Source organism: Setaria viridis, chromosome 9, assembly GCF_005286985.2.
Source record: "Setaria viridis chromosome 9, Setaria_viridis_v4.0, whole genome shotgun sequence".
Lineage (NCBI taxonomy): Eukaryota > Viridiplantae > Streptophyta > Magnoliopsida > Poales > Poaceae > Setaria > Setaria viridis.
Window position 1 is genome coordinate 23712245 of NC_048271.2, and position 71020 is coordinate 23783264.

General features: G+C 45.1%; 2 protein-coding genes across 2 annotated transcripts; one reads left to right on the plus strand and one right to left on the minus strand.

Moving 5' to 3' along the window:
- Positions 1-31585: 31585 nt before the first annotated feature.
- On the minus strand, positions 31586-34780 carry LOC117840671 (endo-1,4-beta-xylanase 4). Its single transcript, XM_034721192.2, has 5 exons — positions 34723-34780; positions 34556-34602; positions 33349-33598; positions 33069-33235; positions 31586-32980 (listed from the first exon to the last, which is right to left on the minus strand). The coding sequence occupies exons 1-5, from the start codon at positions 34778-34780 to the stop codon at positions 31757-31759; spliced, it is 1746 nt and encodes a 581-aa protein (XP_034577083.1). The 3' UTR covers positions 31586-31756.
- Positions 34781-58272: 23492 nt separating this feature from the next.
- LOC117840587 (endo-1,4-beta-xylanase 4) lies at positions 58273-60340 on the plus strand. Its single transcript, XM_034721111.2, has 3 exons — positions 58273-58524; positions 58604-58770; positions 58849-60340. The coding sequence occupies exons 1-3, from the start codon at positions 58290-58292 to the stop codon at positions 60076-60078; spliced, it is 1632 nt and encodes a 543-aa protein (XP_034577002.2). The 5' UTR covers positions 58273-58289; the 3' UTR covers positions 60079-60340.
- The last annotated feature ends 10680 nt before the right edge of the window (positions 60341-71020 follow it).

The window sequence follows — 71020 nt, forward strand, 5'->3', positions numbered from 1 at the left end:
AAGCAAACACACATAGTACACAAATCTCGCATTTTTTGCAACATCAGCATCAGGAGGAGGAGGAGGAGAAAAGTATAAAAGAACATCCTCCTACATAAGGAATTATTGGTTGGCAAACATGATGACTACTAATTATGGGTATCTCAAAAGGAATTAGAGATAACGTATGCGCGACTACTACCAGTACTCGCGTACTCACCGCTAGCAGGGACTTCAGGCAAGGTGGCGTCAGAAACTGCCTCTGGTGTTTTCACAATTCCACATATAGCAGCTTCTGACGGATCGCCTGCCTCGCCACTAAAAACTTCAAGTTCAACAACCTCAATAGATGTTTCCAGAGCTATCACGCTAGCAGCCGCGTCTTTCGCTATCGTGACTACATCATCAGAGGTAGTCTTGGCAGCTTCGTACATCGCGTCTGCGCCCTCCTCAATGTCCTCATCCACATTGTCAACAACCTGCAAGCACAAAACAAGACAATTAGACTACTCAAAGAAGTTATATAAGTACTCATACTCCAGAAAGGTAAGTACCGGCGGTGGAGCTTTGAACGTCTCTAAATACTTGCTAACCGATCGTTTATGTATCACGGTCCATCTCTTTTTCGGCATTGGAGCTTGGACCTCTCCACCACTAGCATCTTCCGCTGGACATTTCGAAGTATCGCCCCCAATTTGACAACCTTTAAGAACTCAAGACTGCACAAAAGTATGATAAGCCAACTCAGAGTCAAATTACGCTATATCTGAATCACCAAGTAGCTCAGAGTCCTCATCCTCCTCCTCCTTTTCTGAGGAATCATCAAGCAAACACACATAGTACACAGATTTCACATGTTTTGAAACATCAGCATCAAGAGGAGGAGGAGGAGAAAAGTATAAAATAACATCCTCCTACATAAGGAATTACTGGTTGGCAAACATGATGACTACTAATTATGGGTATCTCAAAAGGAATTAGAGATAACGTACGCGCGACTACTACCATTACTCGCGTACTCACCGCTAGCAGGGACTTCAGGCAAGGTGGCGTCAGAAACTGCCTCAGGTATTTTCACAATTCCACTTATAGCAGCTTCTGACGGATCGCCTGCCCCGCCACTCAAAACTTCAAGTTCAACAACCTCAGTAGATGTTTCCAGAGCTATCACGCTGGCAGCCGCGTCTTTTGCTATCGTGACTACATCATCAGAGGTAGCCTCGGCAGCTTCGTACAAAGCATCCGCGGCCTCCTCAATGTCCTCATCCACATTGTCAACAACCTGCAAGCACAAAACAAGACAATTAGACTACTCAAAGAAATTATGTAAGTACTCATACTCCAGAAAGGTAACTACCGGCGGTGGAGCTTTGAACGTCTCTAAATGCTTGCTGACCGATCGTTTATGTATCACGGTCCATCTCTTTTTCGGTGTTGGAGCTTGGACCTCTTCACCACTAGCATCTTCCGCTGGACATTTTGAAGTATCGCCCCCAATTTGACAACCTTTAAGAACTCGAGACTGCACAAAAGTATGATCAGACAACTCAGAGTTAGATTACGCTATATCTGAACCACCAAGCAGCTCAGAGTCCTCATCCTCCTCCTTGTCTTCTGATGAATCATCAAGCAAACACACATAGTACACAGATCTCGCGTTTTTTGCAACATCAGCATCAGGAGGAGGAGGAGAAAAGTATAAAAGAACATCCTCTTTCATAAGGAATTATTGGGTGGCAAACATGATGACTACTAATTATGGGTATTTCAAAATGTCGGTGTTTTAGACCGGCAACCCGCCTAGGGGGTACCCTAGGTGGTCTTTTATGCGGTAAGGGTCATCGAGAATCAAGGAATCAATGGTGACGCGAGGAGCACGATTTAGACAGGTTCAGGCCGCTAAATCGCGTAATACCCTACGTCCTGTGTGTTGGTTTGTATTGATGTATGTTATGGACCTGATGATTGATGTTTGAGGGGGGGGTCCCTGCCCGGCCTTATATACACGGGAGGGCAGGGTTACAAGTCTGAGTCCTAGTCGGGTACTATTATAGAGTTCTACTCGATATCGGTCTGAGTAGTTTTCCATAAACATACAAGACTAATCCGAGTAGGATACGCCCATCCTTGTTCTGATCACAATCGAGTACGTCCCTTAGTGGGCCGTCCAAGGCCTACTCGTGGGTCTGGGGAGTAGTCCCGACAAGCCCCCGAGTACTTTGTAGTCGTGCACCATAGTCTTGGGCACTGCAGGCACTACCCGAGTAGTTTTTGTAGACTGAAGTGCTCGAGTATTATCGTGTGGCTGGAAGGTACTCTTTCTGCAGCTTCGAGTTATCTCCGTCCCGAGTAGTTTTTATATGGTAGTGCGATGTCAATCGCACTCCATATGGAGTAGCCCCCGAGCCTTAGGTTGTGTCGAAGAATCAGGCTTAGGGTCAAACCAGCTTTTGTCCATTTTACCCTTGGAGATCTTGAAAAAGGAAAAACTGACCAATGGGTATGGTACCCGCAGCCCCCGAGCATTTAGGCGATTCCTGTCGTTGAAGTGGTCAGCAATCCATTGAATGTAGTAACCGTTGGGTGTTTATTGCGATTAATACGCTATTTAATCTGTCCGTTGCGCAACTGACGCGTCGAATCCTGAGCCGGCAGAGATAAATCTTGAAAGCCCCCTTTGCGGTTGCTGTGACACCGTACGGGCATTAGATCTGTTTCTTCCTCCTCCTCTGTGCCTTCGCTCACTGTGTCGCCGCCGCCAGTGCTGCCGCCTCCGCCATTGCCGCTTTTTGAGAATAGATCCGAGTGGAAGCCTGTTCCTTAACTTGAGGTTGAGTCCATCGAATGCGCTCCAAGAAGATGGGCAAGAAACCCGAGAAGATCCAAGGCAAGGCTCCGATGACGGGCAAGGTCAGATCCAAGAAGGGGAAGGAGTTGGTGCTGCCGGCGCCGAAGGTGGGGCCAACGAACCAGACTGCTCCGCCACCACCTGGGGCAACTTGGCAACATTCGGTGATGAAGGAAGAAGGAGTCCATGAGCTAGTCAATGCCAAGCTCCTTCAGCCGAAGGAAATCGTGCAGTGGCGCCCCGCATTTCCCAATGCGTGGCAGTTTGAGGAGCATCCAGCGGAGACGGTGATGCTTGCTCACTTCATGGAAAGGGGACTGGCCGTGCCCACCTTCGACTTCTTCAGAGGTATTCTCGAGTACTACAATCTTCAGCTCGTCCACTTGAATCCCAACAGAGTACTGCACATAGCTATATTTGTACATCTGTGCGAAGTTTTCCTAGGAGTGCCTCCAAGTCTTGAGCTATTCAGGAAACTGTTCCGTTGCAAGCCTCAGCCGAGTGCCCAGCGGACGGAGATCTTTGGAGGCATCGGGTTCCAACTTAGGAACTCGAATGCATATATTGAGTATAATCTGACAGACTCCCATGGGGATTGGAAGAAAAGGTGGTTCTACATCGGGAACCATGATCCTCGCCTGCCTGTGGTGACTGGTCACGCGCCCAAGCATGCGGAAAATTGGATAAGCGAGCCTGAGGACACCCCTGAACTTGATCTCCAGATGCAGCAGATCTCCGAGTTGAAAGCACTCGATCTGACTGGGATCAACGTGGCAGCCAGCTTCCTGAAGAGAAGGGTCCAGCCACTTCAAAAATGTGCTCACCCGGGAAGTGAGTACAAAGGTCTAAAGGATCCATCGCGTATGTCTGAGGAGGACATATCTGACGATGACGTGGAGGTGCTGCTGGAAAAAATTTTTAGGAACTATTAGGGAGTATCAGTAATCCCTACGGCCCTTCGCCAGTATGAATCCTGGTACGAGCCAGAGGTGGTAAGTATTTCCCTCTTGACTTGTTTTCTTTTGACTTGTGATTCTTGTTGCTGACACTGATTTGTTGTTTAGAAGTCCCGAGTTCTGGACGGCTATGTGGCACAGTCAGAAGAAGAGTCGGAGGCCGTCGTAGAGGAGTTGGAGGACGAGCCCTCTCCTCCTGTCAAGAGACGCAGAGTAGTCCGCAAGATGGCTGCGGCTAAGTCTGCTTCAACCACTGAAAAGTCTCGGGGTACCAAGGTATGTAGTCGATAACGTGTCTGTTACTGAGGAGCTTGAAATGCGTTATTGATGTGGTGAATCTTGTCTTGGTTCGCGAAGGCTGTAGATGAGGCTGTCTCTGAAGAAATAGCCGCGTCCGACCTGAAGTCGGTGAGGAGGCTGTTGACACGGTGCCGGAGAAGGTACCATCAACAGGAACTGTGGTAGCCCCCGAGTTAACTGCGCCAACTCCTCCAGCTGCCATGCCGCCCATTGCCGACCAGGCGGTTCTGGGGCTACCTGCTGGAGTAGCGGAAGGAGGTGTCAGCAGTACTTGCTACTGGCACCTTGCTGTCCAATGAGATCGCCAGTGGTAAGCGTTGCCTCTTCCGATTGCTGTCAATTGAGTAGTACTGTTGGTCTTGACTTCGATTTTGCAGGTCTTGGTCTAGAAGACAATGCCGACGGCTATCCCCGCGGCTCCGAATACTCGGCCGCCTATCGCCGAGAAGAAGCGTGTGCGACTGCCACCACATTCAACCCGGTGAGCCTCCTTGTCTTGTTGGACGCTGTTGGATTTTCTTAAAATCATGTAGTGACACTTTGGTGGTGCAAGGATGCAGAGGAGACTATCCCTGGAGAGACAGGGATAGTGCCGAAACCATTGACTACGGCATCTATTCCTCTGGAGGACTTCATTGTTGAAGAGATACTCGAGGTTGACCCTGGTCGTCTTGGAGCTACTATGTCGATGCTTCAAGACGTGATTCGCTCAGTGGAGGAACCCGCTGCTGCATCAGGCTCGGGGAGTGCCAGCCTATCCTCATCCTCTGGCGGAGCGCTGGCTGTTGTTGAGAAATCCAAACAAACGACTGCTCTAGGTAAATGCTTGTAATTTGTTATTGTAGTCGTAGTTGATAGCTGACATGGTAAATGTTGTAGGTGCTGCTCTGGGTATGGTTCCTCATCTTGTGGCAAGTACCCAAAGACCAGTACTCAGCCTGCCTTCGGACTTGGAGCTCCAAAGGGCCATGGATGTGTTCCGAGGCGTCCAGGTAGATTTTGCTGATGTTACTGCATGACCCGAGTAGTCGTGGGGCGTGAAACTCACCACAGCGTACTCGGATCCTTTCAGGAAAGAAACCATCAGCTGGAGCAGGAATGTGCCCGACTGAGAGAAGCACTTCGGGTTCATGAAGTCGGGGCGAAATCCTTTGTCGTGGAACGCGCGGATCACGCCGTTCTGCAAGAGAAACTGGAGAGCCGCTATAAATCCCTGAACAAGAAGTATCAAGGTAAGCATTGCGACTACTTTGGGTGTGTCCAACTGTAGTTGGCTGTGGCCTGAATTCTTTTGCTTTGTAGAGCTCAAGAAATAGGAGGCGTCTGCAAGGAACCAAGTCATTGATTGGAGGAACGCTCATGACCGAGTGGCAGATGAAGCCGAACATCTTCCGGTCGCGCTCACTGAAGCAGAAACTGCGTGCGAGCACCAGCGGGACCGAAAGATGCAGAATGGCGTGATGCTTGCCATGGCCATGGTGGCATGTAGATATCATGCCCAGACCTTGGGAAGACTTCGGGGCGAACTCCGAGAACTGTCTGGAGCGGTCGAAGATTTGGTGAATGCCATAGCCCTCGTGGAGGAAGGCGCGGGACCGCAATCGCTAGTAGAGCAACTAAGAGCTGCCCCGAGTAAAGTAGCGGGACTTTGCAAGACTGTTTGCAAACAGGTGCTTGCGGTTGTGAAGTCCTACTACCCGAGGGCAGACTTAGCGGCAGCTGGTGATGGCGTGGCTTGCAACTGCACAGAGGATACCTTGAGGAGGCGGAGCCCATTGCAGCTAAGATGTCGGAGTTCGTCTCTTTAGAAGAACTTTGAGCTTTTTGTGTGTACCCTTATTCTTGTACCAAGTATGTTGATACTTTTGAATATCAAGCTTTCTAGATTTTGTCTTTCGAAGAATGTTGTTGAATCCCAAAGTATTGCAACTGTGCTGAGCCCGACCCTTTTGATAGCTCCGCCTCGCCCGACCCCGAGTCCTGGGGTCGGATGCACCCGACCCTTCGAGGGTGGGACTCCGCCTCGCCCGACCCCGAGTCTTGGGGTCGGGGGCACTCGACCCTTCGAGGGTGGAACTCCACCTCGCCCGACCTTAGGTCCCAGGGTTGAAGTAGTCGGAGCCCCCGTCATGTAGGCTAAGCTTGACTTTAGTAGTCCCGAGTATCGAGTAGTCGTAATGCTGTTTGAGTACTCGTCTTCTAAGGGACATGGGTGTACTGTACTCGGCTGTCCTTTGTTGACGTACGGGGGTACTGTGCTCTGTTGTCCTTTGTTGACGTACGGGTGTACTGTGCTCCTTTGTCTGTTGCAGCATGAGTGCAGTCACATGGGCAGAGTCAGAAGTTGTTAGACTCATTGATCACGGGTGCACAGTAACTCTTGGGCCGGTGGTAGTTGTGGATTGCCTGCGGTTGCTTCTGTTTGAGTGTAGAGAGCCAGCAAAGAGCGCACCGGTGCTAGAAGATTCCTCGTAGATTAAGGCCACCTTGCCTCCATAGGATCTTGCGCTCGTAGGGATAGCCGCGATGCTAGAAGAATCCTCATAGGAGGGTTCATCAATTACCTCATCTTGCAGCTACTGATCCAGCGGAGTACGCGCTGGAACTCGCAGCGAGTGATGGGTGGTGAGTGCCGCGGTCTCCATCCCGCTCTGAAAGATGGTGGAGGTGCGGCCGTAGAGTAGATAGGCTTCGCAAGGCTAGCAAAAGAGCAGCCTTGGTTCCCTCTAGGCGCGTCTTGCCGGATTTGGCGTTGCCGCTATCCTGGTGATGGCGGTAATGGAGTACCTGGACATGCCTTGGGTAGGATACCTGGGCGTGGCTGCGTTTTGCGTGGCTTCCTTGCGTGTAGGCCCTTCCTGCGGTCGGCAGACCTGAGTGGCCTTGTGATATAGTAAAAGCCTGAGGCTTAAATGCAGCCCGCCAATAGGCAGTTGCTTGTAGTCTTTGTTGAGCCGAGTCCTCATACTCGTATGTAACTTGATGTACTCTTGATTCAGTAAAGATATGAAGATTTTGTATCAGGGCAAGGATCCTTGTTGTATTGATAGCGTGTCGTAGCGAACACCCCTTGAAGTTGGCAATCGAGTAGTCATCCCGAGTAGTTCCCTTGAGGTGAGTACTCGAGTGCTGCTATGGGTAATAGCGACATAGGTGATCTATATTCCAGGAGTTTGGCACCTGCTCTGCTGAAAGCTCTTGGAGTCTGTAAGATCCGAGTCCTGTAACCTTTGATACGATGTAAGGACCTTCCCATGGTGAATTGAGTTTATGTAATCCTGACGTGTCTTGAATACGCTTAAGGACCATATCGCCCAAGTTAAAAGATCTTTCCTTGATGTTGCGGTCGTGGTAACGCCTTAAACCGTCAAGGTATCTGGCAGATTGCACTAGTGCTGCGCATCTTGTTTCTTTCAAACTGTCGATATCCGTTCGCCGCGTTTCTATTGCAAGCTTTTCGTCGTATTGTTCAACAGATGGAGATTGCCACATGATGTCGGCGGGTAGTATGGCTTCTGAGCCATATACCAGAAAATAGGGTGATAGTCCCGTAGTCTTGCACAGTTGGGTACGTAGGCCCCACAAGGCATTGGGTAACTCTTTGAGCCATCGGCCGCCTCTGGTGTTGCCGACGTCATGTAGTCGTTTCTTCAGAGCATCGAGTATCATGCCATTAGCACGCTCGACTTGACCGTTGGCTCACGGATGAGAAACCGAGACATAGCGGACGTTGATGCCGCTGTTCTCGCAATATTCCTAGAAGTCATGATTGTTGAAGTTGGACCCGAGATCTGTGATAATCCTGTTGGGAAAACCATAGCGATGTACGATTTCATCCAAGAAGTCGAGAACTCGGTCTTCCTTTGGGCAAGTGACTGGTTTGATCTCGATCCACTTGGTGAACTTATCGATTGTCACGAGTACTCTGTTGAATCCTCCTGGCGCAGTTGGTAACGGGCCAATCATGTCGAGCCCCCAGCAGGCAAATGGCCATGTTGGAGGTATTGTGACTAGCTTGTAAGCCGGCACATGTTGCTATTTTGTGAAGAATTGACAACCTTTGCATTTCTGGACTAGTTGCTTGGCGTTGGCCAGAGCCATTGGCTAGTAGAACCCTGCTCTGAAAGCCTTCCCGGCTAGCGTCCTCGAAGAGGCGTGGTTGCCACAGAGTCCTCTATGAATCTCTTCTAGGATTTCTTGGCCATGTTCTCTGGTGACGCACTTCATGAGTACCCCAGATGATGCACCTTTCCTGTAGAGCTTGTCTCCGACTAGAACATAATTCTTTACTCGTCGGGAGATTTGCTCAGCTTTATTCTTGTCGGATGGTAGCTGGTAATCTTTGATGTAGTCGATGAAGGGTGTCCTCCAATCAACTTCTATCATCATGATCTCTCGAGAGACGTCAGTAGTCGGGACTACTGGCGGTGTGCTCTATTCAGGTATGGATGGCTTGCGTAATTCGTGTACGAAAATTCCTGCTGGAACTTTTGCGCGAGTTGAGCCCATTTTGGATAAGACGTTGGCGGCAACGTTGTTGTCGCGGACGATGTGATGGAACTCCAAGCCGGAGAATTTGTTTTCCAGTTTACGGACTTCTTTGCAATAAGCATCCATGTTGTCCTTGTTTTGGTCCCCACTCGTCATTGACTTGGTTTATGACGACTAGGGAGTCGCCGTACACCAGTAGTCGTTTGATGCCGAGGGAGATCGCAAGGCAAAGACCGTGTAGTAGTGCTTCGTACTCAGCTTCGTTATTGGATGCTTCCCAAAATATCTGCAACACGTACTTGAGTTGGTCTCCCTTGGGGGAGATGAGTAAGACCCCTGCGCCGGCCCCTTCAAGTTTGAGGGATCCGTCGAAGTACATTACCCAATGCTCTGGTCGTTCGACTTGAGTTGGAACTTGATTTTCGGTCCACTCGGCTATGAAGTTGACCAAAGCCTGAGACTTGATGGCAGTCCTTGGCTTGAAGCTCAAAGTAAGAGCTCCGAGTTCGACTGCCCATTTGGAGATTCTACCCATGGCATCTCTGTTATGGAGAATTTCGCCAAGCAGGAAGTTGGAGATGACTGTGATGTTGTGCTCTTGGAAGTAATGGCGCAGCTTCCGGGAGGTGAGCAGAATAGCATATAATAGCTTTTGTATCGGTGAATACCGAGTTTTGGAGTCTGAGAGTACTTCACTGGCGAAGTAGACAGGTCGTTGGACCTTGTAAGCGTGGCCCGGTTCAGACCGTTCGACTACTATTGCCGTGCTGACGACATGAGTAGCAGCGGAGATGTATAGGAGCAAGTCAACATAAGCTTCGACATTGCGATGAAGTTGTTTTTCAAAGCACATCCGAATGGCCCATTGGTAAGTTGCTCCTGCGTTCTTGAGTCCGAAGGAAATTGTTTTGTAGCAGAAAGCTCCAAAGGGCGTGATGAACGCTGTTTTGGCTTGATCTCCCTCTTGGAGGCTTATCTGATGATAGACGGAATAGCAATCAAGGAAGCATAATAAAGCGCACCCGGCGGTGGAGTCAACCACTTGATCAATCCGGGGTAGCCCAAAAGGATCTTTTGGGCAGTGTTTGTTGAGGTCGGTGTAGTCGACACACATTCTCCATTTGTTGTTTTTCTTACGAACGAGCATAGGATTGGCGAGCCAGTCAGGATGGAAGACTTCTTTGATGAATCCCGCCGCGAGTAGCTTGGCTAACTCTTTTTTGATGGCGTCGCGTCTGTCCTGAGCGAACCGGCGTAGTCATTGCCGTTTTGGAGTAGCTTTGGGATCGATGTTGAGGGAATGCTCGATCAGTTCCTTGGGCACACCTGGCATGTCAGTCGGCTTCCAAGCGAAGATATTGTGGTTAGCCCGAAGGAAACTGACGAGCGCGAATTCCTATTTAGGATCCAGCCCTGTTCCGATCAGGGCTGTCTTGGAAGGATCACTGGTCTGGAGGTCAATCAATTTGAAGTCTTGCTCACTGGTGGGTTTCACCTTTGTGGAGCCCGACTTGTTTTCCGGGATCTCGAGTTCGGTTGGATGGAGTTTCTTTGAAGCTGTGAAGACTTGCTGCATGGGACTAGGAGATTGAGTAGTCGCAGCAATTTCCATGGCTTCGGTGTCGCACTCGTAGGATCTCCGGAGATCTCCTCGGAGCGTGAGTTCTCCTTTAGGACCTAGCATCTTGAGTACCAGGTAGACATAGTGTGGTATGGCCATAAACTTGGCAAGTGCTGGCCGTCCGAGTATAGCGTGATAAGAAGTCTCGAAGTCGGCGACCTCGAATCTGATGTACTCAGTGCGATAATGTTCCTTAGTTCCGAAGGTGATTGGAAGGACAACTTGTCCCAGTGGTATGGCCGCGTTTCCGGGTACAATGCCGTAGAAAGGTGAATCCATTGGAGTAGGCATGTCAGTGACGTCGAGGCACATTTTCCTTAATGTTTTGGCGAAGATAACGTTGAGGCCGCTCCTGCCGTCGATGAGTACCTTGGTTAACTTGGAACCTGCCACGACTGGATCCAAGACTAGTGGAAAACGGCCGGGTTCTGAAAATTTTGTCCATTGATCCTTTCTGCTGAAAGAAATTGGAACTTCCGACCACTTTAGCGGTGTGGGGTCCGTCGGCTCGATGGCCATGATCTCCTTGAGTAGGAGTTTGTTGGCTCGCTTGGATGCTGTGCTAGGGATGCCACCAAAAATGATGTTGACGGTTTTTGAGGCTGGTTGGAAATCGCCGTCTTCATCTTCGTCGTTGCGGGCTTTGTTTTTACCCTTGTCTCTATTTTTGGCGTACTCTTCAGGAGTTGGTGGCGCTGGCAAGTCTTGCATGACTCGGCGCATGCTGTAACAGTCCAATGTGGAGTGCTTGCTAGTCGGGTGCCATGGGCACTGCTTTTTGAGTAGCTCCGTGAAGGTTGGTCCGTCGTCGTTTCTGCGCTGTCCCTTTTTCCCGGAGCTGGTCATGGCGGCAACAGTGTTGTCGGGCTTCCTTTTGCGATTATGGTTACCTGGATAGGAATTTCGAGCATCGTTGTGATGAGCTTTATCTATGTCATTGTTGTGGGTGTTGTCACATCCGCGGTTATGGTGGGAACCGAACCGTTCACGTTCTTTGTCTTCTTCATCGGCCCACTGTTGCACCATGATTTTGAGTTCTTTGACATCGGCTGGCCGTCGGCGACCGAAGTCTTGGTATGTTCGTTGATCATAGAGTCCGTTTTGGAAACACTCGATCACGTCTACTTCAGAGATGTCGACTATGGTAGCCTTCTTTTCAAAGAACCGTCGCAGATAGTCACGCAGGGTCTCGCCCTCCTTCTACTTAATTTGTTGTAAGTCGATCTTGTTGCCTGGTCTAGCCATGGAGCCGGTGAAATTGTTGGTAAAAGCCTTTGTCAAGTCTGCCCAAGAGTCGATGGACTTGGGTTTGAGTGACTCGAGCCAGGTCAATGGTGCGGATTCCATGCATATGGGGAAATGAATGACTTTGGTGTCATTGTTACCCCCGGCTGCTTGGATGGCTAGCGAGTAACAGCGTAGCCACTGAACTGGATCTTGCTTGCCATCGTACTTGGTAATGCCCGTCGGTTTGAACTTTTCGGGTAATTTTGTTTTCATTACCCAGTTTGTGAAAGCAGGAAAGTGGTTGTAGCTGTCGACTTCCCGTTCGCGCCGACTGTTGAGGATTTCTCATAGATCGCTGATGTTGGATAACTCGCGGTTCTTCCGAGTAGGGCGAACACTTTTAACCGAGTTGGTGCAGCTGGTTCACCCACATCGTTCTGTTGAGTAGGAGCTTTATACTTGCTTGGACCTTGGCTGTGTTGCCGGGGTTGGTCGACTGCATCATTGTTTCGTGGGGCGATATTTTTATCTGCGGCCCCCCTGCTTCCGTCTGTAATGCGAGGAATGGACAGGATTGGTGATTCTTTGTCGAGTAGCTTGTAAGCTTGCTCCGCGAGTTGTGTGATTAGTCCGTTGCCCCACTACACGAGTTGAGCTGTGGCTGGGTTATCCTTATCTTGAGGCATCAGAGTAGTCAAAATGTTGATTGAAGCGATAGCCGCGAGTGGAGTATTATGCTCCTGAGCCTGAACTGCGTTGAAAGCCCGTTCAAGATTTGTAATAGGGATATTTGTAGCCATCGACTGTCGACGCTCAGCTCGATTAGCATTGCGTGCCCTTCATTGGTTGCGCTGTTCAGGAGTTTCATTGTCGGCTGTAGACTCATCGTCCGAGATGTTGTCGACTTGTGCTAGTCGCCTGGGGGTTCTATTCTAGCTAGTACCCGGGTTGTTAGTCTGAGTGATAACCAGTATCTCCCTGTCCGGGTAATAGCTTCTGGAACTTGACGTAGCAATCTCTGTATAGCTTACTTCGTGGTTGGACGTGAGTGGAACACCCTCTTGATATGGCAGGTTGTCTATATGGGCGACGAGGCGCGAGTCGTAGTCGCGGTCGAGGAAAGATGGTCGCAATCCCGGCCAGTGGACGAATCTGCCTTGTGGTGTCGAAGTTATTACCAACCCTTGAGCTAGGCCAGATAATGGTATTCCTGGTGAGTAGGATGAGTCGGAGTCAACATCCTCATTATGCCCGAGTTCAACTCGGGTTCGAGCAAGAAAATCTTGGTAGACTTTTGTCGCGTTGCGAAGTCCGTGCGGAAACCGCCTTGAAGTCAAGACTGATTTGGATGCTGACTGGGGCCACTGAATCCGAAGCAAGTCCGACCCTGAGTCCAGGGGTCGGCTGATCCCGACCCTTTGAGGGAGTAGCTCCGCCTCGCCCGACTCTGAGTGGAAATCCGCCTCGCCTGACCCCGAGTCCTGGGGTCGGGAGCGCCGGACCCTTCGGAGGAGTAGTTCTGCCTCGCCCGACCCCGAGTCTTGGGGTCGGGAGAGCCTAACCCCTGAGCGAGACTCCGCCTCGCCCAACCCTGAGGCCTGGGGTTGGCGGAGCCTGACCCTGTAGAAGGGTAACTCCGCCTCGCCCGACCCCGAGGCCTGGGGTCGGCGGAGCTCGACCCTGTGGAAGGGTAACTCCACCTCACCCGACCTCAAGGGAGGCTCCGCCTCGCCCGATCCTGAGTGCTAGGGTCGGTGGAGCCCGACCCTTGAGCGAGACGTTGGAGTAGTTCGAGGCGAAGTCGAATCCGACGCGTAGTCGAACTTGAGCTTGTTGACTTTGAAATCTTGATTTTTTCTAGTCAACTCTTCAGGTTTCTTCTCCTGAGTGTCGACGATCTGGCGCCGGAATGATCCCGAGCCTTCGGCGACGCAAAGCCAGGATCTGGAAACGAAGGTGGCGCCGGCTTCGATGAAGAAGACGGGCCTGATGATGACTTTCGCCATTGAGTTCGCGCTGAGAAACTCGACGAGTTCCCCTACCTGGCGCGCCAGCTGTCGGTGTTTTAGACCGGCAACCCGCCTAGGGGGTACCCTAGGTGGTCTTTTATGCGGTAAGGGTCGTCGAGAATCAAGGAATCAATGGTGACACGAGGAACACGATTTAGACAGGTTCGGGCCGCTAAATCGCGTAATACCCTACGTCCTGTATGTTGGTTTGTATTGATGTATGTTCTGGACCAAATGATTGATGTTTGAGGGGGGGTCCCTGCCCGGCCTTATATACACCAGAGGGCAGGGTTACAAGTCTGAGTCTTAGTTGGGTACTATTACAGAGTTCTACTCGATATCGGTCCGAGTAGTTTTCCATAAACATACAAGACTAATCCGAGTAGGATACGCCCATCATTGTTCTGATCACGTCCGAGTACGTCCCTTAGTAGGCTGTCCAAGGCCTACTCGTGGGTCTGGGGAGTAGTCCCGGCACAAAAGGAATTAGAGATAACGTACGCGCGACTACTACCAGTACTCGCGTACTCACTGCTAGCAGCGACTTCAGGCAAGGTGGCGTCAGAAACTGCTTCAGGTGTTTTCACAATTCCACTTATAGCAGCTTCTGACGGATCGCCTGCCCCGCCACTCAAAACTTCAAGTTCAACAACCTCAACACATGTTTCCAGAGCTATCACGCTGGCAGCCGCGTCTTTTGCTATCGTGACTACATCATCAGAGGTAGCCTCGGCAGCTTCGTACATCGCGTCCGCGGCCTCCTGAATGTCCTCATCCACATTGTCAACAACCTGCAAGCACAAAACAAGACAATTAGACTACTCAAAGAAATTATATAAGTACTCATACTCCAGAAAGGTAACTACCGGCGGTGGAGCTTTGAACGTCTCTAAATGCTTGCTGACCGATCATTTATGTATCACGGTCCATCTCTTTTCCGACGTTGGAGCTTGGACCCCTCCACCACTAGCATCTTCCGCTGGACATTTCGAAGTATCGCCCCCAATTTGACAACCTTTAAGAACTCGAGACTGCACAAAAGTATGATCAGACAACTCAGAGTCAGATTACGCTATATCTGAATCACCAAGTAGCTCAGAGTCCTCATCCTCCTCCTCCTCTTCTGAGGAATCATCAAGAAAACACACATAGTACACAGATCTCGCATTTTTTGCAACATCAGCATCAGGAGGAGGAGGAGGAGAAAAGTATAAAAGAACATCCTCCTACATAAGGAATTACTGGTTGACAAACATGATGACTACTAATTATGGGTATCTCAAAAAGAATTAGAGATAACGTACGCACGACTACTACCAGTACTCGCGTACTCACTGCTAGCAGGGACTTCAGGCAAGGTGGCGTCAGAAAGTGCCTCAGGTGTTTTCACAATTCCACTTATAGCAGCTTCTGACGGATCGCCTGCCCCGCCACTCAAAACTTCATGTTCAACAACCTCAGCAGATGTTTCCAGAGCTATCATGCTGGCAGCCGCGTCTTTTGCTATCGTGACTACATCATCAGAGGTAGCCTCGGCAGCTTCGTACATCGCGTCCGCGGCCTCCTGAATGTCCTCATCCACATTGTCAACAACCTGCAAGCACAAAACAAGACAATTAGACTACTCAAAGAAATTATATAAGTACTCATACTCCAGAAAGGTAACTACCGGCGGTGGAGCTTTGAACGTCTCTAAATGCTTGCTGACCGATCATTTATGTATCACGGTCCATCTCTTTTCCGACGTTGGAGCTTGGACCCCTCCACCACTAGCATCTTCCGCTGGACATTTCGAAGTATCGCCCCCAATTTGACAACCTTTAAGAACTCGAGACTGCACAAAAGTATGATCAGACAACTCAGAGTCAGATTACGCTATATCTGAATCACCAAGTAGCTCAGAGTCCTCATCCTCCTCCTCCTCTTCTGAGGAATCATCAAGCAAACACACATAGTACACAGATCTCGCATTTTTTGCAACATCAGCATCAGGAGGAGGAGGAGGAGAAAAGTATAAAAGAACATCCTCCTACATAAGGAATTACTGGTTGACAAACATGATGACTACTAATTATGGGTATCTCAAAAGGAATTAGAGATAACGTACGCACGACTACTACCAGTACTCGCGTACTCACTGCTAGCAGGGACTTCAGGCAAGGTGGCGTCAGAAACTGCCTCAGGTGTTTTCACAATTCCACTTATAGCAGCTTCTGACGGATCGCCTGCCCCACCACTCAAAACTTCAAGTTCAACAACCTCACCAGATGTTTCTAGAGCTATCACGCTGGCAGCCGCGTCTTTTGCTATCGTGACTACATCATCAGAGGTAGCCTCGGCAGCTTCGTACATCGCTTCCGCGGTCTCCTCAATGTCCTCATCCACATTGTCAACAAACTGCAAGCACAAAACAAGACAATTAGACTACTCAAAGAAATTATATAAGTACTCATACTCCAGAAAGGTAACTACCGGTGGTGGAGCTTTGAACGTCTCTAAATGCTTGCTGACCGATCGTTGATGTATCACGGTCCATCTCTTTTTCAGCGTTGGAGCTTGGACCTTTCCACCACTAGCATCTTCCGCTAGACATTTCGAAGTATCGCCCCCAATTTGACAACCTTTAAGAACTCGAGACTGCGCAAAAGTATGATCAGACAACTCAGAGTCAGATTACGCTATATCTGAATCACCAAGTAGCTCAGAGTCCTCATCCTCCTCCTCCTCTTCTGAGGAATCATCAAGCAAACACACATAGTACACAGATCTCGCATTTTTTGAACCATCAGCATCAGGAGGAGGAGGAGGAGAAAAGTATGAAAGAACATCCTCCTACATAAGGAATTACTGGTTGGCAAACTTGATGACTACTAATTATGGGTATCTCAAAAGGAATTAGAGATAACGTACGCGCGACTACTACCAGTACTCGCGTACTCACCGCTAGCAGGGACTTCAAGCAAGGTGGGTTCAGAAACTGCCTCAGGTGTTTTCACAATTCCACTTATAGCAGCTTCTGACGGATCGCCTGCCCCGCCACTCAAAACTTCATGTTCAACAACCTCAGCAGATGTTTCCAGAGCTATCACGCTGGCAGCCGCGTCTTTTGCTATCGTGACTACATCATCAGAGGTAGCCTCGGCAGCTTCGTACATCGCTTCCGCGGCCTCCTGAATGTCCTCATCCACATTGTCAACAACCTGCAAGCACAAAACAAGACAATTAGACTACTCAAAGAAATTATATAAGTACTCATACTCCAGAAAGGTAACTACCGGCGGTGGAGCTTTGAACGTCTCTAAATGCTTGCTGACCGATCGTTGATGTATCACGGTCCATCTCTTTTTCGGCATTGGAGCTTGGACCTTTCCACCACTAGCATCTTCCGCCAGACATTTCGAAGTATCGCCCCCAATTTGACAACCTTTAAGAACTCGAGACTGCGCAAAAGTATGATCAGACAACTCAGAGTCAGATTACGCTATATCTGAATCACCAAGTAGCTCAGAGTCCTCATCCTCCTCCTCCTCTTCTGAGGAATCATCAAGCAAACACACATAGTACACAGATCTCGCATTTTTTGCAACATCAGCATCAGGAGGAGGAGGAGGAGAAAAGTATGAAAGAACATCCTCCTACATAAGGAATTACTGGTTGGCAAACTTTATGACTACTAATTATTGGTATCTCAAAAGGAATTAGAGATAACGTACGCGCGACTACTACGAGTACTCGCGTACTCACCGCTAGCAGGGACTTCAAGCAAGGTGGCGTCAGAAACTGCCTCAGGTGTTTTCACAATTCCACTTATAGCAGCTTCTGACGGATCACCTGCCCCGCCACTGAAAACTTCATGTTCAACAACCTCAGCAGATGTTTCCAGAGCTATCACGTTGGCAGCCGCGTCTTTTGCTATCGTGACTACATCATCAGAGGTAGCCTCGGCAGCTTCGTACATCGCGTCCGCGGCCTCCTGAATGTCCTCATCCACATTGTCAACAACCTGCAAGCACAAAACAAGACAATTAGACTACTCAAAGAAATTATATAAGTACTCATACTCCAGAAAGGTAACTACCGGCGGTGGAGCTTTGAACGTCTCTAAATGCTTGCTGACCGATCGTTTATGTATCACGGTCCATCTCTTTTTCGACGTTGGAGCTTGGACCCCTCCACCACTAGCATCTTCCACTGGACATTTCGAAGTATCGCCCCCAATTTGACAACCTTTAAGAACTCGAGACTGCACAAAAGTATGATCAGACAACTCAGAGTCAGATTACGCTATATCTGAATCACCAAGTAGCTCAGAGTCCTCATCCTCCTCCTCCTCTTCTGAGGAATCATCAAGCAAACACACATAGTACACAGATCTCGCATTTTTTGCAACATCAGCATCAGGAGGAGGAGGAGGAGAAAAGTATAAAAGAACATCCTCCTACATAAGGAATTACTGGTTGACAAACATGATGACTACTAATTATGGGTATCTCAAAAGGAATTAGTGATAACGTACGCACGACTACTACCAGTACTCGTGTACTGACTGCTAGCAGGGACTTCAGGCAAGGTGGCGTCAGAAACTGCCTCAGGTGTTTTCACAATTCCACTTATAGCAGCTTCTGACGGATCGCCTGCCCCGCCACTCAAAACTTCAAGTTCAACAACCTCACCAGATGTTTCCAGAGCTATCACGCTGGCAGCCGCGTCTTTTGCTATCGTGACTACATCATCAGAGGTAGCCTCGGCAGCTTCGTACATCGCTTCCGCGGCCTCCTGAATGTCCTCATCCACATTGTCAACATCCTGCAAGCACAAAACAAGACAATTAGACTACTCAAAGAAATTATATAAGTACTCATACTCCAGAAAGGTAACTACCGGTGGTGGAGCTTTGAACGTCTCTAAATGCTTGCTGACCGATCGTTGATGTATCATGGTCCATCTCTTTTTCGGCGTTGGAGCTTGGACCTTTCCACCACTAGCATCTTCCGCCAGACATTTCGAAGTATCGCCCCCAATTTGACAACCTTTAAGAACTCGAGACTGCACAAAAGTATGATCAGACAACTCAGAGTCAGATTACGCTATATCTGAATCACCAAGTAGCTCAGAGTCCTCATCCTCCTCCTCCTCTTCTGAGGAATCATCAAGCAAACACACATAGTACACAGATCTCGCATTTTTTTGCAACATCAGCATCAGGAGGAGGAGGAGGAGAAAAGTATGAAAGAACATCCTCCTACATAAGGAATTACTGGTTGGCAAACTTGATGACTACTAATTATGGGTATCTCAAAAGGAATTAGAGATAACGTACGCGCGACTACTACCAGTACTCGCGTACTCACCGCTAGCAGGGACTTCAAGCAAGGTGGGTTCAGAAACTGCCTCAGATGTTTTCACAATTCCACTTATAGCAGCTTCTGACGGATCACCTGCCCCGCCACTCAAAACTTCATGTTCAACAACCTCAGCAGATGTTTCCAGAGCTATCATGCTAGCAGCCGCGTCTTTTGCTATCGTGACTACATTATCAGAGGTAGCCTCGGCAACTTCGTACATTGCGTCCGCGGCCTCCTGAATGTCCTCATCCACATTGTCAACAACCTGCAAGCACAAAACAAGACAATTAGACTACTCAAAGAAATGATATAAGTACTCATACTCCAGAAAGGTAACTACCGGTGGTGGAGCTTTGAACGTCTCTAAATGTTTGCTGACCGATCGTTTATGTATCACGGTCCATCTCTATTTTGGCGTTGGAGCTTGGACCTCTTCACCACTAGCATCTTTCGCTGGACATTTCGAAGTATCGCCCCCAATTTGACAACCTTTAAGAACTCGAGACTGCACAAAAGTATGATCAGACAACTCAGAGTCAGATTACGCTATATCTGAATCACCAAGTAGCTCAGAGTCCTCATCCTCCTCCTCCTCTTCTGAGGAATCATCAAGCAAACACACATAGTACACAGATCTCGCGTTTTTTGCAACATCAGCATTAGGAGGAGGAGGAGGAGAAAAGTATAAAAGAACATCCTCCTACATAAGGAATTACTGGATGGCAAACATGATGACTACTAATTATGGGTACTCAAAAGGAAAGCAAGTTACCTCTCTAGGTTTATACCAGTTGTCAAACTCTTGAACAGACTCACCAAGCTCAGGCACTCCTTGGAAATTCTTGAAAAATTTACCCAATAATTCTTCCATCACTTCATTAGATATATCATCAGCAGACATTCTTGAAGAATCATCAAAACCTGAGTGCTCATAGCTCCAGGATTGGCACAACTGCAACGATTGTACTCTTCTTATCAAAAAGCTGGCAGCCACGTTAACCCCACAGCCCGGCCTTCTTCAAATCTGTGATCCTCTGCAGCAACTCAGCCACTTGATGACTATCCTCAATGCCAAGCTCTTCAAGCCACTTGCTCGAGTACTTCGGTCGATACCAGTTATCACTAGCATTGGAGGAGCATGGTTCTTAATATAAAATCACTTCTCCTACCAGACACCGTGGGACGCCAGAGTCTCGTACTCCAGATACAAATCAGAGTCCCTCAGCTGAAACCCTGCGCCTTTGAGTATTGCCATGCTATCTTGATTAGGCTGGGGCTTGCAGTGGAAAAGCTTGCAAAACAAATGAAAATGGGGTTGTATCCCCAAATATGCTACACAGAGATGCACAAGGATTGCGATATGCAATATCCCATTAGGGTTCAGATGAACAAGCTGAAGGTCATAAAAGTTGAGGATACCTCTAAAGAACTCCGATGTAGGAACAGCGAGTCCTCTCTCCACAAAATGAGCTCAAATCACTGTCTCTTTCGGATGGGTCTCAAAATTCCAAGCATTTGCATAGGCGCATCTCCAATTCACGACAACCTCCTCCTGCAGCAGTTATGCATCCACTTACTGTTGGATAGCCTCTTTCTTCATGGTGGACATCCTCCAAGTAGATGCTTGATTCGGCAGGGCAATCTGATTGGTAGGCCCACATTTGGGTGGGGGAAGCTGCGGCTCCTTCCCTTTCTTGGATTCCTTCATGGATCCCTCCATGGCTTTTCCCTTGAACTTATCAATTTTCTTCCCCATCTTCTTCATACGCATCACCACGGGGTGCATAAGGGGAGGAAGAGAAAGCTACGTGAGGTCACTAACTTTTGCCGATGTTGGCGACAGCGCAGGCAGTGGCGCTAGGGTTTTTTAAAGATGGAGAATGACATATGCGAATGGCTAGAAGCGTAAAACATGGAGGCTACCAGCGTTATCTTTTATAACAGCGCAACGGATCTAAAAATGGCCCTGAGATTCTGGGAATGCAGCCGGTAATTTTTCAACGGTCTGATACTCTCAAGATTTATCGTGAGATTGAAGTCCAACGGTCACGTTGATCATGATTGACCCCTTCATCGCCTGAATGTAGTCGATCAAAGTGCTCGGGGGCTGCATACACCTTGCCCGTCGGACAAAATTTCTTTTTCTTTAGGGATTAAGGAAAGACAGAGAAAATTCAGTTTGATCCTTAGCCTGATTCTTCGATTCAACCTAAGGCTCAGGGGCTACTACATATGGAGTGCGATTTTCATCACACTTCCATATAAAGACTTAAAGACAGACTACTCCAAACCAATGTTAGAATGGGATAGGAGTACCTTCTAGCCGCATGACAGAATTCGAGTACTCGAAAGACTAACCACGATAGAGGTACTCAACAAGTACTGAGGACTAGTCGAGCAATGTCTACTAAGTACTTGGAACCCTTTCATATTGACTACAAAGTACTCGGGGGCTTGTCGACCATTCATGCCTAGACCTATCAGAGGGTCTTTATGGACCCACTCAAGGGGACGTACTCGAGATGTATCAGGATATGAAGATTACGCTACAGGGCAATGTAGACTACATGGAACTCCTGAAGGGCTAGTCGAAATACAAGGAAACTACTCTGATGAGTTAGAATAGGACTCTATAGTTTTGTCCGACTAGTACTCTTGTACTCAAAGCTACCTTGTAACCCTGCTCCCCGGATATATAAGGGCAGGCAGGGACCCCCCTCCAAACAAGTTCAATTGAATACAAACATACAACACATAGGATGTAGGGTATTACGCGATTCAGTGGTCCGAGCCTGTCTAAATCGTGTTCCTGCATCACCATCGAATCCTTGATCTCGGTGACACCCACCAACCAAAACTCTATCTCGGGTACTCCCTTGATAGGTTGTCAGGTTAAAACACCGACAGTGGGCCTGTTCCAGATATTTGTGGCCCGCCTATGTTGTATACAAGATGAAATGCATCCAGCTTCGCTGACAAATGGGTCCAATAAGAGCGTACAATCTTGTCAGTGACCCCGCAGCAAGTGCAGCTTACCAAATTTTCATTTTGTGCACAAAAACTTGAAAGTGGGATCTTTAAATTTTGTATTCCCTCGCCTCCCCCAAATAATAAAAATATGGCTACTGCAGTACCCCTACAAACTCCCACCTCGTATTTCCAAAATCAGGACTCTCCTCTCTGCCGGCTCTAAAGTCCAACTAGATCTGCGGTGGCGGCTGACCTTGGCGGCCGTGGGTAACTCAGAGGCAGCAACAAGCTCCACGGGCAGCAAGCATCAAGGTCTGGCATGGTCAGTAGTACCCTTGGAGGAACATCTCAGCGTCCTTGCAACGGCTGTGCCCATGCTTGCATAGCTAAGCAGTTGAGCAAGGATGTCACGCAAGCACCAGTTGCCCCGTCCAACCATGCGCCACTGCATCTTCGAGCTCCAGAACTGAGAATCTCATTTCTTTTCTCTGTAGTCCCCTCCAATTTTCTGGATCTACATCTGCTTCACTAGAGAGTACTCTACTCAAGTTTATTTATATCTGGAGCGGAGCCTAGTTACGCCTAGATGTGGCCACGGCCCCATGCTGCTAGAGTATTTTTCTAGCGAAAATTAAATTTCTTGATGTATTGTGTTAGATTTGAGATCCTTCTCTTACCTTTGCCGCTCTAGATCTATCTGCAAGGCCAGCATTTGTATTTCTATGGTCATGGTACATTCTGTTCCTTATATCTAAGATAACTAACCAAATACTTATTGTGCATGGCCTAGTACCATGTTCCTACATTGCTGAAATTCAATCACATGTCGTGGTATCTAACTAAACAAGTGATTATTCTACTACTATATTCTTTATTTATTCAGTTGCTTTGTTTAATATTGAAGTTTGACTTCTGCTCCTTTCATTTGTAGGCTGAAATATTAAAAACAATCCTTGGGGTTGCAGTACCAAAATCTGGTCCTCATGATTTGCAGTCAAGTCCCTTCCTTAATTATTTGCTTGTGCAGCTAGCCTCAGCTACAGGCTAAAAATTTGAAGTTTCTTTGGGAGGGCTACAAGAAGCTGCAAAACTAAGACAACAAGTTGTTGAACAAGAGCAAATGTTGAGCGAATTGAAGATTGAGGCACAAGCTTCAGATGCAGCAATGAAAATATAGTCCGAGAAGATTGAGAGTTTGAAGAAAGCAGGAAGAGAAACTGAGTATCTCCTTCATCAACTGCTAAACTTCAGAGGGTAAGGTCAATGGGTTTCTTAGGTATCTGCTTATTACCTCCCAACTGCTTGTGCTGGTTTGTGAGTATTGTGATTTGTGCTCAGTGTGTTTCTAGGCCAGCTTTGTTCTTGGTCAGAGAGAGATATCATGTGTAGTGATTTGTGATCTCTTATGGATAATATGCTTATGCTTGTTCTTTAATCATGAATAATAATGTGTGAAGTGTGATGAGAAATATCTATTTGTATGTGTGGTATATATAGATTAATTTGTACTATCAATTACAGAATTGATTTGTATGTAATATTAAATTAGATTATGTTTTAATTAAGCGCTACTTGGGCTACACCCGAAATAGCTGGGCCCAAAATTTTGTGGGTCTAAATAAAGTTACAAATGTTCCGCTAAATCCATTAAGAATTGGGCCTAAATAAAGTTACGACATCAGCATATGTTGCGCTTGATCCAACAAGAATTGGACCTAAATCATGTTATCACATCAGCAATTATTGGGCTCGGTCCAAGAAGAATTGGGCCTAAATCTTGGGCTGGACACAACAAGAATTGGGCCTAAATCAGTATATGACGACAACAATTATTGGGCTTGGTCCAACAAGAACTGAGTCTAATTCAATCTATGACAAAATAGTTTGTCACAACCGTCATGCCACATCAGACTATGGTCTAACATAGCATGCTATGCAGGAGCCAGTTTATCATGACATGTGGAACGAATTTTCAGTTGTCATTATCTTAGTGACGCACCTAAATAAGGAACGTCACTAGTCGCGGTTTATGATGCTCAACTAATGACGAAGGGTTTTCATCACTCCCACGTCATAAATCACGGTTTATGATGCAAAAAACGCGTGTATGACACCTGGTCGAAAGATTTCTTGTAGTGTGCTCGCTTGCTCCCTAAACGACTATGTCGTCTACATCCCGGTGGCTCGTACGACTACTTCGTCTACTTCTTAGTGTCGTTCGAGGGACTGCACTACATACCTCTTCCTGCATCGACTTGTATGACGACATCGACTGAGGCCACCCCACAAAGCCACCGGTGACTTGTATAACTAATCCAGGTGGTGACAGCGCATCCGGTTCCAAAGGAACCGGTCCCGCCTCAGGGTACAAACTAAAACCTATGTGTGTTATTTTGTTCATGCTTATGCGTTAAACATGAACACGTGCACCTATTTCTTAAACATGAACACATGCACCAGAATCACTCACTTTAGTCATAATAATATTAATGTTTCACATATTTAATTTTGAAATTAAAATATATCGAATTATGCTTAAATTTCTAACAGATATTACAAGTCTTTGATCAAGTCGGTATGAAAGGATCATTTATGCTGTTTCTTTTAGACTCGCTCCTAAATCCCCACGAAGCCACCGGTGACCAGCAGCATCAGCACGACGACGAGCATGTGCAGCAGCCATGCGGGTTGCAGGGTCTCTAGCCACCCACATGCCGGCACACGGCTCTGCCACCCCAAGCGAAATAAACCAAGGCAACAACTTATGGGATCCTAGCAAATAACCCACCCATGCCAGCAGTGGTAGAGCCGAAAACTCAAATTTTATCTTAACAATAGGCAGTAATATTAGAATTTTCAAAATTTAGTTGGGGGAAGGGGAGGCTGGCTTCGATGGCTCCCCTGGCTACGCCACTCATGCCAGCGGCCATGGTGGCCAGCACGAGGAGGAAGACATTGGAGAGAGTAATATACCCTATGCACTTTGCTAATTTTCTTGCTTGTTCTACGAAACTTCGACTCCCTCCATTCCAAATTGTAGATCATTTTAATTTTTCTAAGTTCATAGATATTATCATGCATCTGGACATACACTATATCTATATGCATAATAATATTTATGAATCTAAAAAAAGTTAAAATATTGTTTGCCTCCGTTCCATTGTCAAAAAAAAAGTAACTAAAAATATTTAAAAATTATAAAATTACACTTTGAGGGAGAGGGGAAATTGATTTGTACTTAACTATCCACTTTTATCTTCGTTATCATAGAAAAACTATCCACGTTCTCTATCACATGCATAAGAGGTGAAAGGGAGAGAGGAAAGTGAAGCTAGATACGAGGACGAATGCCTCGCGGTCTAAGCCTCCTGGGGTAGTGGTCCTGTCGATAGATAAAGTGACACACCACGGCGACCAGCTCGATTGTGAAGTCTAGGTTTGCTTGAGAAGGAACTGCTCGAGGTAGAGGAAGGTGCGACAGCAGGGTACGTGCTGGCAAGCTCGATGACACCGACCTACTGGTTCAAGTTTGCCTGTGTCGAGGAAGCTAGAGTCGCAGTCGTCTGAACGATGAACTTGATCGGGTGTGTGCTCGAGCATGATGGCCGGGAGCATGTCACAACTTGATAGGTTGGGTTTGAACGATGAACAAGATGTGGAGTCCGGCCAACGGCCCTTTAATACCGCGAGGCAGGATATACCTATGCTTAAGGGACTCAAGGGTCACGCACAACTAGGAGTCTTGTAGTGTCTAGGAGGACATGGTGAGCAGGCTGCGAGCAACGACCATCAGTCCATGAGGGGAGGGAAAATGGACGGTGCTGACGATTGGAAATGGCGGTCTTCACTTTCTGAATCTGGCATCATCAAAGAATCTTGTTGGCGGCGGCGCTGGGAAAGTGCGCTATGCTCGTGTCGTTGAGAACGTGAGCACATATGCAAAGGGATAAGGGCTAACATGGTTTTTTCACATATCATTCATAAGGGATTAGGATCGTGCCCGTGCGTTGCTACAGGCAACAAAATTTTTATATTGCAAAACATTGGATTCAACGGGATAATAAAAATATAAAACATGTATAAATATGAAATAAGTATATCATCCAAGATTGGATTCAGCAGGACAATAATCATGTGGAACAAGTACGAATAAAGGTCATCCAAATGCCACCCCCATCTATCCTATTTCTTTGCCTATGATGCGTCAAAGGAAATGTTTTATAATGCCTGGTAGTCTTGTCCTCCAGGTATTCACTTCGTACGCTAGAAGATTGATGAAGAAGTGTTGCCACATCGTTATAGCATCTTGTACGTAAGATAAGTGCTTACTTCAACTTAAGCTCTCGTGTGATGGGATTTATCGTATATTGTAAAATTACAAAGGAACATACAACAAAGCATATCTACTCACTTTTTTGATGTGCACATTTCGAGGACTATCCCACTGTAGAATAAGCCATCCATCTAAAAATCTGTGGTATGATGAATCGTCAGCTATATAAATATACCAACATATCTTTTAAGAAATAAAGGATATTGACACTCTAAAATGCCGGTGTGTCAGAGCTGATCTTACCCATCAGTGTCTTCCACAATCCCTTTCGCGCGTTCAAATTCCCATTTGTGAACATCCTCCCATGAATCAGGTTTAAGCTGTCTAAATGCATTCATAAATTTTAGGTGAAACCCTACAATCTGTATCACATAATGTTTATATGGCACATCTATGACATATTTTGGAATGGGTTTAGTGTCAATCACAATAAGTTTCTTCCGCTTAATGTCGAGTACATAAAGCAGGTAGGTATTGACATGCTTCCATGACCAGAGAAACTGCAAAGCACTCAGTATTAGGACCACAAAGGCTATGTAATGAACAAATCGAGCACCCTCCGACTGCATATCTATGTTGGCATTCTCTTTGTCTACAATGTTTTTCATCGTATAGCGTTCACGACGTTTTTTTATCTAATAGTGACTTAGAATAGTTGTATACAATGTATAGTAGCATTTGTAGGTAGTTTAAAGATGAACACACAAAAATTCACATCGAACCTCAAAGCAAGTGCTTGTTTCCCATACATCTTTTATTTTTTTCGACACACTAATCATTATCTTTTTCCTGTATCCCACATTGATGATTAAACAAAATTAATCAGATCTGTTTTGTTTGCAAATTTGATTATCTAAAAGTATGGCCATCCTGATTCCCTCTATTTAGACTGGATGGTGGATAGGGCAGCCAAGTCCTGTGTCAGTCGAATGCCATTTGACCCATTTCTGCGCAATTCACCAGCAAGGTCAAAAAATAACGCAACGAAACATACAAGGGTCTAGCTAAAACATTGCAGTCTGTTTCGTTTCTTTGGAGCACACAACTGCAATGACAACAACAACAATGCCTTTTATTCCCAAATCTCAAGCTAGAATCACAGTAACAAAAATACAGCATCATGGATATAAACCAGGGTATTAGATATGCAGCTTCTGCCCCTTAAATCCTAGACAGGATTTCTGGAACTCCGCACTATGAAAGAGAGAGAAGTATGAGTATGACTGCTCTTGAAGATTGCATCAGATTGGTCTTTCAAATTAGATAATGGATAGCTCAATGCAGACCGCAGACCGACAGGTAGGTGAAACAATGATGACCACCAGTATTTCTATATAATTGCATATGGGCACAATAATATGACCCTCCTATACAGATAGACATGCCAGGACATCCAGAACACACGCACAAAAAGAAATATCGGTCTATCTGAACAATACTGCATGGTAAGCTGAATAAAACATTAGGAAAAGACGTCCAGTCAATGAGCGTTGAGCACAACGAGCAAGACATTCTTGAAGTTCAGAGTGCTGCGGTATGCAATAAAATGTCTGCTACTCAATTGAGGGAGAGAAAGGAGGGTCTAACATAGCACATCTCTAATGTTTCTCAAAATTATTTTGCAAAACATTATAAAAATATACTGTAGATAGCAGAATCAAATGGAAAAGAAGAAGATAATGTACCAGCAGGGAAGTTACAAGAAGAAGGATCATCATTGCTTAATGGGACGTTTCCATCCAATCCTGTATTGAAATAAAATTGACAAAAATTAAACAAATGCAAGCAAGATGCAAAAGAACTTTGTACATCTGGAGGCCCACCTGATACATGAATCAAGTCGTCATTTCCATCCAAATCTCTCTCATGTATCCATTCATCATTGTCATCCAGATATCCCCTATGTAGCCGGTCATCGTTTTCATCTTTGATCATGGATATACCGCCACCTACAACTTGAATTTGCAAAGTAAATAAAGTGACATGAATATGACAAAAATATTGCAAAATGATACAGGAAAAAATCGAGTACCCTCCAACTGCATAGCTAGGTGGGAATTATCTTTGTCTACAACTTTATTAACCATATGGTGTTCACGACGCTTTTTGTTCCTTTCCATTCTTTTTTCATCAGACATTGTTGCAGACCGTTCTCTATCTCTCAGCCTCTTACAAGCATTAGGATCAACATCATCTGCCGCCATCCACGTGGTGCTTGGTTAGCTACAAAGCAGCCCATTATTAAAAAAGGCAATGTCTTCGGAGGAGAGAAACATTTAATTGAAACGATATTTCACCTTGAGGTGTTGTGTTGGTGATGTCTGCAAGCGGATGTCTACCATGGGTGGACTTTGATGGATCCATGGATGTCGCTGACGTTCCCAAGAAGCAAGAATCTGGAGAGCATACATTGATGGAGATGAAATAATGGATTATTCAGATAAAGAGCCATAACATACAGAATTTGACAGTGGATTGTACCCTTTATTGAAAGGCGATTGTTATGGCAACAGGTAAGGGCACTATATTAAAACATAATGTCACAAAAACAGGTTTAACATACATTTTTCATAGTAGGATAACATTAATATGCTGCAAAGGAGAATGGCTGAATTGTCTTGATCACAAAAGGATGAGAAGCGTAATGAAATGGACCCTAAGACTAAACCAGCAGCACCTGACAACAAGCTTCATTAAAATACCTATTCTATATCAGGGTCCTCCCCTATTACTTCATTAAAAAAAAGGCCTCAAACCCCTACAATTCAACCTCCTAAGCTTAATGTGCATTGGATCAATGATGAATTTTTGTTGCATAAGACAATTGAAGATTACTAAAGCATAAAAAAAACCAGTTGCAAGCACCCCATCCATTTTGGAATACATATGGTAGCATGCAACAATGAAAGAGAGAAAGAATGGTCTCAATAAATACCTAGCAATAATCCATTATTGCTTGTTGGAATAGAACAAAAATGAGAGAATTCTTGGACCTGACTCGTCAATCTCACCGACCACTACAAAGGCCCTGTTCTACAACACGTTATTATCAACAATGCCATCCAGATCTTAGGAACAAAAGGCAGCTCACAAACAGGACCATTAAATGGATGAATAAGAAATGACAGTGGATACTAAAGCTAGCAATTTCTAGCGAGTATGAAGCAAGTTAAATTCAGTTAATGGCCAAGACTGAACCAGCAGTACCTGACAACAACCTTCTTTAAAATAGCTATTGTACAGCAGGGTCCTCCCCTGTTGCTTCATTTAAAAAAAAAGACCTCAGACCCCTACAATTCAACCTCATAAGCTTAATGCACAGCATACCAATGGCGAATTTTTGTTGCATAAGACAACTGAAGATTACTAAAGCAAAAAAAATACCAGTTGCAAGCACCCCATCCATTTTGGAATACATCAGGTAGCATGCATTCATGAAAGAGCATCCCTCCAACCTACGGAGTACATACTATCATCCATCCATTTCCATGTCCAACCATATTTGTACTGCAGCTGATAAACTAGTCACAAACCCAACTAATCTGCCAAGTACCAGAGGAGGCAAGCTAGCTAAGATGAGGTAGGGGGTAACTAACTGTGGTGTTTGTTGGAAAAAAAACCAACTGATGTTTGTAATATTCACATGCCAGAGCCTAAAACTCCTAGAATGGGATTGCAATTCCGACAGTTCCAACATTGAGGAATAAAAATCAGATGACTCAAAGCCTAAGACATCATCCCCAGCAGGTTCTATGTCGGTCTGATATAGTTACCATTGTGTTCACTTAACACAAGTGTTAAGCAATTAATCTAGCAATTTCATTATCTTGCTAATCTAGATTGTGTGTTGGAATAGAATAGAAATGAGATAAATCTGCGACATGACTCGTCAATCTCACAGACCACTACAAAAACCATGATCTACAACACGTTATTACCAACAATGAATGCCAGATCTCAGGAACAAAATAAGCAGAGAATGACCATCTACCTTTGGCGGCGATGGCGACTGAGGGCAGTGGCAGGGCGTCGATGGAAGACGGCGGTGGGCCGGCGAGCAATCGCCTACGGCGAAGAGGCGCGGATTGGTGGCAGCTCGTGGGTCCGAGGCTGGAGGGCCGGTGAGGCGGTGGCGTGGCCGGTGGAGCGAGGGGTGGTGAGGTGGCGGCGGGCAGGAGGCGGCACGTCGTGCCAGCCGGAGTCGGGGGCACGCAGGAGGCGGTTTAGGGAGAGGAGGAGCGTACCGTAGGGGCGGCGGCAGCGACGGGTAGGAGGCGGCGTTGGGTGACGCGGGATCGGATGGCGCTCGGGGGGTGGCGGCTGTGGGAGGTGACAGGAGGGCTTAGGGACGCGGGCGACGCGCAGCGAGAGGAAGGGCTCTGATTTCCGATTGAATCATGGACGGCGGAGAAACATGCGCGGGACGAAGGATGACGGAGGAGAAACTCGAACGCGGGCGACGTGGAGAGAGAGAGAGAGAGAAGGGCTCAGATTTCGGCGTTTCAAGAGCGGATGGCGGCAAATTAGTTTAGCGCGGGATGAATGTCGAGCGGAGGAACGACGTACTAAAAAATTGTCTTACTTTTGGTTTTTTTAGAGTAGAGAAAAGAAAACAAAACATACTACAAAGAGCAAAATAGCAATTAAACAAATTGAACATTATCTTGGCAAATTGACGAAATCATTCTTGGAAGTGTGACACAAGGTTGGCAAATTGCAAAAGCTTGGTTCCTACGAAAAGGGTAAGTCCTAATGTTTTGAAAGTATCGTCCGGATTTGAGCTAAACCAAAATAGTTTTTTGCGCTTGAAGATATGATTTAATAAAGTTTTCTTGTAAGTAATATATTACTATTTTGATAATATAATACTTTACTGAAATGTAGAAAGTTGAAATTTGAAGTCTATTTAAGAATAGTTGATGTGGGTCACAAACCAAGATATCATCTTAGTTTTTGGCATTGTATATTAACCACGTGTGAGGACTTTTTCTCCTGTTGCAACGCACGGGCACTTGTTGACAACACCATACAATTTCTCCATAGTTTTATAGCAATACCAATCTTGCTCTCTCTGTGCATGGGGTGTACGTTGCCTTATAAGGAGGCATGATATTAATTGCTTCACCATGCATAGAAATTCACTCGGACTTCGCCTTATGGTATCTGAAACAACAGCAGCATAAGTTTTAATTCCTTGGAAAGGTTGTAAAATTGGAAGTGGCACCATGATTAACGATTGTGACGTGCCACAACAAATTCATTTGCAATTGGTAACTAAAGATGTTGCACGCATTTGTTCTGAACACCGCTACAGAAAATCTTTGGGCTATGGATGCTCATTTCCTGACAGAAAACCTCTAAAAATGTCTCAGTTATTAATCTGCTTCTTTACAAAAATTTCTGTGTAGTTCGTTCCAAATTGTATAGAAAATATATTCTAGATCATGCACAAATTTTTATACTTAAATAATGCTTCTGACTTCAGTATGATTGTGGCAATATCATTAGCTTACAAAAAAGTTGCCTCTTGCAAAGTTGCTAACACTTCATCGGTTGTGAATTGGACTTGGAGCCATTCTATACTACATCTCAGGTGAGGTCTCCTCCCCGATTATTCACAACGAAGGAAAAAAAGTATTATTACGAATTAAAGAGCTGCCGCATCACATTTAATTTCCTACGACTTGATGTTGATGGTGTGCTCCGACGACGAGGTGTCGACGGCCATCGTGTGGACGGCGGCGTCTTTGAGCGACGGGTGGCTCACGGTGAACTTGTACTCGCCGAGGGGGAGGTCGAGCTCCACCGCCCCCTTGTCGTCGGTGGTTGCGGACGCACGGTGCGTCTTCCACTCGGCGATGAGCTTGTCGACGAGATCGCCGACGGGGAGGTTCTTGAAGCTGTTGTCCGTGAGGCACATGACGTAGCAGCCCTTGGCGTGCCACGCTGCCCACATGACGATGCCGTCCACGTTGGGGTGCGCGAACCCTTCCCTGAGCACCTGCTCCAGGAACTTCACCTGGTTGGGGCTCTTGACCACGTCCACCTCGGTGAGCCACATGGGCAGCTTGAGCTTCGCCAGCGTGTCCAGCGCGCTCCTCATGTAGGGGAGGTTGGGGGTGGAGAAGTGGCTCTCGAGCCCGACGCCGAGCTTGAGCCCGCCGTTGCCGGGGTAGCTCCGGATCTGGTTCATCTTGGCCACGTACTTGGCGGGCACCGGGTTCGGGTCCCCGGGCTGCTCCAGCGTGTTGAACTCGTTCATGAAGAGGATGGCGTTGCGGTCGAGCTGCCCCACCTGGTTGTAGATCTGCGCCGACGCGTTGGGGCCGAGCTTGGTCTCGAAGAAGTTGAAGTGGAGGTTCTCGTTCACCACGTCCCAGTGGATCACCTTGCCGGCGTAGCGGGACACGACGGACTTGAGCCGCTTCTGCATGGCCGCCTTGAGCTGGGCCAGGTTGAGGGGCATCACCCACTTCATCTGCGAGTTCTGGTCGTCCCAGAACACGTTGTGCCCGCGCACCTTGATGCCGTGCTTCTGCATGAGCTTGAGCATGGCGTCCGCGACGCGGTAGTCCTCCTGGTTCTGGGCCCACTCGGTGCCGTACCACTTCATCTCGTTCTCGAAGGTGGCCACGGTGAAGCGCGACGAGAACCACTTCTCGTACGCCGGGAGGTCAAGGATCTCCTTGGTGATGGCATTGCCAAACGGGAACCCCAGCCGGAGGAGCTCGATGCTGACGTTGGCGTGCGCCATCGGCTTGTCGCCGGCGCCCTTGGCGACCAACCTGACGGTTCGTCGCCGGGCCTTGTCGGCGGAGCGGCGGGCGTGGGCGTCCCACTCGTCGAAGGTGAAGGGTTGCAGGGAGACGCTGTCCACCAAGATGTCCACCGGTGCCTCGCTCTGCAGTGTGCACGTTGTCGAAGATCGGCGTCGAACATTATTCACAGAGACATTAGCATTGTGTTCGGCTAATAATAACTTGGCATACCTCAAAGTAGATCTCTCCGTGTCCGGAAGAGTAGGTGGTCATGCCTCCCTTGAGCATGCTCCAGCAGCCGGACTGGGCAACGATGGCACCGGCGATGACGCGCTCGCCGCTGGGGGCCTTGACGACCGCCTTCACATGGGCAGTGCCGTTCGAGACCTGCAGCCATGCTGCGTATGCGCACGCACGAATTCGAAGCACACGGATCAGGAAGATGAACACGTACTTAAAATAAGCCATGCTCCACGGATGGTCGATCTGTCCTCAGTCCTCACATATATACCTGATAGCAAGTAGTGCATGTCGCCCTGCATCTGGACTCTCTGGTAGACGCTGTGGGACGGCAGGAACCTGCCGCTGCTGGACAGGAAGCTGCCCGCGTTATGCACCACCGCGAACTTGTTGCCGGACGGCGAGCTGCTCACGCCGGCTTTGATGTTCCGGTACGTCGACCAGCCCATCAGCCCGCTGTTGAACTCGCTGTTCTGGATGACGCCTCCGTTGTACAAGGGCTTCATTGGGTCGCGAAGGCACTGGAGATTTTTTTTTTTTTGCCACAAATGAGAACCAAGTGTATTTTCATTATGATTCGAGCAAAAAGTTTACGACATATATCACTTATGTTTTTTTTGTCGTCTCATGCTTTGTGGACTATAAGAAGTTCAAAGTAATATAATGAAGGCAGATTTCATAGACCGTTAAAGAAAATTAAAAAATCTGGACTGATAACAAGGTTTTCTGGATATAACTGCATATACTGAATAATTTTCCCTTATTATGCAATATGTGTTTTGGTCCAGAACATGTGTTGAAACAAATTGGTGAGATTTTTAACTTTTTTTTGCCAAACTTCTCGTGATGGATATGTTAGAGTGCCGAACCCCGGAGTCATGTAAATTCTTATATTTAACTTATATAAGCTGAAACAGGATCTGAGCTGTTCTATTTTTTTAAAAAAAAAACACAATAAGAGGATTATAAACCTGCTCAAATTAAACTTTATTAGATGGGCCAGCCTAATTGGTGACAAAATTTGACAATTTAAAACCTTACGATGACCATTTTCTCATTTCTTGTAAATTCCTCACAAGAGATTGTCATTGCCAAATTACACACATATTTACTAGAAAATATATCATCTTCAATATTTCTCGAATTTGCGATGTAGAAGTTAATTAAAGTTCATCTAACTCTTAAAATAAAAAAATTATATTTCAAGTAGATTCACTACGGGAAACACTTAATTTGCCGAGTGCCACAGGCACTCGGCGAAGACCCAAAAACACTCGGCAAAGGCTTTGCCGAGTGTTACACTCGGCATATAGCACACGGCAAATTTTGTGTCGGTATAATGGTGTAGAAGCCATAATGGGGTAGATATTCCGTTGAAATTAAGTTCCGTAAATGGTTTAGCTAGATGGGTAGAAGCCATAATGGGGTTATGTAAGAGGGGAATGCAATACATGGATGTAGCAGACACTGTAACTTACCTCGATGCTTGCCGTGTGATCATATTCTACAGACAGCACCATGCACCCTACGACATAAAAAAGAGACATACATCAGTAGCTTGCCCGGAAATGTACACTAAATGGTATTGCAAGAAGGAAACACAAATTCTTCTGGCAATAGGAAACATTTCTCACAACAAACTAACCTTGAAACAGAGCTACCACCAACAATGAGAGCACAAGCTTCTCCATGGCAACCCTCATTTTGTGTTCCTCTCAGCTACTAGTGACGATTTGGTTTGTGAGAGGACAAGCGAATATATAGTCACAGGGGCAGCGTTAGCGTGCGGCAAAGAGTGGTCTATCTGTTACTTTGAATCGGTAGTACTTAGCGACAGAAGTGGTAAAACACAGGAGACAGTCTTGCAAATTGAGTGGACGAAAGCTTAGTCAGGATATTTATAGGCTTGCAGTGCATGAAAAATTTTATTAGTAAAAGGAACACAAAATTTACAAGAAACTTGTTTTTTTCCGAGATGGGGATTGCCCAGGCCTCTGCATTAATTGATGCACACACACACCAGTAGAGAACTGAATTTCGATGCGCCCCCTTTTGTCCCGGTTTAAAGTAGGCCCGGGAGAAAAAGGGGTGCGTCACGTTAGGCAAGAATGGAGGGGAGATTTACTCCCGGTTGGTATTTGCAACTGGGACTAAAAGTCCCCATTTAGTCCCGGTTGTAACGGCTAGTTCCGGGGTGTCGGTGGGGTGACCCTTTTGTCCTAGTTGGAGGCTCCAACCGGGATAAAAGGGTGGACCTTTTGTCCCGGTTGGAGCCTCCAACCGGGAGTAAACTTTCAACCGGGACAAAAGGTGTTCCTTTTTGTCTCGGTTGAAGTTTTTAATCGGGATAAAAACTCATCCCCTATTATATACCAAGATAGAGGCCTTTCTTCCTCCTCCAGCCCGAGCTAGTTCACCACAAAGATAGAGAGCTGAGCTTCACATACTTTCCGGTGGTGCTGAAGCAAGGGAGGTGTTGCCCGAATTTTTTTCCCTCATTTTCGTGGGAATTTCACTCATCCAAAGTGTTGTGAAGGTTTGCTACTTCATTCTCATGTTACGATTTGATTTATGCTTTGGAGATGGATAGTTTATTTGCTAGAATGTGAAGTAGAAAATGGAGAAGTATTTTGAGCTAGAATGTGAGGATGATTGGTGTGTCATATATAGTATGTATCCTTGCAGTGGTTTAAGAATGATGCTACCCTTGTCTAGATGGTTTATCTTGTCAAATTCAATATGGTTTTTCAAATCCATACTTGTTGAACTTGCATACCATGTTCATCTCGGCGAGAATATTCTCCATCGAGCAGCAACGTATGTCAAGAAGGAGATCCGATTCTACGAGAAAGAGTGGATACGAACATCGTGGAAGACCGTATCCCCTTTTTTGTAGAATCGAACCTCTTCCATGATGAAGTGCGGTGCCGCCTAGTTGAGAACATGCTCGCCAGATGATCACGGTCTTCAAGTTCAACAAGTTCTGCAGGCATACCATGTTCATCTCGGTAAGCATGTTCTCCATGGAGCAGCAATGGACGTCAAGGAGGAGCTTCGATTTTACGAGAAAGAGTGGCAACAGACATCGTGGAAGACTGTGTCCCCTTTCTCGTAAAATCGAAGCTCTTCCATGATGAAGTACGGTGTCGTCCAGTTGAGAACATGCTCGCCGAGATGATTACGGTCTTCAAGTTCAACAAGTTCTGCAGTGCTAAGGTAAGAATTTTTTTACATAAATGGCTTCTGCTACTGGAGGAAGTGGCGATGGTGGGGGCGATCGTCGTTCCTCTTTTGGCAAGGGGAAAATCATAGTTGGCCTTCAGGATAAGCTGAAGAAAATGAGCACGTTGGAGAAAACAATGCTTCGTTATTTGTAGAAATGACATGAAGAAGCTGTTGCGGCGGGTCAGGAACCTCCTTTTGGTGGTCGTTATGCTCCACCGTCAGTCCCATGTGTTTCACGTCTGCTTAGTAGTACCGTTTCAGGCAGCACAAATAAACCACGGGATGAGGCTGGGTTAGCGGAACCTTCATCTTCACCGTCCAAGGATGCTTAAAGTCCTCCTAGATAATAACCAGTGGATGGCTTGACGTAGTGTATCATGTTGTTTGGATATTTAATTTAAATATGTGTATTTGTATCTATATCTAAACTTTCAGCATTATTTGCACTATAACGTTTGACATGCTTTCAATCGTGAATCCATTTTCATGTGTAATCAATTTTCAAGTGTAATCCATTTTCACGCGTAATCCATTTTCAAGTGTAATCCATTTTCATGCGTAATCAATTTTCAATGTAATCCATTTTCACGCGTAATCCATTTTCAAGTGTATCCATTTTCATGCGTAATACGATGTAGATGGACCGGCAATGGATGTATAATGCAGACAGACGGAGCAAGGTGTTTAGTTGGCTTGCATTATTTTCTCGAAGTGGCCAAAGCGAACAAGCTAGAGAATGAGTTGGTATGTTGTCCATGCTTCCAATGCAATAACAAGAAGGACTATTCAAAGGATTCCTGGGGGACTATTCACAATCACTTGTTTAGATACGGTTTCATGCCTAATTATTTGGTTTGGACCAAGCACGGTGAAAGAGAGGTTGTAATAGAAGACGGCGAAGAGGAGGAGGATGATGACAATATTCCGGACTGGGTTGCAGGCCAAGCTTTTGCAAATACTACAATGGGCGAGGCTGATGAAGATGAGTTTGCAGAAAATAGCCCTACTGATGACCTTGGTCAGGTGCTACGAGATGCATACAGAGATTGCGAAACTGAGAAGGAAGTAGCAAAGTTGCAGTGCATGATAGATGATCGCCAAAAATTGTTGTACCCAGGTTGCCAGCAGGGTCATAAAAAACTAGGTATGACACTAGAATTTGTGCAATTGAAGGCAAAAAATTGTGTGTCCAATAAGACATTTCAGGGGATGTTGAACATTGTTAAGAAGATTTTTCCCGAGGATAATGAATTACCGTCCACAACATATGAAGCTAAACAGATTATTTGCCCTCTTGGATTGGAGGTTCTAAAGATACATGCATGCCCTAATGACTGTATCCTCTATCGTGGTGATGAATACGAGAAAATGGATGCTTTTCCCGTCTGCAAAGCGCTGCGGTATAAGATTAGGCGAGATGATCCTAGTGATGTCGAGGGGTAGTCTCCCAAGAAAAGAGTTCCTGCAAAGGTGATGTGGTATTTCCGTATAATACCATGCTTGAAGCACTTGTTCAGGAACAAGGCGAATGCTAAGTTGATGCGATGGCACAAAGAAGAATGTATGAAGATGAGATGCTGAGACACCCCGCAGATGGGGCCCAGTGGAGATCAATTGATAGAGCATTCTCGAACTTTGAAAGTGAAGCAAGGAACATAAGGTTTGGTTTAAGTACTGATGGATTCAATCCATTCGGTGAGTTAAGTAGTGGCCATAGTACTTGGCCTGTGACAGTATGTGGCCTTTCGAGGGGTTCATGTCAGTTCTAAAAACCTATATTCTTAATCATGCCCGTCCAGAAGGAAGCATCGCCAAGGGATCTGGAACGGAGAAGCTGATCGAGTTTTGTGTTGATTTTATTGACTCAATAGACTCGATTGGGGTTCCAACTTCACGCCACAAGGGGAGGCTCCTGGGAATGGGCACCCTTGCAAGGAAATCAAGTTTGAGCAATGATACTGATTTGTTCGACAAGGTACACTACACTGTTCTGCAATAATCATCCTCTGTGGCTCCGTATATCGAGCAACACAGGCAGATTGTAGTTTCCAAAAACCCGACGAAATCCGATGGTTGGCTTACACGTCATCACATGGAAACTTTTCCCTCCTGGTTGCGCCAACAACCTATGGATAACTCTGAGAGTCACCCACAGCTCACTTGTCTAGTTAGGGGACCTGCTAGCACAATCGTGAAATTCCAAGGCTATGAGATAAATGGTTATACATTTTACACGAGAGCCCAGGACCAGAAAAGCACGAACCAGAATAGTGGTGTCCGCATAGATGCCACAGATACAAATAATACCAAAGAGTCGTATTATGGTTTCATACAGGAGATATGGGAACTCGAATATGGACCGCTCTACATCCCTCGATTTCTTTGCAATTGGGTGAAGCTAACTATCGTAACCAAAGATTAGTACGGAATGACAATAGTAGATCTGAGCAAAACTGGATACAATGATGAACCATTTGTACTTACCAATGATGTGCATCAGGTTTTCTATGTGAAGGACATGTCTAGCAAACCCAAGAGAAATCCAGAAGAGCCATGGGAGCCAAAGTGCCACAAAGTTTTTCTAGGTAAAAGAAAAATCATGGGAGTCGAGGACAAAAACAGACCAATCAGATGATTATGATCAGTTTGATGGTATGCCTCCATTCGCTGTTGAAGTTGACCTAAGCATCCTGCTATCCAAAGAAGAGGCTCCGTACTTATGCCGCGATCATGATCAAGGAACTTTCGTGAAGAAGAAATTTTATAACGTTGTATTGTAATGCGCTAAATTTACTTGACCTTTGTGTACTACTTGATACAATTTTTAATTTAACATATGTATGATTTTATGTGTTCTTAAATTAGCTGAGGTGAAGATTTGTTAGATAAACATGAACAATCTTAACCACATACATAAATGGAATTTTTCGCGCATTGAAATTATTTAATTGAATAATTTCTTGATCATAACGATGCAGTAAAATAATTATTTTAGAAGCCAAACGAACTGGTATAGAATTAATGACTAACTCACACTTATTGTCAATATACTTGCTAATTTAATGTATTTTTGCATGTTCAAAATATGTAAAGTTTTTTATTTTTGCATACTGAAATGCAGGGAAAATATAAATAAAATCCATTTCAAAAAATAGGTGGGAGATGAAAGTGTGGGAAAAGGCCCTTTTGTCCCAGGTGCCAATAGAAACCGAGACAAAAGGTCCTTTTATCCCCGTCGCCAAAAGCAACCGGGATAAAAGGCCGCCCCTTTTGTCCCGGGTGCTAATAGCAACCGGGACAAAAGGCACTCTTTTTATTCGGGTTGATAAATGTAACCGGGATAAAAGGGTAGGTTTCGATTCCCACTGGGGACGTACCCTTTTATCCCGGTTACAGTTAGCAACCGGGATAAAAGGGGGGGCCCTTTTGTCCCGGTTGGTGTTGGCACCCGGGATAAAAGGGCCTTTAGTTCCGGGTTCAATTACGAACTGGGATAAAAGGGGAGGGGGATAAAAGCCATTGTAGCCTCTTCTACCCCCCACGCCAGTTACACTTAGCCAAATTTTCACCGCCGCCAAGATCCCGCGCCCTCTCGCCTGCTCCGTCGCTGCCCATCCGCCTCCCTCGCCGGCCGCCGTCGTCCTCATCGCCCATTGCCCCGGCCATCGTCGTCCCGCCGCCCAGCCGCCTCGCCCGCGCCCGGACCGCCTCCTCCTCCATCGCCCCAGCCCGCCTCCGATCCTCCTCCGTCGCGCCCCCTCGACCTCATCGCCACTGGCCGCCTCCATCGCGGGGCCTCATCGTCGCCTTCGTCCAAGTCACCGCCTCCGTCAACGCCACCTCCTCCGTTGCTGTTGCGCCCTCATCCATCACGGCGCCTTGTCGCCGCCTCCGTCCCTGGTCGCTGGCTGCCTCCGCCCCTCATCGTTGTGGCCACCTTACTCCATCCCCGCCTCCGCTGGCATGCGCATTGCTTCTCCACCGCCCCAGCCGCCACTGTCCCGCCGCCCCGGGCGCCGTACGACCTCATCGTCCAGCTAGGCACCGCGCGAGGTCCGCTGGCACTAGCGCCGGGAAAGAACGGCCCTTGCTGACACAAGCCGAGCCGGTCGGCTTGCGTCAGCGAGGGCCTTTTTTATTTTTTAGTTAGAAAATGAATAGTTATTAGTAGAAAATCAATAGATATTAGTAGATTAGTTAGAAAATAAATAGATATTAGTAGATTAGTTAGAAAATCAGTAGAAAATCATTTGATAAATTTGGTAGAAATTCTTACAAATTAGTAGGAATTAGTAGAAATTTTCTAGAAATTCCAATAAATTTGTAGAAATTAGTATTAATTTGGTAGAAATTTTTACAAATTTACTACTAATTTGTAGAAATTTAGTAGAAATATTTACAAATTACAAGAATTTTCATAGGAATTATTAAAATTATTAGGAACTAGTAGAAATTTTCTAAAAATTCCAATAAATATTTAGAAATTAGTAGAAATTTGGTAGAAATTCTTACAAAGTACTACTAATTTGTAGAAATTTGTATAAACATTCTGCACTTTGTGGGATTCATGTTATTGTATGATTTCATGCATATACCTTTACATACATGTAACTAAGGCAATTTCATGTACATTTCATTTCGTGTGAGTTGCCTATTTCATGCTTGTTCTATGATTCATGACTGTTATGTATGATTCCATGTATGTTTCAATCGGTAGTTGAAATGGCAGACGACGAGACCGCAAGGTATCTCATGGAGCAGATCATTGCTGGTGATGGTAGTGGCTCCAACCTTCCCATATTGTACACCGATGAAGAGGGCACCCAGGCTGACATGTTCCTCATGTCCGGCGATAGGAATGAAGAGCCCGAGCCTCAGCAAAACCTTGCCATGGCGGAAGGTTCCAGCGAGGTATATATAATTTCTATTGTTTTACACCACTGTTAATACTATTTACTAATTAACGAATCTTGAACTGTTAGCACTGTGGATCGACAAAAGGGCAGAAGACCCGAGGTCATACAAGGGTGATGGAAGGGAGGCTTGTCATCACGGAAGTCACAGAAGAGGGCAGGCCGGTTGCTCCCGAAAAAGTAGCAAAGAAGTACTTGAGTCAGATCGGGGCAATCGTAAGGGACAATGTGCCTATCAGCATCAAGGAATGGAAGGGCAAAAACACTAATCCGTACGCACTCCCGGAGACACAAAAGAATATGCTGTGGGAAGATGTCAAGAGACATTTCACATTTCCCGAAGGATATATTGAAAAGGATGTGAAAGCGTGGACGCTGAAGAAGATGGCTACGCAATTCCAGACATTGAAGAAGATGCTGGATGCCAACTACCTTAAGAAGGGCCGAACTCCAGATTTCAATGTGTGGCCAAAGTTGAGGGACCACTGGGAGGCATTTGTTGAATATAAGAGGAGTGAAGACAGTGTGAAAAAGATCCAGACCAACACTACAAATTCTTGTCAGAAGGAGTACCATCATCATCTAGGGCGAGGTGGTTATGGCATAGCAATTCTCAAATGGAAGAAGATGGAACAAGACCTGATTGAACGGGGTATCGTACCTGCAACTATTGAATAGCCCGAACGATCGAAAAATTGGTATTACGCACATGGAGGCTCCCTGAGCCAAGAGGATGGGACGTTGATATTCAATGAGACAATACGTCAGAAGGCTGAATGGCTTATGAAGAACATTAAAGATTCTAAGGCTGGGAGGTTGAAGGTGGACCGAGAGAATGATGAGCTCACATTGGCCTTCGGTAATCCTGAGCACCCAGGATGTTGCTGAGGGTTCGGGGTCATTCCGTGAAAGTTTGCTTTCCGAGGCGACAGCGCAAGCGAAGAAAGGAACAAATCGAGGAGAGCTGGCGGTAGATGCTAGAATCCAAAGTGCAGTCACAAGAAGAAAGAATGTTGGAGGAAATCAATCGTCGAGTGGCCCACGTAGTTGCAGAGTTGATCCAATCTGGAGCATTGCCGAATCCAAACTACGCTAGCCCTTCTCAACGCCTCTTGAGCAGTTGTGCTTCTATAGGGATCCCCGATGCACAGATGCCCAGGTTACCCATGGAGGAGCAACGGTTCGCTGTGGATGCCATCACGCAACGCACCTCATGTGAGCTGCATGCACCGGTCGGCAACCTCACTATTAATGTATACTTATACATAATATTTATGCAATCTTCTCAAATGATCCATGCCTTAGGATCAAAGTTTAATAACTTGTTTACTTCTGCTATATATACAGGTGGCGTACGGGAGTGCATTACCAATCCTAGCAGGGTAGACAAGCCATGGAATGGAGATTCCACCTGGCTACACCAGCGTCAGCATAGAGTAGCTTGTTGATTGCCAATATGAAGGATTAGAGCTTGACCTCCCGGGTGGCGACGGGGAAAGGACACTTGCAGATACGCTTCATGGGATCATTCTATGGCGCAAACGCTACATCATCATTCTCGGCACGGAGCCATCTCCTCAGAGCTCAAGGGCGCTCCCTGTGGATCCCTAGCGGCGACCTTCTCCTCATAGCTCGAGACCGTCATGTCCTGCATAACCTCCTCCAGAACCATCGCTTCCTGCTTGATCAAGGTCTCCATCTCCACCACATCCTGGTGGTGGGAGCGACGACGACAATAACAACACCCCTCCCCGATCACCGTCATCGGGACTAAGAGCAGTCCCGATGAAGGAACCTGCAGCACCACTAAAGAAGTCACGAGCACCGCCTCCCAAGCAAAGACAGAGAAAGAAGAAAACAAAGGAGCCTGAAGTGACTCGTAAGGAACGCTGGGAGGTAATGAGTCATGCAGAACAGTGGGCAGAAATCCAAGCAGAGGCCAGTGCATGGTTCAAGAAACAAGCCGAAGAAAAAAAAGCAAGGGAGATGGAGCCACCGCAAGTAAATCGAAGAGATTTAAAAATTTTTATCAGGATGGAAGAAGGAGCCAAGAAAAGGATACCACTACTATCAAACTACGAACAGGCTTTAGTAAAGGCTGATGAGAGGGATAAAAGGAAAGGAAAGTTATCTTCCAGCGGTGTTGTCCCCGACCTCGGGCATCTATCAAAAAAAGACGCTCAAAAGATAGCAGCAATGCCCTTAGATCAACAAGCACAAGTATTGAAATTCATGAAAGAAATAGGTATGGGACTTGATGAATGTTTAGGGCAAGTTGAGCCTCCAGCTGCACCGCCAGTTCAACTGAGATGGACTTTTAAGCTAGGCAAATCTCTAGTAAGGCCTGAGTTGGTACGGAAGCTATCAACAAAGATGTATGAATTCCATCAATGGTACATGAAGGTGTCCGCCGACTCGAGGGAGATGTTTGGCCTTAAGGTAAAATCGATAGATTTTTACGGCGAAGGCGAGAAAGTTCTGTGGCTAGACTTCAAGGATATATACAAAGTGTACCATCATGATGCCTTGGACGTCTCTCTGATCAGCGCCTGGGTTCTATGAGTGCCCATTTATCTACATGTAAATTTTGGCTCATATCATTATTTTTTTGCATGCGTCACTGTACTAACTTCGTCTTCAATATTATGTAGGATGCTAATTCAGACGTGCCGATGAGAGGCGTACCTACATATTGGCTTCATGGATCCATCTGTAGTTAACCAAAAACAGATACAATTATCGATGGAAAAAACCTTGGTCGAAGTATACAATTTCCTAGACAAACAAAAATTCAAGGATTTCATACTACTTCCATACAACTTCAAGTGTGTGTATACCGTCTACTTTCATTTTCTTTTTCCTTACCTAATTAATGTTAGTTAGCTCTAATATGCATGAACATTTTACGTACGCAGCTTCCACTGGATCCTCATTATAATTGAGCCTGAAAGAAGCTACGTCACTGTCTTCGATTCGTTGAGGAAAGATCTGGTGGAGTACCAAGACATGCAAGACATGCTAGGCTTGTAATAATTCTGGACCTTTATCTCTATGCAAAAGTTTGTTTCCTAAATTTTATCCTTGATACACTATATCATTCATTATTCTAATCCGCAGCGCATGGAAACAATTCATAAGGACACACAAAGGTCCATTCAAAGAAAAACTTACATGGAACACAGACTTCCCGGTACGTATGAAGTCTGCACATTTAGTACATTGTATAACACGAATATTGCATAACTTATTTTTTTCCGCACTGAAGTGCTTAAGACAGGAACCCGGGAATAATCTATGTGGCTACTACATCTGTGAGCACATGCATAGTTTTATGGGATCCAAGGGACAAAAGATGACGCGCGCACAACTTTAAAGTACGTAAAATAAAACTATTACTAGTTAATTATTTTCTAGCTCGATATATTTAATTGTTCGTGTAACATTCACATATTTCCAAATTATAGATGTTAAATATTCAACAAGGACTCTTGAAGAAACAAAGAGTAGCGGCAATATGTGAATGTCTCATTGGATTCCTAATGGACAAGGTGGTAAATCCACAAGGAGAATTTTATTACAATGGACGACATTTAGACGCTCCGAGCAACACCTCGGTGGGAAGATTGTAGATATATAGTTTGATTTATATATATAATACGCGCTAAGATCGATTTGTATATATAGTTGATTTCATTATACTAGTTGAATTGTGTATATATATAGTAATTGTATAATTACTAATTTCATTCATTTAAATACTAGTTGATTTCATTATAAAAAAAGTCTCAACTACTGAAGGTTAACAAAAGGACCGCAGTACGTATGTGATGCATGAAAATTCCAGGCGCCATGCAGGGCGCCATGCATGAAAATTTAAGTAGGGAACCCTTTACTCCCGGTTGCTTTTACCAACTAGTAGTAAAAGGCCTGTCCCGCGCCTGGCATGGTAGGCTCTTTAGTCCTGGTTGGTGAAACCCACCGGGACTAAAGGGTGACTTTACTCCCGGTTGAAGGACCAGGGACTAAAGACCCCCACTTTTGTCTCGATTGGTTTATCCCGGATGGATTTTTGGGAGATATGCACCCTACCAACTGGGACTAAAGGCGAGTTCTCTAGTAGTGACAGCCTTTTTTATTGCATAGTTCAAAAGATTTCAAATATTATCAGTCAAGGTTGAGGCATGAATCAACCATCTAAAAATGAAAAGCAACAAATAACTATCCATTTGCAATTCTGCTAGTGTGTTGCCACCCAGTAGCCTGAAAATAGAAGTCCTATGCATTTGTCAACAGCTGGTTGCATCCAGTAACCATAGGCTCTCGCTGATCCGCCAGGAGGAGGTGGGACCATAATTTTATCCAGTGCACCGCCATTCGAATAACCTACAAAAAATTAGTACCCGTTTATATGTTAAAGATAAAGTTATTCCTGCAGTTCCAAATGGACCAACATAAAGCTGACACTCCAATACGTATCCTAACCTTATTTTTCTTATCTACCCTGTTAAGCCAATTTCCAAACATATTCTTAATATTGGAGGGGAGGTATATTATAAGTGAAGTAAACTATATGCCAAATAATGCAAGCAAAAGGACATGATAAAAACAAGTGTTCAACGCACTCCATTGAGTCACAAAAGCAACACTTTTGATATCCGTTCCAATTCCGTTTAGCCAGATTATCTTTTGTTAACAGGACTTTATTTTTAAGGAGCCACATGAAAATCTTAGCCTTCAGGGGCACTTTTAACTTGCATAAGTATTTGTGCAAGTATCTCGTATTACCATTCATGAGTTGGAGATACAGAGACTTCACAGTGAATTTACCAGTAGTAGTTATTTTCCAAACAAACTGGTCCGGATCAACAGACAAGTTAACCATCATTAGGCACTGACATAAACGCAACCATTTGTTCCATTTATTACCAGTCAAACCTCTTCTAAAATTAATATTTAGGGATGTTTGAGCAAGTACATTTGCAACACGAACATGCTTGTGTTGCACAATATTATATAATGACGGATGTTGTTGAGCCAAAGGTGTGTCACCAAGCCAAATATCTTCCCAAAAACGAATGGATTGTCCATTTCCAATTTTGAAAAATCCATGGGTGAAGAATCCATCCTTGACCCGCATTAGCCCTTTCCAAAAGGGTGAATCAATGGGTTTCGCCTGTACTTGAGAAAGAGTTTTATCCTTCAAATATTTATTATGTAACAATTCTTGCCACTTACCTTGCTCGGTAAGAATTTTTAAAAGCCATTTGCTAAGTAAACATTGGTTCTTAACCTCTAGTACTTCAATACCCAATCCACCTTGGTCTTTGGGGTGACACAAAATGTTTGATTTTGTTAACCTGTATTTTTTCTTAGTATCATTACTTTGCCAAAAGAAACGAGACCTGAAAAAAATCTAAACATTTTCAAACTCCCTTAGGTATCTCCAAAAAGGAGAGCATAAACATCGGTAGGCTCATCAAAATCGCATTAATCAGCACCAAACGGTCTCCATAGGATAGCATTTTGCTTTGCCAACATCCAAGCAACTTTCCACTGGGTTCCACTCAGAATTGCGCAATTTTCTGTAATGAATAGGTATTCCCAGATACTGAAAGGGAAGGGAACCCAACTCACAGCCAAAAGTCTGTATGTATTGTTGTTCCATCTCGTTTGCCTGACCAATACAAAAAGTTTCACTTTTATGAAAGTTTATCTTTAAACCTAAGAGTTGTTCAAAAATGCATAGAATTAGCTTCATATTTACAGCCTTTTCTAAATCATGCTCCATAAAAAGTATGGTATCATCCGCATACTGTAAGATGAAAACCCCTCCGCCCACCAAATGAGGTATGAGGCTCCTAATTTGGCCATCCTCCTTAGCACGAGAGATTAGGATAGCCAACATATCAGCAATGATGTTGAAAAATATTGGAGACAACGGATCACCTTGTCTTAATCCTTTTCTTGTTTGAAAATAATGGCCAATGTCATCATTTACTTGTATTCCAACACTACCACCTTGCACGAATTTTTTTATCCATTTACACCATAGAGGATCAAAACACTTCATGCGAAGTACTTGCTGAAGAAAAGGCCATTTCACCTTATCATATGCCTTTTCAAAATCAATTTTGAAAAGCACACCATCTAATTTCTTACGATGAAGCTCATGAATGGTTTCATGGAGAACGACCAAACCTTCAAGAATGTGTCTTCGTGGCATAAATGCAGTTTGTGTAAGTCCGTAATGCGATTAGTAGCTACTTTAGTAAAAATTTTGAAGCTAACATTCAGAAGACAAATTAGTCTATATTGTTGAATTTGCACCGCATTCCCTTTCTTAGGTAAAAGAGTAATCACCCCAAAATTCAATTTGAACAAAGGTAACTCTTCAGTTTTTAATTGGCCAAAAAGTGCCATTAGATCATTTTTTATGACATCACAAAATGATTGATAAAACTCCGCCAGAAACCCATCTGATCCTGGAGCCTTATTATGCTCCATTTGAGAAATAGCATCAAAAACTTCTTAAATCAGCTGTTAGAAGCATATTCTCTTCAGCCGACACTTGAGGGATATCATCAATATGCTCCTCCATCAAAGAGAAACTATTTTTTTAGGCTCACCAAAGAGTCTTTTGTAATAATCTAAAATATAAACTTTTAAATTCTCTTCACCCACAATGGTTCCTTCATCTTGCCCTAATTGGAAGATTTTCTTTTTTTGATGTTTTCCATTCACTAGTAGAGAAATGACTTTCCATCCACCCCCTTTTGTCCCAGTTTAAAGTTGGCCCGGGACAAAAGGTTCACCAACCGGGACTAAAACTCGGTCACTGGTGGGGGGCTCACCAACTGGGACCTTTTATCCCGGTTGCAAAGGCTAGTTGGAAAAAAAGACTCTAAGAGGCATTTTATCCCGGTTTGAAACACCAACCGGGATAAAAGACCCCCCCTTTTATCCCGGTTGGTAACACCAACCAAGATAAAAGGGTCAAGAGCCTTTTATCCCGGTTGGAAACACCAACCGGGATAAAAGGGGGTCATTTATCCCGGTTGGTGTTTCAAACCGGGATAAAAGGGCCCCCAACGAGGTGACTGGAAAGTGACTGGAAAGGAATTAAATCGGGGGGACCCTTTTATCCCGGTTGGAAACACCAACCGGGATAAAAGGGGGTCATTTATCCCGGTTGGTGTTTCCAACCGGGATAAAAGGGTCCCCCACGAGTTAATACAAAAGGATAGTATCCCCTACATAGTCAGATGTGGTGTGTAGGTGGGATGGCAAGGAAGCTACGCGCGAGGCTGGAGGTTGTGGGTTCGAATCCCACGAACCGCGCACGCGCATATTTCGCGTGACTTGTGACCCCTTTTGTCCCGGTTGGTTTATCCCGGATGCATTTCCGAGATCTTTGCACCCTACCAACCGGGATAAAAGGTGAGTTCTCCACCAGTGATTTGCAATAAGGTGGAAATATTTAGTATTGTTCCCACCTTTTTGAACATATTTAACCTTAGCGCATTGAGCCCATTTAGTCTCTTCATCACATTTAAGTTTGTTCATGCGATCAGTCGCATCTTTTAATCTATCCTATTCTAATCCATTCAAAGGACAAATTTCAGCTTTAATATCAAACTCATCAATTATGGATAATAATCTTTCTTTCTCTTTTTTGTATTTTCCACTTAGATTCTTGGCCCATCCTTTCAAGAATCGACGCAAGTGCCTAATTTTATTCTGCCATCGCTGAATGGGAGTATATCCAATCGATATCAAATTCCATTCCGCTATTATCATCTCATAAAAACCATCTTGTCGTAACCAGGATAGTTCAAAGGAGAATCTAGCCTTATTTCCTAAATGAGCGTGGTGATCAGAATCAATTAGCAGCGATGTCTGGTCAGAACCTGAGCATGTTAGCGCGCGCACCGAAACTAAAGGAAATTTTTGTTCCCATTCTACACTTGCAAGACTACGATCCAGCTTTTCATAAGTTGGTGTGTCCCTACGATTGGCCCATGTAAATTGCTGACCTGAGAGAACAATTTCTCTAAGATCAACACTCTCAATTATTGCATTAAAAACAAAGGGCCATCGAGGATTAAAATTATTATTGCTTTTTTCCTCCCTCTTGCGCAAGATATTGAAATCACCTCTTAACAACATAGGAAGGATTCCGTCTCACACATCCGCACCAGCTCAGGCAAAAACTCAGGCTTGTGTGAATCTTGTGCGGCTCCATACATTGGCAGAAAGACCCACTCAAAACCATCATGCTTACAACGAATGTGCAGTTTAACACAAAAAAATCTCCGGTCACAACATTCTTGACTTGAAGAGTTTATGTATTAATTCCCACTAAAATGCCACTAGACTGGCGATAAACAAAACAAAATAAAATCTTTCATGGCAGCAAGACTATTTAGAAAAGGAACAGCAAAATTAGATCTACCTATTTCCAAAAGCGCAATAAAATCTAACCCATGTTCTCTTATTGACTCTGTCACAAAAAAAATGTTTTCCAGGGTCACGAAAACCATCACTATTCCATGTCATCCCTTTTAGTCCTGCCATTAGGAGTAAATTTTTTATTCTTATTGCGAGTGCTTCTTCGCATGTTTGTCCTATCATAAGACTTTCATCTATGAGAATGAACCACCTTCTTATTTTGAGCCTCAAGATCTGAGAGATCCTCACAAATTGGATCCTCTTCATCTACCAAATCGTCACACAAATTTGAGGCCTTTGAAACTACTAAACTATGGGATCCCAGAACCCCCATCATTTATTTTTTGCTCATTTTTTTTAGCATAGTTAAAGACCTATTTGTTTCTTGTATTTATAGGCAATCCATATGCATGCAACAACAGGGCTACGTACGTCTACAATACAGATCTTTCATCGTGTAGGTGATTTTCTAAGTCTAAATTCTTACTATTACGAATTGCATAATTAGAGAATAAACCAGCATCCGAAGCATATACTAAAACCGTAAGGCTAGATATAAAGTTGAAGCCTCACCTAGAAATTGGTTTATACATTTGTAATGCCAATATAAAAATTCAAATATAACTATGTTCTATGTATACACATTGGTAACATTATTGATGAATTTTAGTTGAATATTGTAGGCTTTTCTAATTTTTTTAAACTAAAAAATAAAACCATAATGTATTTCATATCTTCTTTGCATCTTCTATAAATTTCTTGAAATGATCCAAAGATAAATGGAAATTTGAGATAAAATCAGCTAAAATAGAATGAAGAAAAAACACTTTACTAACTAGCCACATTCACTCCTTTTTTTATGGAGGAAGCAGGAGTGGCTACCCCCTGCTCATTATTCATTAATAAGGAAGGAAACAGACCAATTATAGTCAAGAGTTAGGAAACAAAGAATGAAACAAAAAAAATCATGGACATTGCAAAAGTGATTCTACCCATTGGGACATTGCTGGAGATCCATGTTCTTTGCTCGCAGAATAACTAGAGCAAACTCCTTTCTAGATAGGGATGGGCATGCTGCAAATATGGGGGGTGTCTCTGAAAATGAGGTCATTTTGTTCCATCCAAATACACCACTCATACCAATGATGATATCCATGCAGAAGGAAAATCTTAACTGGTCATTGAAAGCTTCCAGGTTCTCAAGGGGGCCTCTATCTAGTATTGTCTGTAAATTTAGTATCATCCAACTATCTTGAGCAAACGAGCAATGCACAAAAACATGGCAAGTTGTTTCCTCCATGCATCCTTTTTTCTGTGGGCATCCTTCATACATCCTTGACATAGAACATAGTCATAGGACTGCAAAAATATGATCTTCCTTCTCAGGAGATTTCTAGTGTTCAGCCTATCCTTTAGTAGGAGCCAAAAGAATACCCTATGCTTGTGTTGACATGAAGATTTCCAAAGCCATTGGAAGGCTGGATGAACTCCTATGTGGCCAATGAGTCTTTTGTAATTTTTTGTGGAGGAGAAAATATTGGAGCCTCATAATGTCCACTAGTCATAATTGTCAGTACAGGCAAACTCTCCTTGCTTTGGAGAAAAATATGTAGTTTATCAATAGCTCGGGTGGAAAGGGGAATATGGAAGAGCTGCTCTATTTTAGATCCAGGTATGGTGCGTGAGAAAGAGCATCGAAAGAAAGCCCTGACCAACATAGTCCCACCTGTCAGAACTCATTTCTCACCAAGGAGCAACTGGCAATGTGGAACATGACATAGAGCAACTATATATGGGCCTTAGGTACTTCATAGTAGTAATAGATGCATCAACAGTCATGCTTGCCCATATTCCACTAGGAACCATGCCTTAACCAACCTATGTCATAAAATAAAGGCAATTTTCCTAGATGATAGGAACTAATTGGTGCCATCGAGTGCCAAGCAATGTGCAACATGACCAACATAATTGTATATGGGCCTTTAGGTACATCGTAGTGGTGATAGATGCATCATCAGTCATAGTTCTCCATATTCCACAGAAACCTTGCCTTAACAAACCTAGGTTATAAACTTAGGGAAATGTTCGTAAATCATAGGATCTAATCCATTTGGATGGACAATGCTCTAAGAGTTCATTTGCGTGCACCAATCTCACCACTTTAGGGTACTACTATGGATGCACAATGTAAGTTGGACATTTACATTGGGTATGATTCTCCTATGCACTCGAAAACCATGACATGGCCGGGATTTCTAAAAGCAAGGTACAAACATTTGATCTTTAATGAAGTAATATTCTCAGCAACGGCATCAAATAGTGACATGTCAGTTAGCTCTTAGAATCCACATCAGCTTTTTTTATCCTATGTGAAGGACAGAGAGAAATGCTAGCTTTTCATGAAGAGAATGTCTCAAGCACACATTAATGTGTAGTGGCCAGTGGGCCAGCACTTGTATCTCTTCCAATCACCTTTCTTTGCTTTGGAGTCTACTTCAGCTTTTGTATTTTCAAAAGCTAGAACATTTGAGAAGTGATCTTTTTTTGTGCTTGCTAGCTCTTATTGTGGTAGTTGCCATACCTAGGCCTTAGAGCTATCAATTTGCTCTAACTGCTGGAGGATGCCTTAGGGGTGGGATGTGTGGGGATCTCCCTCCGGAAGTCCCGCTGATCACTTGTATTAGTCCCTGAATCAATAGGCTAATACGGTTATCATCACGGTTCAGTATTTCAAGCAATAAAAGTATAATTAATAAGATTTCACCTTAACGTAGCAATGAGAAGCGCAGGTGCCCATCCACTAACAAGATGATTGAAACACCCAGAGAACTATACCTGCAAGACAAAAGCAAGGATGAGTACACTTATGGTTGGTACTCAACAAATCCCACCATTTACTAAGTAATTATATGCATTTTAGGATGTGGGCAATGAAGAGGTTAATGGGTATAATCCTAAGTCTAAAGCATCTCTCATATGCAAGGTGAATTTAGAAAGGTGAGTTTTGTAAAGACTTTCTAAGAAGGTTACTACTATTTTATAGAATGAAAGTTGTGGTCCTGGAGAGGGAAAACTACCTCCCCTACTGGTCCTCAAGTTTTATCCTGGATTCCAGTCCATCGACCTTCCTCCAGTATTTCCAAACACTAATCCTCCAGTAATCATGGGGGCTTTGACTTAGTGGGCTCGTGCCGTGAGCCTCGGCTACCCGAATAGGTCATACTCTGCGCAGAGGTGTGCACTTTCCCCATACATCCGGCCAGCCCATACCCTCACAAAAAGGTGGTACTAACCTATGAGACCCATGCCCACCGAAGCCTATCTCTAGGTAGCATTCTCTAGGTCCATCCACGGATATACTAGGGTCTAAATAGGGGCCACTAACATCCGCCTTGTGGATCCTATCCCGGGAAGTGCATGCATAAAATATCAAACCGGGCCTCCAGCCCTCTCAACAATCAACCTGTGCTGACTGGACCTAGGACTATGCGAAGGTCCTACTCCAGCATATCCATTGCCCACCTTGGCCCCTTGGGATGGATGACTAGGTTCACCTAGCGGGGTTTGAATCAAGGCCTCACATAAACAGGCACTCCCGAAGGCTATATCCTTCTGGCACATATGGTTGTATGTTTCACAAGAAAGACTCGCCCAATGAACCGATCCTTATGTGATCGGAGTAAGCTCTAGGATAGAGTATCCTCCGCTGAGGTCGTCCCCTTTCTCCATGGTCCAAAACACACCCTAGGGGTTGTTATTACTATTATTTCATCTCTTAAATCACACATTCCCAAAGAGAAAATCCTTCCTAAGCATCTTGTTTAATATAAAATGATATTTTGTTAGATTCTCTCCATAGAGGATCCAACAAGTGTTTTATCCCCCTTTATGGGGCGCGACTCGACTGGCCTAGCCTTTCTATTATGGGATGACTTCTGAAAATGTAGTTTTCTAGGGTTATATGGCATCTGGCATTTCAATAGCAAATAGGTTAATATAGAAAGCACGTATTTCTAAAGAAATAGTTCTTAAAAGGAAAACAATGTTGTCCGTATTAGGTTGGCAATATTATTAACTCTCGCACTCAATAGTATAAAACATGAACTAAGAGTCGAGACTTGCCTTCATCGAAAATCCTTAACATCTCCTAGGACGATCAGGGTTCTTGGCTTCAAGCCCTTCTGGATCCTTGGCATCGGGTGGAGCCTGGTCTTCTAACGACTGGCAAAAGTGTATAAAATAACAATCAATAAAACAATACACCAATCAATTCCTAAAGAATGGAAAGAAAGAAAAAGGATAAGTATTATGGGAATTACCTGATAATGAAAGGTGAATTCCTGGGTAATGGATGGATAAATAACTCATTAATTATTTAGAATTATGTTTCTGAATAATTAATGGCTTGGGTGGTTGGATTTTTAGGAAGTTCTAGGGTTTTGGTAGCAACACAACATCTGGGTTTGGATGATAATTTGAGATTTTGGACGGGTGGCATTACTGCTGGGTTGCGATGAGAATTAAGATTTAGGTCGAGTGGCATATCAGCTAAGGGAAGATGATAATTGGAGTTTTAGTTGGGCGGCATAATGGCTGGGCCTGGTTGATATCTAGGTTTCTAATTAGGCAGCATAATGGCTATGTGGTGGAATGGATCAGACACTCGGATAGATCCTTAAGGGTTAGGGATCGCTAGGGGGTTATATGATGAGCCAAGGGCTAGGGTAAAGGAGACTTGCACGGCAGTGCTCGTCACCTGGGGCTTATCCCTATGGCAGGCGGAGCTAGCGAAGTTCCCTTATCATAGGGTAAGAGTAGAACTTGAGAACTTGTACAACAAACGATCTACCTCAGTGCGGCAACAGATGTTGTTGACAAGATCAAGTGGAAGCCAGAGAGGTTGCTCGACGGACTCTCTTCGACCGCTGGGGTGGAGCCGGACAAGATCTGGTAGGACGGGAATGGATGCTAGAGAGCTTGCACAACAGATATCCTAACATAGTGCTAGGAGATAGACATGCGGCATCAGGCGGAGTCAGGCAAGGTTAAGCAGATCAAAAATTGGGGCCAGAGCTTGCTCGACGAACTCACTTCGGCCACTGAGGCGGAGTTCGGGTAGGATGACCAAGGAAATAGATTTGGATGGCTCTACAGTATTTCTAGGAATCTTCTGGGAATTCTCGAAAGAAGATCGGACGGTACACGAATTCTAGCGTACACGAGAAGGGGGTTTTCTATTAAAGAAAAGATAGGATAATATGGATAGGGCATTTTTGGGATGAACAGTGGCAAAGAAGTATATTGTTGGGTTTAGAATATGTCCTAGTATTTTTTGGGAATTTTTAGAGGTGTGTAAGTGTTTGAAGTAAGCTTTGGGTACACAAGGCCGGGTGGCCATAACAATTTTGGGTGTGCTGACGTAGAGGGGGTGGGGCTGGGTCAGTGTGCTGTGAGCCTGTGGACTCAGGTTGTGGACCAAGGGCGTTCGGGAGTTAGCGGAGGGGGGCTGACGGTGGGACCGACAGCATTAGCCGCTTGGGCTCATCTGGCAGGTTAAATAAGAGACAAAAGGGGACGGAGGGAGATGACTGAAGGGGAATGACATCCCGGCTGGGCGCCGGAGCCAGGCGATGCCGCCGGGTTGCCATGCTCGCCGCCGCATGGGGCGTCGGAGTCACACCGAGGAGACGCCTCCGGTCGTCGCTGGAAACGGGAGCACCACCAGGAGGAAGAGGAGCTTGCGAGGAGTCTCTTGGTGGTGTTAGGAAGGTGGGGAAGTGAGGGGAGAGGTGCAGCCACGATGAGCAAGGATTGGAGCGGCTGGGCTTCGTGTGAGGAGGAGGGGGAGGAGGGGAGGCGCTATTTATAGGCCGGGCGAGCTCCGGGGAGGCGACCACATTGCCAGAGCTCCCTTGGCGGCCAAGGAAGGGAGGAAGGAATGTATAGGGCCGGCCAGCATGGATGAGGATCCATTAATGGCCAGTGGTGGCAGGGGTAGAGCGGCTGGGGTCAGGGGCCGCAGTGGATAAGGGAGGGGGAGGTGGTGTTGGTAGGCGGCGAAGCAAGCTAGGGGGGACGCATCCGCGTGGCGGCGTGCAGCGTGACGCGGCGTCCGGGGTCAGGCGCGGCATCCAAGTGTGGAGGAGGATGAGGTGAGGGGGAGAGGGGTGCAGGGCACGTGCGTGGCACATGGCCGAGCGTGGTGATGATGGCCAGCGGCGTCTCGGTTAATCTCGTGCGGTGTCTAGTAACTCTGGTGCCGACGCTGTTTGGCGCGGTGGCACGGCGGTGGTGCGGCGCGGCGGTGCGGTAGCGCTGCACTGGAGTAGTGGTGGCGTAGTGGAGGGGAGGGGAGGTGCCGGTGCTGGGCTGGGCGGGTGGTGAAGTGGGCCACGTGCAGGGGCGAGCTGGGCCGCGTGCCGTGCGCTGGGCCAGGCTGTGTGCTAGGAAGGTGCGGGAGGAGGCAGGCCGAAAGCAGAAGTGGGCCGGGTGGGGAGGTTGCAGCCTGCTATTGGTTTTAATTTTATTTGTGTAGGCTTTGGTTTGAATTTGATTTAGATTTCAAATCTCTATGAGATTTGGTTTGAGGGTTTGGGTAGGATATTGAGAAGAGGATTGTTTGGCTATAAATTGAGCCAAGGATTTGAACATTATTTAGAAGGAATTTAGAATAGAATTGGATGGAAACCTCATAGGGTTTTAGTTTGGATTGATATTCAAATCTAATTTGAATATCATGAAGGATTTTTGGAAGTTCCATTTAGAGATTAGATTTGGAAGAGGATTTCTAAAGAAGAGCAATCACATGCATCACATATGTAGGTTTGATACGAGATTTAGTTTGTAAAATGAGGTTTGAATATTTGGGAGAAGAGTTTATGTTATAATTAAAGAAAATTTTAAAAAACTTCGTATTTTTTAATGCTCTAAAAGGCGGAATGTTACAGGATGGACAAAGAGGGAGGTACTTACAAATTTGATTTGCAAAATCTTGCAAACAAGCAATTAGATGCATATATCTACCATTGAAGTGGATACATGAGAAGACCATTTATTTAAAATGTGCGTTGATAGCAATCAATTTGGGAAGCCTTGTTGCGGAATCGATTACAGTTGCTGAGTTCATAAGTCACTCTAATCGGAATAATGGAATGACGCAATAACAAGAGAAAAGTCCTTTACTCGCTAAAAACGGAGAAAAGTCCTTGGACCTATGGTTATCAACACTCCTTGTGTAGGGCACAAATGGGTATACGTATTCCTATAAATAAGAAACATGGACATAACCAAGTGGTATGGTGAGGTATAAAGAAAAAATAGTAGCACAGGGGTTTTGACCGGGAGACCAAGTATTATTGATGTTTTTTGAACATAAAGGAGAACTATGTATTTTTTATTAATTAAGAAGAGAAAAACAAGTAGAAACCTTACAAATTAACACACACATTCTAAGTTACATTCGCACCCGTGATTATTGTTTGCGGGAACAATCCGACCTAAAGCCTAACCACTCCTGGGACATGGGTAGTCAGGCGGTAAGCCTGGTAAATAAGGACAACTGTAACATAGAGGTAGTATATCTTCGTGGTATTCAGTACTTGCAAAGTCAAGACGATGAAGAAGCTGATGCAACCACAGAGGCTGGTAAAACTAAGCGTAGTCACAGTATTTTGCGGGAACATCACCACGCCGATGTTTCATACACAACAGAAGCCTATAAATAACCTGAGATTATTTGCGACCACACGTCGTTACCTCTTCCTGCGGGGAGTACAACACTACCGATTCAAAGTAACAGACACACACCACTCTTTCCCAAACACTAACCCTATCCTTGTGCCTATAAATACTGGCTTCTCTCCAGTAACTGTATCTTCTCACTTGTAACTCAGAGACTCCGAATGATGTTTCACATGGAGAAGCTGGTGCTTTCTCTGTTATGCGTTGCTTTGTTCCATGGTTCGTTGATCTAACTCAACTCGAAGTTGTTGCAGATCTATGAGAAAATTGTGTCCAGATAATGCCAGAGTAGTTGTTGCAGATCTATGAGAAAACTGTGTGCAAATAATGTCACATTTCCAGCTTTACATTTCGTTTCCGTTTTTCTGATATGATATTCATAAGTAACGCACTCGATGTTTGTCTTTTTGATGCGCAGGATGCGTGGTCCACTCCGTGGAATATGATCATACAGCAAGCATTGAGGCAAGTCTAGTTATTTAATAGAACCTCCCTACACTGATGTCCTCCAAGACCAAGAAACTTGTTAATAATGATGGCAGAATATACAAACTATTTTTTGAACTAGGAAAACGGTAGACAATGTAATTCCTTTTTCAACAGAAACTTCTGCATCAGATAGTTTAAAAAAACTACAATTGTTGTTTTCAGTGGAACCTATGTACAATTAATGGATCACAGAAGTTCATTGTAAGGCTTAACGATCAGTTCGTTAACGGATCCAATTAATCTTAGGGAAGTAAAATTAAAATATCACATGAGTTATTTTAAATTTCTCTCTATAGTACCAGAGAAATGGTCCTAAGAGTCCTGTTGAAAAGGTCAAATGAACACAACTAGTTCTTCTAATCTTGTTGCCCCCACATTGCAGTGCCTTCCCGACCCCATGAAGCCCCTGTACAACGGCGGCATCATCCAGAACGGCGCGTTCAACAGCGGCCTGATGGGCTGGTCGACGCACCGGAACATCAAGGCCGGCGTGCGCAGCTCGCCGTCCGGCAACAAATTCGCAGTGGTGCAAGGCGCCGGCGGCACGCTGTCCATCAGCGGCAATGTCCTACCGTCCCACAGCGTCTACCAGAGGGTCCGGATGCAGCGCGACACCCACTACTCACTATCCGGTACGTGCGAACAGGCCATGCGCGCCCAGGCTGCACGCGTTGTTCATCTTCCTGATCCGTGTGCCCCTTGCGTCCGCAGCATGGCTGCAGGTTCCCGCTGGCTCGGCCCATGTGAAGGCGGTCGTCAAGGCCCCCAACGGCGAGCGCGTCATCGCCGGTGCCGTCGTTGCCCGGTCCGGCTGCTGGAGCATGCTCAAGGGAGGCATGACCACATACTCTTCCGGACACGGAGAGATCTACTTCGAGGTATGTGGATTTGTTAATTAGCTGAACAGAATGCATGGCATAGTCCTTTACCTAACTGAACGCCTCCGCGACGTGCAGAGCGATGCGCCCGTGGACATCTGGGTGGACAGCGTCTCGCTGCAGCCATTCAGCTTCGACGAGTGGGACGCCCACGCCCGCCGCTCCGCCAACACGACGAGGAGGAGCACCATCAGGTTGGTGGCCAGGGGTGCCGACCACAAGCCGATGGCGAACGCCACCGTGATCATCGAGCTCCTCCGCGCCGGGTTCCCGTTCGGCAACACGATGACCAAGGAGATCCTGAACCTGCCGGCGTACGAGAAGTGGTTCACGTCGCGCTTCACCGTGGCCACCTTCGAGAACGAGATGAAGTGGTACAGCACCGAGTGGAACCAGAACCAGGAGGACTACCGCATCCCGGACGCCATGCTCAAGCTCACCAACAAGTACGGCATCAGGGTGCGCGGGCACAACGTGTTCTGGGACGACCAGAACTCGCAGATCCGGTGGGTGAGGCCCATGAACACGGACCAGCTCAAGGCGGCCATGCAGAAGCGGCTAAAGTCCGTCGTGTCCCGCTACGCCGGCAAGGTGATCCACTGGGACGTGGTGAACGAGAACCTCCATTTCAACTTCTTCGAGGGCAAGTTCGGCCCCACTGCGTCGGCGCAGATCTACAACCAGGTCGGGCAGATCGACCACAACGCCATCCTCTTCATGAACGAGTTCAACACGCTGGAGCAGCCTGGGGACCCGAATCCGGTTCCCAGCAAGTACGTGGCCAAGATGAACCAGATCCGGAGCTACCCCGGCAATGGCGGGCTCAAGCTCGGCGTTGGCCTCGAGAGCCACTTCTCCACGCCCAACATCCCCTACATGAGGAGCGCTCTGGACACGCTTGCCAAGATGAATCTGCCGATGTGGCTCACCGAGGTGGACGTCGTCAAGGGCCCCAACCAGGTGAAGTTCCTGGAGCAGGTGCTCCGGGAAGGGTACGGCCACCCGAATGTGAACGGCATGATCATGTGGGCGGCGTGGCACGCCAACGGGTGCTACGTGATGTGCCTGACGGATAACAGCTTCAAGAACCTCCCCGTCGGCAACGTCGTCGACAAGCTCATCGCCGAGTGGAAGACGCATCGCACGGCCGCCACCACCGATGAGAATGGCATAGTCGAGCTTAACCTCCCCCATGGCGAGTACAACTTCACCGTGACGCATCCATCCGTCAAGGGCACCGCCATCCACACCATGACGGTGGATGCTGCTTCTTCCGCGTCGGACCACACGATCACCGTCAAAGCCTAGGAATTTGGACGTCCGCCAGATTATTAATTAGTGATTTTTTGCTATTGTAAATAATTGGGGACGAAGAGCTGAGATTGACCAGAGAATGGTCCAATGGTGATCCACTGGAATAGGAGTGTTCGTTCGGTAAAAGTGTTATGCGGCTACTGTTAAAAATGGTATATTTTTAGTCTGTTAACTAGAGCATATAGTAGCCTCGCAAAAAAAAACAGCATATATAGCAGTATATTAGTATAGTGTAGTATCGAGAACCAAGATAGTGTTCCTCGCAAAAAAAAAAGGAAAGAAAAAGAAAGAAGCAAGATAGTGGAGATGGCTGTACCTTCTTCCCTCCACAGATCAAATCTATGGTCACTTGTTCAGCCCAGCACAGGTCCTAAAATGCGCTAATGAACACGCGTCCAGGTCTTATAAGGGTCCCAAAAGTGTAATTCATTGACCATCGTGGAAGAGCATGCCTTCAACATGAAGGCATTGAAAACTGATATAGAGCTTCAAATTTTCAAGATATTTATTTTATGATAAAAAAAAAGATCAAGTGCCGCACAGATGTTAAGAAAAAGTACGAAATATGCTAAACATCTTCTAAAGGAACATAGCTACCAATTTTTGTGGATCCTATGTAGTTTTGAACAACAACCAATATATCTAAATAAACTTGGGCCAACTTAACTAAATATAAAGTCCGCTATTATAGCAGCTCAATCAAGGGCCCAAATAATCACCTTATTCCATATTCATCAACACATATATACCACGTGCATACGTATATATAGACCTAGATGTTGCATGGAACGTGTTGACACGGAAACACGCCGCGCTAAATACTTCAGCATTAAACGTGCAGCCTGAAAAGACGCTCCTTGTTGCGCGCCTTGTTGCGTCGATGCGTAGGCCAGTCAGATCGGTGTGGTAGGCCGGTCAAACCGCTAGAGAGCCAAGAGGATCCAATGAACACCCGCCCGGGAGGGACCCCGTGGGGCAGACGCACATTAGGTTGCCCTAGGCTCGGCAAGCTATTTAGGGCACCTCCTCATACCATGGAGAAAAGCAACAACAAGGTTGGAAAAGCAGGGCAAAGAGGAACAAAGGTAAAAGTAAAATATAGATGTTGCTTGAACTCACGCAAATGGGTATAAGGCTTCTCATCTTCCGCTCCTAAGAAGGATTGCTCTTGAACCATGGCTATGAAGCCGAGACATAGCTCATAGCCGCAGTATGGATGAGGTGTTATGATGATGGAGGCTCCAACTTTTCGCCTCTTGGAGCTAAGATTGATATAGAGTAGGAGCGGAATCCATATGGTCAATGAGGTGGTACACGGATGAACTTGTTTTGGAATTAGCACTGCTACCATCCCCAACAACGGCGCTAGAAAGCTTGTTGGCATTCCTTAGCCTAATAGATAAATCCGCAAGCGTAGGGATACTGATGTAGCTTTACCTGGGAGTATTCCAGAGTATCGATTTGCATGTGGAATGTGAAATGCACTAATCCTAAACTATTTTTTTCGGGGGTGTAGTGACGACAAAGAGATGGAAGATAGGTAAGAGGGTAGAGAGGGTACTTGATGTGGACATCCCACCGGCTACACAAGACCATGCATCGGGTATACAAACACATGTGTATGAAGGACCAATTACGCGCAGACATGCTAAGAAACTCCAACAAGAGATGCATGCTTTCCGTGCTTAAATTAACTTCAACATACTTGAGAATTTATACTACCCAAATTATTTAAATTAGTTGTGATTAGGTGTACACATGAAGAGGTGGGTACTGCACTACATGGAGATGAAACACAACAATCAGATCAAACATCAAGAAACGGACTTGGAAGGAACGTTTGGATACGTTCGGAGCAACCTAATGAACCCATTCATAACTCTTGATTCCCAACAGCTCTTGAGCTGCATGAGTACTTGATGGAACGGGCTTGAAGCCTACTTTCCAATGCAATAAACTGCATGTTATTTGTACTTCCCAATAAGAAGTTACAATCGATTTAGTGAAGACTGCACAAAAGCTTAGAAGACGCGCGGGATTTGAAGAGCACCTCGGAAATGCTTCACCTGTTGGCCTTCCACCTTCTAACGTGGAGACTTCAGTTCATACCTATCTAGGAGGGTTATTCCTAGTATAAATAACCCCTATGTACTATACTGGAAAAACAAGTTAAATTTTGATGAATAGATAACCTCATATGATTTCGCAGCCGAGCCGCTGAGTGCCTTACACACCCTTGTTCTTCCTTGTTCTTCGAGGACTTGTGAAGAAGATCTCTCTAAGATCCCCTAATTTGTTCTCTACGGCTTCCAATTAGGCTAAACCATTTTGTGTGAATTAGTCTCGGATTGTGGTTTTACAGTCATTTGGTGATTGACTCAAAGTCTTCAAGGTTTCATTGCCTTTTACCCCATCTATTGGTCGCATCCAACCTTGGCTAGTATAAAGCTACCTTGGATTGTGGTTCTGCGCTCGTGCAGAGATCGAGTCGGAGTTTTGTTTGGTGCCTGTCTCCCTGTCACTTAGTCGCATCCAACCTTTGTCATGTATAAAGCTAGTTACCCGCTGCTTTCAGCAAGTTATCTTTATTACAAAACCTACTGCCGTGAATATTGTGCCATCCCAAGGACCTTTTTGTAACGGTCCATACCATGCGGTAATCAGAGCTATTGTTGTCACGGTAGGTTTTGTTATCAACCATCTTTTATCACTTACTTTACCATATGTTACTTTGTTTTGTTCACGTCCTATAGTCCACTAAAAAAGCACACAAAATATCCTATAGTTTTTTGTGGTACTGTTGCTTTGTGTGTTGCGTTCATCTTGTTGCTAGCCACCATTGTTGTTCTTCGCCGTGCTTTAAATTTTTTTTCCGCACCCCTCATATGTTATCTTGTGTTTGTTGTTAGTGAAAAAAAATAAAAAAAGAAAGTGTGAAAGAAAGAAAAAAAGAAGAAAGAAAAGAGAAGAAAGAAAAGAGAAGTTGAAAGGGGTTGTGTTGTGTATTGTGTTACCAAAAGTTTCATATTTGTAACTCAAGTTGGTGGTGTCTCTAGTTAGCAACGTTTACATTTTGTTGAGCGGAATACGCACTTGGTTACAGTACCATAGCCTTCCTCGAACAGCCACCTATAGCTCCACAAAAAGCCATAAACTAGACCTCTCATTTCGTAAACCTTTTGATCGGTTAATCACAGCTAGGATAGGCCACATTAGCACACTCACAGTTCTTGAGAACCGGTAAGAACTTGGGTAAGCAAGAGGTGAGGTTGTGTGATTCCACAAATTTTTTCTATTCCACTTTCTCTTGCAATATCCTAACATGGCAGGATCTGATTCGACTGTTCGTGGTGATCATCATGGAGAACAAGAAGCCCCTGTTCAGCGAGCTGAGTTGCATCAACTCCAAAACTGACTCTTGGAGGCTAAGGAGAGGATGTTCAATGAATGTCTTCCTTCTGCGGATGGAAGGATCCCACAACGTGAAGAATCTGGTGATGACAATTCTAGTTTTGGGCATGGTTTTCATGACTGCTTTGGAGGTAGTTGTGATGGTCATGGTGGTGGTAGGCATGCTGGTCATGAGGATCGGTCTGTAGGAGGTGATCGTGGACCTCGCCATGTTTGCTTTGATGATGAAGATGAATCTCAGGATAGCCATGAGGAGGGATATGATGATGATGAGAATCCTTTTGCAAACCATGGGCGGTTTGAACATCATAGAAATCATCATGGTGGTGCTGGTCATGATGGTGAACATCATCGTGGTTGCAATAGGGATGATCCGGACATCATTGCTCGTGTAAAGTTAAGTTTTTCAATATTTTCAGGAAAAGAAGATGCAAATGCATATGTTGAATGGGAAGAGCAATGTGGTCAGATTTTTAGAGTGCATAATCTCTTTGACCAGAGGTGTGTTAGTCTTGTTTCCATTAAATTCTATGGTTATACACTCACTTGGTGGAATGAAATACAAGAAAATCAGCTTGTATTGGGACGTAATCATATCAACACATGGGCTGAAATGAAGTGTGTGATGAGGAGGCATTTTGTTCCATCAAGCTATCACCGCGACCTTCACAATAGGTTACAAACATTGAGACAAGGTTCCAAATCAGTGGATGATTATTACAAAGAGATGGAGTTGCTCTTGATCAGATCTGGAATTAGAGAGGATGATGAGTCAAAAATGGCAAGATTTTTGCATGGTCTCAATGATGACATTTCTGGTTTTGTTGAGATGTTTCCATATCATAATTTGCAAGATCTTGTTGATCAAGCTATGCACACTGAGAGGAAGATTTAGCAAGAAGGACATAGTTGGTCCTGTGGGAGTCGATCTTTCTCAACACCATGGTGCCGGTAGCAACCCAGTACCTCTGTAGGTGGTGGTCGATCTCAAGGCGCTACAGCTAGGCCTTCTCCATCTATTGGTGCTGCAAAGACAATGATTTCTAGTCTTATTCACCTACAAATTCAGCAAGAACTCGGTGTCCTGCTACAAGTGCAACAGCCCCTTCGATTACATCGGTTGTTGCATCATCTTCATGTAGCTGAAGCATTGTGTGTTACAAGTGCCAAGGTCATGGACATATTGCTGCTAAATATCCTAGTAGGAGGACCATGATTGTGAGTGAGCAAGGTGAATAGGAATTTGAAAGTGAAGAAGAAGATGCTCCAAGATATGATGTGAAGAAATTGTGAATGATGAGAGTGAGATCCAACCCGATGAAGGTGAAAATAATTTCTTCATTTCTCGTCGTGTTCTTAGTGTCACTACTGCGAAAGAAGAGAATAGATAGCGGCACAAACTCTTTCACACTCAAGGCATGATCAAGGAAAAGTTGTGCCGAATTATTTGTTGGTAATGGCAGCTGCAATAATATTGCAACTCTAGAATTGGTTGATAGAATGGGTTTCAAACTGCGGCGTCATCCCGATCCATACAAGATGCAATGGCTTAATGATTGTGGTGTGCTGCGTCTAACCAACATTGTGACCATTCCTTTCTCTATTGGAAGGTACAATGATCAAGTGGAGTGTGATGTTGTGCCTATGCAAGCATGCCAGCTGCAGTTGGGAAGACCATGATTGTATGATGGTGATGTTCAGATTTGTGGTCGAGCCAACAAGCTTATTCTCATGTACAAAGGAGAGCGCATCTTTTTCCTTCTATTGACACTGGAGGAGATTTTGAAAGATTACAACAAAAGAAAACAACGAGAGAGTGAGAAACATTTGCGAGTGATCCACAAACATAGTGACGGAGTGTTTCCAAAGCCAAATAAAACTCCACAGCTGCAAAGAACCGAGCCTAAGGGAAAGAGGGTTTAGTGATGATGGTTAGGAAAGGGAATTTAAAAGAATTGAGTGAACCCAATGCAATGTTGTTTGTACTCCTGTACAAGGATAATTTTCTTTCCACTGATGACTTACCTTCTACCTTGCCTAGTGCTGTTTTTGATGTGCTACAGGAATATGAAGATGTGTTTCCAAAGGAAGTACCACCAAGGCTGCCACCCAAGAGAGGGATTGAACATCAAATTGACCTTGTTCCTGTTGCCTCACTTTCAAACCGTGCACCATACCACACCAACTCGGAGGAAATAAAAGAAATTCAGCGCCAAGTAGAAGAACTCATCGATAAAGGGTATGTAAAAGAAAGTCTCTCACCTTGCGCAGTTCCTGCTCTTTTAGTTCCAAAGAAAGATGGCTCATGGAGAATGTGTGTTGATTGCCGAGCCATTAGTAACATTATCGTAAGGTATAGACATCCCATACCTAGGCTTGATGACATTCTTGATGAGCTTAGTGGTGCTATCATTTTCACAAAAATTGATTTGAGAAGTGGCTATCACCAAATTCGTATGAGGGAGGGAGATGGATGGAAAACAGCCTTCAAAACCAAGTTTGGGCTATATGAATAGTTGGTGATGCCTTTTGGATTGACAAATGCACTTAGTACTTTCATGCGATTGATGAATCATGTGCTTAGACCTTTCATTGGCAAGTTTGTTGTTGTTTACTTTGATGATATCTTGATTTATAGCAAGTCTCTTGATGAACATGTTGAACATATAAAATGTGTGCTTCCTATTTTGAGGAAGGAATGCTTGTATGCTAACCTTGCCAAGTGCACCTTTTGCACCTGCAAGGTAGTCTTTCTTGGCTTTGTTGTTTCAACTCAAGGCGTGGAGGTTGATGAAGAAAAATATCAAAGCTATTCGTGAATGGTTGCCTCCACAAAATGTGAGTCAAGTCCGAAGCTTCCTTGGACTTGTCGGCTTGTACCGTCGGTTTGTGAAAGATTTCAGTACCATTGCTGCCCCAATTAACGAGTTGACAAAGAAGGAAGTACCATTCCATTGGGGTGCAGCACAAGAAAAGGCATTTGAAGAGCTGAAAAACAAGTTGACAACAACCCCACTCCTTGCACTTCCAGATTTTGGTAAGACCTTTGAAATTGAATGTGATGCAAGTGGTGTTGGGATTGGAGGTGTGCTCATGCAAGAAGGGAGGCCTATTGCATACTTCAATGAAAAGCTAATTGGTCCAACTCTCAATTATTCAATTTATGACAAAGAACATTATGATCTTGTGAGCAGTTTGGAAACTTGGCAACACTATCTTTTGCCTAAAGAATTTGTGATACATTCTAACCATGAATCTTCAAAACATATAAAGGGTCAACTAAAACTGAATTAAAGACATGCTAAATGGAGTGAATTCATTGAGGCTTATCCTTACATTGTCAAGTACAAGTAAGGGAAGGACAATATTGTTGTTGATGCTTTGTCTCGACGTCACGATTTGCTGTCTCAACTTGATGCCAAAATTCTTAGTCTGGAAAGTGTTAAGATTTGTATGCTACTGATTCACACTTTGCTGGACCATTTTCTAAATGTTGTGATAGCATGGGTTGGGAAAAAATCCATTTGCATGAAGGATTTTTGTTTCAAGCTAACAGACTTTGCATTCCAGGTTGTTCTATTCATCGTTTGCTTTTATAGGAAGCTCATGCTAGAGGACTGATGGGTCACTTTAGTTCCATGAAAATAGAGCAAGTGCTGGTTGATCACTTCTTTTGGCCTAAGATGAGATATGAGCCAAAATTTACATGTAGATAAATGGACACTTACAGAACCCAGGCGTTGATCAGAGAGACATCCAGTGCATCATGATGGTACACTTCGTATATATTCTTGAATTCTAGCCATAGGACTTTCTCGCCGTAAAAATCTATCAGTTTTACCTTAAGGCCAAACATCTCCCTCGAGTCAGCGGACACCTTCATGTACCATTGATGGAATTCGTACATCTAGCACAATTTTCCCTAGACATTCATCAAGTCCCATACCTGTTTCTTCCAAGAATTGCAATACTTGTGTTTGTTGATCCAAGGGCATGGCTGCTATCTTTTTAGCATCTTTTTCTAGTAGATGCCCGAGGTCAGGAATAGCACCACTGGAAGATGACTTTCCTTTACTTATTTTCCTCTCATCAGCCTTAATTAACTCCCGTTCATAGTTTGATAGTAGTGGTATCCTCTTCTTGGCTCCTTCTTGCATCCTGATAAAAGAATTTAATTCTCTTCGATCTACTAGCGGTGGCTCCATCTCCCTTGCTTTTTTTTCTTCCGCCTGTTTCTTGAACCACTCCCACAGTAGTCATTGCCTCCCAGCATTCCTCATGATTCACTTCAGGCTCCTTTGTTTTCTTCTTTCTTTGTCTTGGCTCGGGAGGTGGTGGTCGTAACTTCTTAAGTGGTGCTGCAGGTTCCTTGCTCAGGGCTGCTCTTAGTCTCGGCGACGGTGATCGGGGAGGGGTGTTGTTGTCGTCGTCGTCGCTCCCACCACCAGGATGTGGTGGAGATGGAGACCTTGATCGAGTAGGAAGCAACGGTCCTAGAGCAAGTTGTGTTGGAGATGACGGTCTTGAGCTTTGAGAATATGGTCGCTGCTGGGGATCTGCGGGGAGCAGTGTTGAGCTCTGAGGAGATGCCTCCATGGCGGGGATGATGATGTAGCGTTTGCGCCATAGAATGATCCCGTGAAGCATGTCTCCTAGTGTCCTTTCCCCATCACCTCCCAGGAGGTCGAGCTCTAGGCCTTCATATTGGCTATCAATGAGCTGCTCTAGGCCGACGCTGGCGTAGCTAGGTGGAATCTCCATACCATGGCTTGTCTACCCTGCTAGGATTGGTAAGGCACTCCCGTACGCCATCTGTACATATAGAAGAAATAAAGAAGTCATTAAACTCCAATTCTAACGCGTGGATCGATTGAGAAGATTGCATAAATATTATGTATAAGTATACCTTAATGGTGAGGTTGCCGACTGGTGTATGTAGCTCACATGAGGTGCGTTGCTTGATGGCATCCACAGAGAACCGTTGCTCATCCATAGGTAATCTTGGCGTCTGTGGATCGGGAAGCCCTGTAAAAGCACAACTACTCCTGAGGCATTGAGAAGGGCTGGCGAAGTTTGGATTCGGCAGTGCTCCTAATTGGGCCTACTCCGTAGCTGATTGGGCCACTCGATGATTGATTTCCTCCTCCATTCATACTTCTTGTGAATGCACTTTGGATTCTAGCATGCGCCGCCAACTTTCCTTGATTTGTTCCTTTCTTCTCTTGCGGCTTCTGTATGAGGCGCTGTTGCCTCGGAAAGCAAACTTCCACAGAACAATCCCGAACCCTTGGCAACGTCCTGGGTGCTCGGGATTCCCCAGGGCCAATGTGATCTCATCATTCTCTTGGTCCACCTTCAACCTCCCAGCCTTAGCATCTTCAATGTTCTCGATAAGCCTTTCGGCCTTCTAACATATTATCTCATTGAAGATCAGCGTCCCATGCTCTTGGCTTAGGAAGCCTCCATGAGCGTAATACCAATTTTTCGATCGATCGGGCCATTCAATAGTTGCTGGTGTGATACCCCGATTGATCAAGTCTTGTTCCATCTTCTTCCATCTGGGAATTGTTGTGCCATAACCACCTCGCCCTAGATGATGATGGTACTCCTTCTGACCAGCATTTGTAGTGTTGGTCTTGACCTTTTTCACACAATCTTCGCTCCTCTTGTATTCGACAAATGCCTTCCTGTGGTCCCTCAACTTTGGCCACACATCAAAATCCAGAGTTCGACCCTTCTTAAGGTAGTTGGCATCCAGCATCTTATTGAATGTCTGGAATTGTGTGTCCATCTTCTTCAGCGTCCACGCTTTCACATCCTTTTCAATATATCCTTTGGGAAATATGAAATGTTTTTTGACATCTTCCTACAGCATATTCTTTTTTGTATCTAGGAGTGCGTATAGATTAGTATTATTGCCCTTCCATTCCCTGATGCTAATGGGCATGTTGTCCCTTACAATTGCCCCAATCTAACTCAGGTACTTCTTCGCCACTTTTTCGGGAGCAACCGGCCTGCCCTCTTAATCGGCCTGCCCTCTTCTGTGACTTTCGTGACTTCCGTGATGACAAGCCTCCCATCCATCACCCTTCTACGACCTTCGGGCTTCTGATGGTTCGTCGATCCAGAGGGCTAACGGTTCAAGATTCGTTAATTAGTACATAGTAATAACGAATAAGAAATTATAGATGGGGTAAAACAATGGAAATGATATATACCTCGCCAGAACCTTCCACCACGGTAAGATTTTGCTGGGGCTCGGGCTCTTCATTGCCATCACCGGAACCTTCTGCCATGGTAAGGTTTTACTTGGGCTCAAGCTCTTCATTGCCATAGCCGTACATGTTGAGGAACATGTCTGCCTGGTTACCCTCTTCATCGGTGTACATTATGGGAAGGTTGGAGCCACTTGCATCACAAGCAATAATCCGCTGCATTAGATACCTTGCGGTCTCATCGTCTGCCATCTCAACTATCTACTTTAAACACACATGAAATCATAGTTACATGTACGTTAAGGTATATACATGAAATCATAGAATAACCATGGAAAAAAAATAAACTGATTGAAACGTACACATGAAACCATACACGAAATGACACTTACAAGAAATACACAAGAATGTCTTGAATGAAACTTAATTACATGAAATATCTTTAATGTGTTACATGCAATCATAGTTACATGTACGTGAAGGTATATACATGAAATCATAGAACAACATGAAACCATACATGAAAGTCTTGAATGAATCCCACCAAATTTGAAGTTTCTACAAATATCTACTAATTCCTTCTAATTTTAAGAGTTTCTACCAAATTTCTTATAATTTTCTAAGTATTTCTACTAAATTTCTACAAATTTCTAATAATTTGTAAGAATTTCTACCAAATTTCTACTAATTTTTGAAGCATTTGTACTAAATCATAGTAACATAATAAAAATTATACTAAATGTATACAAAATTAGACTAAGCATTTATACTAAATAAGTGTTTAGCATTTCTACAAATTTCTACTAATTTTTTAATCATTTATAATAAACATAGTAATTTCGAAAAGGTATACAAAATTATACTAAGCATCTGAACTAAATTATACTAATTTCCTACTAATCATAGTAATTTCCTACTCATTTTCTACAAATTTCTATTGATTTTCTAACTAAAAAATTAAAAAGGGCGCTTGCATCAGCAAGGGCCCCACCGTACGTGCGGGAGCTAGGGCCAGTGGGGGTTGGGCGGTGGCGACAGGGGGAGGGGGCCGTACGGCGGTCGAGGCAGCAGGACGATGGCGGCTAGGGCGGCGAAGTGGCAATGCGCGGGACGAGGAGGCCGGTGGCGACGAGGATGGAGGCAGCGACGGAGGCCGCAGCGATGAGGGGGCGCGATGGAGGTGGTGGTCCGGGCACAGGTGAGGCGGCTGGGGTGGCGAGCGACGGCTCCAGGGGTGACGGGCGACAAGGAGAACGGTGGCCAGCGAGGGAGGCGGACGGGCGATGACGGAGCAGGCGGACGGGCACGGA

What these genes read in the sequence shown, in the direction of transcription:
- LOC117840587 (XM_034721111.2), top strand. Translation starts at nt 58,290, where the DNA reads ATGAAGCCCCTGTACAACGGCGGCATCATCCAGAACGGCGCGTTCAAC. An exon ending in CACCCACTACTCACTATCCG is followed by an intron (nt 58,525 to 58,603) that starts GTACGTGCGAAC and finishes TTGCGTCCGCAG; the next exon opens with CATGGCTGCAGGTTCCCGCT. An exon ending in ACGGAGAGATCTACTTCGAG is followed by an intron (nt 58,771 to 58,848) that starts GTATGTGGATTT and finishes CGCGACGTGCAG; the next exon opens with AGCGATGCGCCCGTGGACAT.
- LOC117840671 (XM_034721192.2), bottom strand. Translation starts at nt 34,780, where the DNA reads ATGAGGGTTGCCATGGAGAAGCTTGTGCTCTCATTGTTGGTGGTAGCT. An exon ending in GGTGGTAGCTCTGTTTCAAG is followed by an intron (nt 34,603 to 34,722) that starts GTTAGTTTGTTG and finishes TTTATGTCGTAG; the next exon opens with GGTGCATGGTGCTGTCTGTA. An exon ending in ATCACACGGCAAGCATCGAG is followed by an intron (nt 33,599 to 34,555) that starts GTAAGTTACAGT and finishes AAAAATCTCCAG; the next exon opens with TGCCTTCGCGACCCAATGAA.